General features: G+C 47.3%; 1 protein-coding gene across 2 annotated transcripts; it reads right to left on the bottom strand.

Annotated features, from left to right (window-relative positions):
* Positions 1-22941: 22941 nt before the first annotated feature.
* On the bottom strand, positions 22942-70584 carry C1QTNF12 (C1q and TNF related 12). 2 transcript variants are annotated; one of them, XM_044995844.1, is made up of 9 exons: positions 70476-70584; positions 65231-66524; positions 48404-48523; positions 46730-46841; positions 45047-45228; positions 39590-39698; positions 37826-37916; positions 26996-27074; positions 22942-25379 (listed from the first exon to the last, which is right to left on the bottom strand). In XM_044995844.1, exons 2-9 carry the CDS (start codon positions 65399-65401, stop codon positions 25281-25283), a joined length of 963 nt encoding a protein of 320 aa, XP_044851779.1. In that variant the 5' UTR covers positions 65402-66524; positions 70476-70584; the 3' UTR covers positions 22942-25280. The 2 variants fall into 2 exon arrangements, with proteins under 2 accessions (XP_044851779.1, XP_044851780.1); XM_044995845.1 differs by lacking the exon at positions 48404-48523.
* Between the last annotated feature and the right edge of the window lie 1505 nt (positions 70585-72089).

Raw genomic sequence — 72089 nt, 5'->3', positions numbered from 1 at the left:
TCATAGAATATCAGGGTTGGAAGGGACCTCAGGAGGTATCTAGTCCAACCCCCTGCTCAAAGCAGGACCAATCCCCAACTAAATCAACCAATCCCCAACTAAATCCCCAACTAAATCTTGAGTTATCTTAGAGAATAAACCTCAAGCTGCTGTGTCCACACTGGTGCTGCATTTACCCATGTGTCACTAAGACTTCCAGAGGCACATCCCATGGTTCTTTGGACTGCAGTATGCAGAGCCGCTCAATGAATGCTTTTCCAGTGAAACGTGGGAGAACGTGTCTGTCCTTTCTGGGCACATGGGAAGGTGCAGGAGGACCAGCAGGACTCAAGAACATAATATTCTTATGAGTGAGGGCGGCGGAACACTCAAGCTATAACTCGAGGTCACTTTTATAGTGGAAAGGCCTATTTCTAGAAGTGCTATGCTTAGCCTCACGCTAATCTTTATGTGCGGTTGGATTTCTTAAGTGCCTTTTTAAAAGCAATCAAAAGCAACACAGTAGATGAGACCCATTTTATTTTTGCTTATGTCAGCCACGCTTGAGTCTGACAGCCAATAAAACACGGGCCTGAAAGAAAAAAAGGCACCAAACAGAGAGAAAATACAACACGAGGAGGAACCATTTTAGTTCTCCTGTCGTGTCTGGAGATTCCAAGGTTCTTATTCTTTATTCTGCTCCTTAGTCACAGTTTAAAAACAACTGGCTCTCGGGATTAGTAGTAAATAAACCTGAAGACTGAACAAGCGCCGCCAAAAAAAGAAAGATGTGTTTTGTTAAGAAACATCGTAACCCCGGAGCTTAACAGGAGTTTCTTTTATGCCTGTGCTCTCTCGTGTGACTTGTGAATCCAGCTAGTGCTCCGGGAGCCCGGTGCCTTGAATAATTGCCAAATGAACGGCATTTAGTTCTGGCGCTCGGAGGCAGAAAGAGTTCACAAAAGCAGGGTATTCAGAAGGGCCAGTGCTCACAGGAGGTGACCACCAGCCTGCCGCTTAGAGGGAGTGAGACCTCGCCGAGGGCTCCGAGCTCAAAGGAGCTGAACTTTGGCATAAAAGGAAGAAGAGCTACGTTCCCCGGCCCGGCCCAGCATCACAGGGGCCTCCTTGCATTTCCATCTCCCCACTGCAGCCAGCTCCTTGATACGGCCCTGGCCTGCAGCTCACCGTGCCCATCTGCCCCCAGTCTCTGCTCCCCAGCTCAGTCCTGTGCTGCAGAATTGTGGACTCCTTGGTTCCAAGGCCAGAAGCGACTGCTGTGATCATCCAGGCTGAATCCTGTCTAGCACAAGCCATTCCCCCAGATAATTACAGCAGGCATCTCTTCTCTTTAGCGATGTTCTCCTCTCACATTGAATCTAAATAAAAGCAGGGAGCCTGGGTCCTTCCTGCATTTCAGACTCATCTTTCTTCAGCCCTGCTCCGACAAATCGTTCTCATTCGCACCTCATTGGAAGGGCCCAGAGCTAACTCTTGACAAACAGCCGGCAGGGGAGATTTAGGGTGTTGCTTTTTAAGAACTCTCTTTTCGGGAAGGTTGGATTTGAGGGGGTACGACGCCCCGCAGCAAAAGGGAAAAGCAGCTCTAGGGAAATGTCAGCTTCGATAACGGGATTCCCCGGCTGTCCCCAACCCCCATTTTCAAGGCCTCATCAAAGGCCTGAGCAGAAGGGATCGTTTTACCTATATTTCTCTCAGGTCAACCCCAAGCCCTCCTAGGGTCAGCAATAACTTAGATATTAGCACTGAGAGATTACTTCCCTCTTGCCTCTGTCCATGCGGCTCAGACACTCCCTTTGAGCGAGCTGTTCCCACTCCCCTCCTCCCTCCCCACCCAGAGCAAGCATCCTTTCAGACGGAGATTTACAGTGGCTGGTTCTTTGCCTCCCGAAGGGACAGGGCAATGTTCTCTCTGGCCTGGAAGTATCTTTGCCTCGATAAAACCAGGTCATCTTCAGGCCCCCTTGCTCTTTATTGTGGCTCCGCGCCCCAGACGCCAGTGCCCCCTGCGTGACCTTTTGGGGGGGATGTACAGTATCCTCTTTCAAGCCCTCTCCTCCTTCGCTGTGAGGGAAGGCTCGCGGGTTTACACACGCCCCACTAATCTTCATGCTGCCAAGTTCAAAGATCGGGAAAGGTGTGATAAGCCTCTAGGCTCAGAGCTGGCTGAGTAATGATGCTTCACTTCCTCCCTTCAGTGGCTTTTCCTGGCAACTCCTTCCCTGGAGTCCTTCTTGGATTGTATCACCTAGTAGCTAGGTTCCCCTGCAGACAGACACCTGCATTTCTGTATGGCTCACCAAGGCCAGCAAAATGCTCTTTCCTTCTCCTCTGCTGCTGCTCCAGCCCTCTTTGGGGACATGGGGACATTTGAAGGCAGGGGACTGGACTAGATGACCTCTTGAGGTCCCTTCCAGTTCTCTGATTCTATGGCCGCCTTGCCCCTCTCCATCCGGCATGAAGCTAATACCACTGTGATCCTATCAGAATGAAGCCCCTCTGAGGGAACAGCCAGCGCACGGCTGGAAGTGGTGGTGGAGATACATCAAGAGGTGCCGTTACCTCTGAATTATAAACCCTAGAGCTTTTGCAGAGCTGGGGGCTGCTGTGCTGCAGGAGGGGCCATGTTTTGGAAGAAAGGTACAAAAACATTTCTGACCCCTGCTGCTCATTAATGGCCCCATGGCACTTATTGTAAGAACAGTGGTGCTGACCCCGGGTCCTTGCCATACCCAAACCGGCTAACTGCACTCTGACTCCCTACATTTCCCAGCAGTTTGAAGTGGATATAGTGCTCTCTTCACTTCCTCTTCTACCTTGTCTTGTAAGCTGTTACCAGCTGGCTATGTTACACCCCAGAGGTGGCTGCATTTTAGCGGTGAGTGAATGAATGAACCCAGCAAAACTGAGAGGGAGCTGGAATATCTGCTGAGGAGAGATGACGTATTGCAGATGATATCCTTGTCTTTAGCTCTGCGATGATATTAATGACAAGTTCTCAATACTTTAAGGTTGGATATTCCTGGTATTTTCAGGGCCCTGGGATTATTGTGGCTGTTTACATAACAGTGTGAGTATTTTCACAGCACTGTGGATATTTTCTTGGAAATGTGAGTGTTTTTATGCCAATGTGAATGTTTTGACAAGATAGTATTTTCACAACAGTGAGTGTTTTCACAGTAGTGTGAGTACTTTTCGAACTGGCAGAGTATTTGCACAATACTTTGAAGATTTTCCTGGTGCTGTATTTTCAAAATATGGTGAGAATGCTGTGGGAGTCATTCCATGGGGTAGTTTTATGATACGATTGGTATTTTCACAGCATTATTTTTTCCACAGCCCTGTGGGTTCTTTTGTGGTTCTCTGAGTATGTTCCTGTTAGTGTATAACACCACGGGTATTTGGAACCAGGGATATTTTTTTCTTCTATGCCAAACTTTTTCAGTGTATAGCTGTTGCAGTCTATTTCCTCTCCTTCAGTCCTCAGACACCAAAAACCTTTTCTGATTTTTCTGATCCATTTCTCCACTGATTGATTTCTCCATACCGTGACACAGGGGGCTTTACTCTGCAGCAAAGTGTTCTGATTCCAGCACATATTAAATTGCCCATTGAAGTGCTCACAAATTCCAAAAAGGATTTGCAAGTGTGTGTGTTGCAATAAAGTTGATGGAGAAAAAGGTACAGCCTCGGGACGCAGCCCAAGCGCTCACGGCATATATCAAAAAGCAACATTTCATTATGTAACAGCTTATTCCAGAAAGTGTCGACTTACTGCTAGAAAGCAAAAGAAAAGTGTCTGTGCATGTGTATGTTTGTGCAATTTAGAGCACATGATGTCCTGCTTGTCTGATTGACACAGAAACACTTAACACTTGCATAGAGGCATAGGTAAACACACACCGTACCCTCGTGCAGTTAAACATAAGCACAATTATATGGGATGCATTGGGGGCTGGTGGGACAGAAGTGAAGAACCAATTAAAACGGTAACTGAAGAACCATTGGGAATGGTTTAGAACAAACAAAAAAATCGAGATTTGCAGAAACTGAAGGTGGTTTTCAGTGCTGGTGCACTTGCAAAATACACATACACCAGATGAACCAGCAGAACACTTACAAGGCAGTACGTGTGCATACAAAATGGGTAACTGAGTGTGTCCCACCACTTATTTGCACGCAGTACATTAGTTCCATGCCCACATGCTGGACTGTGTGCAAATATGACACCCTGCAAGTATCCTAAGGAGAAATGCCCCATCTATTGTAAAAACAACTCTATGTGTTCTAACAATCACCACTGATGGACGGTAAAACATCAGCCACTTTCAAGACTGCACGAAATCACAATGCCTGGAGGATTTCTTCTGTGCTCTAGGTGGATCACACTTTTCAGTGCATGGGCCCGACCCACAGAATAAAAGGTTTGATGCCCAGCACCCCTACCTGTCAACCGCATCTTGGCTTGAAGTGAAACCAAGCAAACCCACGGGGATTGCCAGAGGTGTCACTGAGGAATGCACCAAAGAAAGTGATTGTGAAGAAAGGAATCACGCTGGGGAAACATTGGCTTCTTAGACATTGGGCAGGAATCGATATGTAGCCAAATGCCCAATTAACTGAAAAATGATAAGGGTTCTTAAAAAATACGCAGGCAGATTTGTCACATGCCAGAGTCCCAGGGCCTGGGACTCAGCCACAAAATAAGAAGGTTGAAATATCTGAGAACAAACCCGGCAGCCATGTGGTAATAAGAGATGGGTCCTGACCCTGAGCTAGACATGGGGATTTTTCTCACCCCTGGTCCTTTGGGGGAAGTTCAGAGCTGGCTCAGAGTGGCACAACTCAGGTTCCTCTCTGTGCAGTGAGCCGGAAAGGGAATCCCAGATGCCCGACTTTGAGACAGCACAGATCTGGAGATGGACTGCAAAACGTGTGGCTATAATAGGACCCTCACTGTGGGCCTGTCTCTGATACCTTTGCTCATGAGTAACTGCACTGATTTCAGTGGGACAGCTTGTGAAGCCAGGCACTAGCCAACCTGAGGAACAGCCCTGTATCCAGATCTGGCCCTGTGCTGATAACTGTATGGTATGACCCTGAATGCTACACCACTGCATAGCTCTGTGGTTACTACTCTATAATCTTCTCCATCGTTGCTGGTAAACTGATAGCACGAATAAGTCTCGATCCCCAGCTCCTTTCAGCGGAGACTAAGCATTTCTAAAGGAAAATAACCATGGAATTCCCTTGATTTTTGATGGGGTTTTTCACAGGCATTTTTTTAACACGGAAATCAATACGTCTGAGCTCCGAAACTCAGAGTTTGTGGATTTAATCCTCAGATTGGAAACCGAGTTTATGCTGCATGGCCTTGAGGCTAGAACCGGCCTGGGACTCAGGTGACCTTGGTTCCATTCCTAGCTTGTCTACAGAGTGATCTTGAGCAAGTCACGCCCCCCCCCCAGCTGTGAAAATAGGGCTATTGATGGTGTAAAGTGCCTGGAGATCTGTGGCTGAAAAGTGCTGCATTACTATGCTCTGTACTGAGTCACGGCATGGTTTAGTCAGTGAGTGCAGCGCTGGCCTGGCCATGCTAAATCACGGGTGCAAGAGATAAGGCAAACTCCCTTTGGGCTGATGGGCTCTTCGGAATGTGATCAGTAAAGATCCTGGCCCCATTATCAGCCAGGGTAGGTGATAGCCAGCATTCCTTCTCACTGAAAGTTTTCACCTACCCGGCCCTTGGGATCTCTCTCCTCATCTGAGCTCTGGTCTCTTAGTCCCCCCAGTTTCTTGCTACAACCCCACGCCGCTCTGCTCACATTTAGAGCTGGTTTTGTCACCTTCTCTGCCTCTTGGCTTTGTGCTTCCTCTCACAGAGCCCCCTACAATGCCTGCCCTCCTCATTCCCCACATGGCTTCTCTCTCCTCCACCAACTCCCTTCTTAAAACACATCTGTTTAAGCCAGGCCTCACCCCTCCTACATACACACATCCCCTCTTTTCTCTCTCTCTTTCCCTCTGACAGGAGACTAGATCCTCAGCTGGGGATTTGCCGTAGCACCATTGAACTAAATTCACCTGCTCCTCAGCTGGGACAGATCCCCCCAGCTTAACTCCAGTAAGATCACTAGGCCAGCTCGTCACAGCTCCGCTGACTGAAGTGGTTGGGCCAGATCTCTCATTGGTGTTAACTGGAACGCTAGGCCGATGTGCATCAGCTGAGGAGCTGGAATGCTGGGCAGAGCACACGTCTCTTTCTAGGTAGGCAAAGGGCTGCGTATTCTCTCTTTATGCAGCATCTTACATTTAAAGACCAAACTACTCGTGAACCCTGCTGAGAGCAGAGTGGTTGCTTCATTTGCCTGCACAGGCCCTGCTCTTCCAGCAGCCAGTTCATTGCCCTTTGATATTTGAGGCTGGAAGGTGCTGCAGAAAAGCACATTTCATTTGGTTGGTATTTTATTTCCACATATCTATAAGCCTCTCGCCTATGGCCAAGATTTGCCCCCCCCCCCTCCAATGTGCTACAGAAACTGGCTAGGAAATAAAATTGAAGGTCAGGGTGCTTTGTTTGGCTGGTGGTTATGAAGTGAGTGATGGCTCCTGCCAAGAAGCCAAGAGAGGTGGAGACACTCCACTCAAGAGATCAGATGGCTGATTGCCCCTCTCCGGGGGTGATAGAGATATTCCTCCTATCTCTCTGCATCCTCCGAATCATTTTTACCTTTGAATAGTCTGGGAAGATTCTTTCCGTCCCTTAGCCACCCCCATCAAGTCCAGGAGACAATGAGGGAACTCGTTATGTTAGGTAATAGCTGACTTGTTTGTATAATAGTTTTGGCCTAAGCATGCGTAGGTCAGTTCAGAGCCTGATCCAAACTCCACAGAAGTCAATGAGGAGTCTTTCCCTTCGAGTCGTTCCATCTTGACTGTGAATCAGGCCCTCAGTTCCCATGGAAGCAAAGAGTGCTAGCCCCTTGCAGGATTGGGGTTTCTAGATGTAGAATTCAAATAATTCCCTGGGGACTGTGGGGCTTAATCATCTGAAAAGTATTTCATGGAGGCCATTTTACCCTTCCCCAGGCAATTCACATCCGGGACCAGAGATAAGAGACGCCAAAGTCACCGAGGAGCATAAGGCAGAGCTTGTTGGAAAATATTTTTGTCCCATTGATATTTCAGACAAAATCAAATTTTTCCATTTTTGTTTAAAAAATTCATTTAAATTTTTCACGTTTTCACACACACGCTCTCCCATTTCCCCATGAAAATGGACCCACCCCAATAAAACAGTTGAGTCAAAATGTCATTTCTGTCCAAAAAAAAGTCTTGACACAAAATGTTCAGCCATTTAAGGGTTTATTGACCCCATGAGGAAAGTGAGGCACAGAGAAGGTAAAAACCAAACAAACTAAGCCAGCTGGCCGGGAAAAGAACCCAGACATCCAGAGTCCAGATGAGGCTGATTATTTGAGGATTTTGTTGAATCCCCTAATTCAAGTGTTAAACCCCCCCCCCAAAGTGAAATGGGAAAGCAGGCTCCCCGCAAACCCCACAGTGGACATCAGGGGCTCCCCTCTGCAGAGCCACGTGCTCCATTTCCAGGGGCGAGCGTCACAGCAACAGAAGGGAGGGAACTCAAGGACTTTTTGCTCCCAAAGCCCAGAGCCTGTCCCTTGAGCTTAAAAAAGAATCTCTGTTAGCTAGTAAGAATATAGTGTCTATGACACACAGCTGAGGGATTAAGATTCAATCCAGTAAAGGTCAGTCACACACACACACACGCTAGTTCATCAGCATGATTAACCCTTGGTGGTGTTCACTAAGCCAGCCTGCAATCCAGGGTTACCACAAGCAGGAATCTGCTCATAATTGGAAACAGCAAATTTGTGGGGGGGTTTTCCATGAACTATTTTTTTGTTTTGTTTCTTGTACAACTTATGCTGAGAACTGTGATGCTGCGGCTTTAGAAAAGCTCCCACAGTCATTCCCCTCTCCCTCCCACCGGCTACTGGAGTCAAAACAGAACATCCCTTGCGACCCCAAACGCCTGTGTGATTCTACTGGGCAATAGAGGAGGACTTTGGGAGGAGGAAGGGGAAGAGACTAATTCTTAAAGTTAGCTAGGACAGCTGATGGGAGGAAGTTGTCTCGATAGTCCGCTGGAATCAGAGCCAGCTTGGAACTCCCTGTCTTGGAGATGATCCCGACAACAGCTTCCAACCTGTCAGTACTGGAAACCACAATCCTGAGCATTGCTTGTGTAGCACATGAAGTACAGTAGCTTCCTCTCACTGTCAACTGGCTGATTCTACCAGGCAAGGGCTGGGGGTTCCAGCAGGAACCAATTCTTCCCCTTCCTCCGTTTCTTCTAGGCATCACACGCGAATGTCTCGCGTGCTCAGTCTTTAAACTTTGCAGATCGACCGGACTCAGCAAGGGGGTTGTTTTTTGGATGGCATCTTGTTTTCGTAGGGGGAGTTCATCGTGTCAGCTCGAGAAATGCTTGGCTCTCTGGTTTTACCACTAGCGATGAAAGCGACAAGAAACAAAACAAATGTTTGGACAGATTTAATCTGATCAGCAGTGGCTTGGAAAAAAGAGAGGAGGAGAGAGAGAAAGCAAAGGAGTGTTGGACCCTTTCGGAAGAATATGATAAACCAGCTGTGTAGTATCGTCAAGACTGGAGAAGAGAAATGGTCTCTGAGGATTCCTGTCTCTGAGGAGTCCTGACGTCAGGGTGCATTCGTTTCCATGGGGCAAACGCTAGGAAGGAGTTTGTCAGTCTGGAGTAGTTATTTTGCTACAAACCCCCGTGTGGACAATGATTCTGGAATAGCCATTTGGTAAATTTCCAAATGTAGACAAGCCCCACGTGCTGTTTGTAAGGGTGAGCCTGGGCAGCGATGAAGAAGGCTCCCATCACCACTGGTTGGACATCTACCCATGCATAGCTTAGCAGCCTTCATCTACCCCCTGACTGAGATTGGCATGAGTGCCCTAGTCAACTGGTGTTTCCGGCTCCCCTCAGGGGTTCATGGAGACAATGCTTCTGAGTAGGGTGCCAAAAAAACACCCCAACACTACAGCAAAGCCACAAAATCCAGGCTACCTGTTCAGATTGGCAGATGCACCCCCTATATGCACATGTTCAGGGAATGCCTACTGAGACGACTGACAGAGGAAACTTCCATACCCATATAAGCCGGTCAATCCTGGTATAACTGCATCAGTTGTACCAATTGAACTACAGTATTTTGATTTCTAAGCCAAAATAATTAAAGCTGTATGCACATTGTGCATAGATCAGGTCTGCACACCTCTGCTTCCCCAAGTATGAACAGCGATAACACTGACCCACCTCCCACGGTTAGGCAGCCTCCGTGCATTTGTGAAAAGTGCTTTTGAGCTACCTGAGCGAGAGGTGCCAGAGAAGTGCAAAGTATTCGAGTATTTCAAATACAGTTGCAGGGTATAGGAACAGGGCACCAGCCCTTTAAATAGCTTGAGAGTCATCTTATAGCACTCACCGTGTTCTGGGTTTTAGAAGTCAACTGTAGCAACCTCGTGTGGTGTGTCTGTTCAGGAACCCTAACCCTGCCTGGGTGGTTTCTTCAGCCAGTTATCGTGCAAGGGTAAGAGACATAAGAACAATCATATTCGTTTGAGCTGGGTCCAGACTACAGGGCCATCCGGTGTGTTTATTGTAAAGCTTTTTGAGAGGCGGCTATGAAACGCGCTCCCTGAAATAATGCACCGCTGTTCCCAGCGTTAGCACAAATCGTTATGGGACAGGTTTATTTTTAGGAGAGGTTGTGGGGCCTAAGGAATGGGACATTGCCCTGGGAGTGAGAGGACCTGGTTCTATTCCCAGCTAACTTGCTGGGACCTTGAAGAAGTCACTTCCCCTTTGTCTGTCTTGTCTAGAGCGTTAGTTCTTCGGGGCAGGAACCTCCTCCCACTATGTGTATGTACAGCAACTCGCAGAGTGGGGCCCTGAATGTGGTGGGGAGCTCCCCGTAGGACTGTCATGTAAATAATACTGAGAGAGGAGACATATTCCTCTCTCTGCCCACAAAGAAGAAAAGGGGAAGGGGAGAACGGAGGAGGATCTAGCCAGGGCCCTGGCCGTGGGAAGGTTTGCATTGGCCGCTTGTCTCTGAACGCCTAAAGGTGTCTACTGAAAAGCAGAGGGGGTGGGAAATCCCCACCTGTTCGCTAAATGAGCTCATGCTTTTTAATTAGTCTGTAAGTCTCCCCCGACAACTCAAGCATGAACAAGCCTAACGAGGTTCCACCTTACATGAGAACCTTACACGCATTGGACTCTGGTGGGGTGAGAGACAGCAAGAGACACAGACACACAGTTCAATGTGTGTTAAGAGTGAGCCACAAAACCATTCCAACTGTCTTTCTCTCACACCCACAATGCTCACTTCACTGCAGAGTTAACACAAGTTTTCTACACTTGAGTTAATGCCTCTCACGTTAGCCTAGATCAGGGGTTCTCAAACTGGGTGTCGGGAGCCTATTACATGGGGGGTCGTGAGCTGTCAGCCTCCACCCTAAACCCCACTTTTCCTCCAGCATTTATCATGGTATTAAATGTATTTAATGTATAAGGGGGGGGGGTCGCACTCTAAGGCTTGCTATGTGAAAGGAGTCACCAGTACAAATGTTTCAGAACCCTTGGGCTAGATCCAGGTGAGAGCACCTACACGGTGAAATAGCCATCACACTGCAGAGTGCTTACGTGAGCAGCTGATGAGCTGTGCTCCTTGGAGGGGGAGGGGCTAGCCCTGAGTGTGTGTCTACACTGCAGCTGGGAGGTCCAATTCCCAGGTAGACTTGTGCTAGTTTCACCCGAGCTAGTGCTAAAAACAGCCGTGTGGCCATCAGAAGCAGGGAGGCTGCACTCCGGGGGCTAGCCCTAGCCACTGCCACTCCCTGGTGGGACTCACCCCTCCCAGCTGCAGCCTGGACATAGCCCGACAGGCCAACTTGCATTAGAAGCACCCAGGCATTCCAGTCACAGGGCTTGGTGTGTGGACAGGATTACAGTTAGGGACCAGACTTGAGTTAATGCTGTAGCAAAGACAAGCCCACAAAGTCCAAGAGACGTTAGGGTGAGTGTCTCTCTTGTGCATGCGCACACCTGCTTCAGGCAGCTGCTGGCCAGCTGGGCACATGTTCTCACTGCTGCCATCTCCTCATGCCCAGACCTGAGGGACCCCCTGGCTTTACGGGGCTTTGATGTGGAAGAATATCTGGACTGCTGCTTCCCATTCCCTGGCACAGCCCTAAATCAACTCTTCTCTCCTCCCCACCATCCCTCCTGACCAATCAGATTTTGTTCATTGTGAGGTTTAAGCTAATGGCTTCCTCATGCAGAGCCCAGCATAGCATTATCAGCAAAGATCCCTATCGCTCCTTAATATACCTTAAGGCTCCAGCTCCTATTTGTTAAAGTAGGCAGGAAGGGGCAGAAGAATGTAAATAATTGAGACAGAGGGGAACAGCTGGAGATCTGGCATTGAGATGTCTAGCAGGACAGTGTCTCACTGGCATTTTTCTTTCTTTTTTTTTTTTTTAAAGAAACGGAGCTTGTGCCTAAGTACAAATCAATTCCACAAATACCTGCTTGCAGGGAGCCAGCCTGGCTGCAGTCCTCTCTTGCTGTTGGTCTTGGCCATCCACACTGGCTCTTCTGCTGCCAGAGACCCAGTGATAATAAACAGCAGCAGCAGGTTTTCTGAGGGCAACAGTCACCCCCGTGCGCAGATCCTGCACAAGGTGCAGGCCCCTCTGAAGAGGGGCTTGCCTAAGCCCTTTGCACGGGGGTGAATCTCCCTGCCCCCTTCCTCAATATGCCCGAGAGAAATCTTTTCCAAAAAGCTCACCCGGCTCTATGGAGGGGAGTCCCAGTTTATTTCTGGTGCTTAACCATTTACTTCAATTGAGATCCACCACTGTAGAAAGAAAAGACTCCAATACACCTGCGCTTCCGCTCTCTGGAGGAAGGCGAGGCTGGTGTGTCTGTCTATTACAAAAACACCCTGCCAAAGAAGTCTCTGTAGCAGAACTGAGCAGCAACTTCAGCTGTGAGATGAACAACTAGGATACATCTGTGAGTGTGGAATTAGCCCATAGAATTCTCTCCGCGAGGCATTAGGCAGGTCAAGGCTTTAGCAAGCTTTAAAAAGGGCAGTTGGACAGCTGCCACCTTAAATTAGCGATCTAGTTCAGCGGGGCACTCCCCCTGTGAGGCAGGCAGACTTGCTGTTCACACCTGTGATTCAGTTAATGAGCCAGTGGGTATCAACACTGCATGATTAAAAGGTAGAACCACACCCACTCTAGAGGAGACCAAAACCCCTTCCACTGAGAATCCCTTCAGTGTTTCTGAGTGTACCAGATAGACCCTCTTGTTCCCTTCCACCCATTTCAAGCACCCTCACTGGCCAGGGTACGTACATAGCTTAGCAACAGTGATTAAGGTAAAAGGAACCTGAAGTCATCAGACCCAGAGGCAGATTAGGGGTTTGTGTGGCCCTGGGCCACAGCAAGTGGGGGCCCCTTCTGCCTGCAATTCCCCCCACCCCATACTCCTGCCAGGAAGCAGGGTTGGGGTGCAGGGGCTTCCCCTGCCCACCTGGCGCTCCTGATGGGGAGAGGGGTTGGGGTGCGGGGCCTTCCCACGCTCCCTGGCAGGAGCAGGTCGGGGTGTGGAGTGCCCATTTTCAGGGGCCTCCCAAATGGCCCAGGCCCCATTGGCCCAGTGGCTCATCCACCACTGATTACACCTGTGATCCTGTCTCGTAAGCTAAGCAACGTCAGGTCAATATATGGATGGGTCCCAGGCCAGTTTCTTAACCATAAGACATTCTTAGTTCTTCCTTGGTGTGGGTATAACTCTGCACCACTTTTTAGGGAGTAGATAGGAGGCCCACTTATAGAATTGGCTTGCTATTTTCTCTCTCATTCCAAATGAACTTCTTTGACAAATACTCGCCACACCTCAGGAGAGATAGGAGGGCTTTGAGGATATGGACAAATGCCAAAGGATTAAGGTTCTCCATGCAGGTTTTGCTGGTTTCTGCAGAACATCAGCATCTCTGTCAGTAAGTTCCTATGTCTGCTGGCTGTGAAGGAACTTTCACGTTGCAAGACGCCAATGCCCCATGGAGGCTACCAAGAGAAAGAAACAAAAAGCACCATCTTGTGAGGCTACCATGGAAAATTCAACAGGTTTCTTGCATTCACTTTGTCAGATAACTCCACTGCCCATCTCTCTTCACACCATGTTTGCAACTGGTTTTAAGTGCCCCTGTGAGAATACACTTTGAAGGGTGAAGACCTCACAGCTCATGGCTTTCTTTAGACAATTTCAGCTATCGCCAACTCACACCCACCAAGCTGTGTGCTAAGAAGTTGAGACACTAGCTAATTAAGGTGCTTTAGTATTGCGGATGGACTAGCCTCCAGAAAAATAAAAAAGATAGTCAGTTACCATGAGATGGGATTTAATGTGCAGAATTCGGGTGTCAGGCACTTTTTGCTCAGGGAAGAAATTAAACTGATTGGTAAAACTAACTGCTTTCAACACAGCATAAAATATTAACCCCTCTTTGCCCCAGGCACTCAGATGCCCTGACAAAATTGAGTGACAATAAAGCCATCCAGCCATCAGAGGGGAAGAAGAGGGAGAGAATAAGCAGCTATGCATGCCGCTCAGATTTCATTCATCAGACACCACCACCGTTTCATAAACTCCACCAACATTAGCATGAGCCTCTGCATGTCACACACACGGGCGCCTGGCTGTTATGGACACACATCTTGAACTGATTTCGATAATACAGAGACACTGCAAGGGAGGCTGTGGGCCCTCATGTCAGGCCCTGCGTGCAGACAACCCCTGACCCAAAGAGGTTACAGGCTAAGGACACAAGACAGACTGTCAGGGCCAGGGCATGAGTGTTCCTGGACAAGGTGTTAGCATCAGGTATGGACCGAGGGCCAGTTACCAGGCCGGGTTGGAACATGAGATCAGAATCGAGACACAGACCGGAGGGCAGGAACCAGTTACCAAGCGTCAGGATATCAGAAGGCAGGACCAGGTTGGCACCAGACCAGCAAAGTGAAGACCACTTGTAGAGACAACTTCTTCTGGCCTCCTCTGGGTTAAATAGAGGCTGCAGCCCCATCAGAAGCCTTGGAGGTCTCCCAGTCACGGCATAGGGGTGGGGCTTGTGCCCCAGATGGGCTTCATGGATCTAGGTCCCAGTGACAGTCAGGGGCGGCTCTAGGTATTTTGCCGCCCCGAGCATGGCAGGCAGGCTGCCTTCGGCGGCTTGCCTGCAGGAGGTCCCCGGTCCCACAGATTCGGCGGCAGCCTGCAGGAGGTCCGCCGAAGCCACGGGACCAGCGGACCCTCCGCAGGCATGCCACCGAAGGCAACCTGCCTGCCACCCTCGCGGCGACCGGCAGAGCGCCCCCCGTGGCTTGCCGCCCCTGGTGACAGTCTGGGAGCTGCTGTGTGGAGGACTGCTGTGTGCTGGCTTCCAGAACCCCATAGGGCTGGGTTCAAGATCTATGGGGCCTGATACAGACAAAGGGTGGGAGGGAAAACAGACGTGACATGACTTTTAAGGCCCTACAGCAGGTCAGCGGCAGAGCTGCAAACAGAACACTGGTCTCCTGGCTCCCAGTCCCGTGCTAGTGAGCCATGCTGCTGGGATTTCACCTAATCACCAGGGTGCCCTGTAAGGATGTTCCATCCATGGCATTACCTCTGCCCTTCAGGCTTCCACCCCAAAGGTTTGTAGCCCAGCCGCCATCCTCCCTTCCGCCTCTCCCCCCAGCTGAAAACATCTCTAGAATTTCCATTACTCTTTGTAAAGCTGCAAGACTAAAACCAGTTGGGGGATATTTATACTATTTGAGATCATTTCCCCGAGATTGATGGTTGCTCCTGGTTTTTAGATTACTGGCAGCGTGCCGCACCCTTTGCTGGGAAAGTGAGGCTTTGAGAATTACAACAGCCCACGAGAACTTTGATTTAAAAAAAAATTATTCCATCGGGCTGTACAATTTTATTAGATTCCAAGTCCAAAACGCACACCTCTCCACCAACCCTGCCGTAGCCTGTCTGTCAAAGGAGACACCTGAGACAGTGTGAGGAGCCCGATCCTCAGCTGCTGTAACTTGGCCATTCTACCACACAAGCCAATGGGGCTACGCTGATTTACCCCAGATAAAGGATGTTCTCTCTTGTATTGAAACTTGTAGCACGGCCCAGCCAAGGAGCCTACAGAAAGTGCCCTACAAACATTAATTAATAAAGCCTCAAAACACTTCCATGAGGCAGGTGGGCATTGTTACACCCATTTTGCAGTGGGTAAACTGAGGCAGACATGTTCAGCCAGCAAGCTGATGGCACAGGTGGCACTACAATCCTAGGTAGAGTCCCAACTTTCAGTTCCTTACTCTGAGCACTAGGCTATACTGCCTCAGTGTAAGAGGCCGGGAGCTTTCTCCCATCTGCTTTAGATGCAGGTAGATATGTTGGTCTGGCTGGATTGAGACATTTTCCTCAGTTTTCCTTGTACCTCTCAGATGGAGAGTGTCACAGCTGGCCTTTAAGAAAAGTGCTAGAAGGTGTTATGATGCATTTATAAACAAATGGGGTGTCATTGGCCACGGAGTGAGAGACAGCGCCATTACCAGGAATTTAGGACTGAGTTCTTTTCTTTCTTTCTTTCAGCCATGAACATTGACTCAGCATCCCTCCCTCCCTGCTGAATGCTTCATTTATTTTATTACCTTCCAATAACCTAGTATGGATCCAGCTCACCAGTGCTAGCGTCCTAAATGTTTCTTCTCGTCTCTTTCAGGAAAACTAGTTCCAAGAAAGTGAACTGCGAAAAACATCCATGAAAATGAGCAAGAGAGAGAGAGAGACAATAATTTCTTGTCCTGATTTGTAGGGTCAGATTCTGCTCCGGTTATACCAGTAAACCAGGGTCACCATAATGCTAATATTTTACCTTTTTATAGAACTTTTCTATCCAAAGAACTTTCCAGGCTACATATGCTGCATGCAGCCACCTCTGGGGTGGAGAGCAAATGTCAGATGGACAAGGAACAAAGACAGAATGCTGGACCTGCTGTTACAAAAACAAAAACAAAGCCGCACATTTTATTTGCCAGAAACGCGCTCCACAGTAATGAATTAAAATAAAAAATAAATGTGCCTAATAAATAAACAGGTGCCTTGTAAAAGAGTTTAACAGCCTGATTTATTGCCCAACAAAAGCAGCAAGAAAATTTGTGGCAATGCCTGGAAATACAAGCCAATGCTCTGTGCTTGGCTGAAGACGTGGTGCGATTTTTTTTCTTGTTTTCCACAGGAGTATGAGCTAAAGCCCGAGCTGATCTGAAGCTGGATTTTATTATTATTTATCTGTGCTACTGAGATCAGGGCCCCGTCATGCAAGGCATTTCATAGCGACACAGTGCGAGACAGTCCTTATTATTTGCATGACGGCCGTGCCTGGGAGCCCCCGTCACGGACCAGGACCCCCCTTTGCTAGCTGGTGTATGTACAAAGAACCAAAAGAGGGTTCTGGCCCCCAGAGAGTTCACAGTCCAAGTTTGCTACTCCTTGCTGCCAGGTCCCTTGCTTTTGAGGCTTTAAGTCACGCCCATGTATTTGAAATATCGATGATTTTTTTTTTCTTTCTTGCCTTCATGGTAGTTGACTATTTTCTAGGCTTTTGTGCTAACTCGAAGCTCAGCACACAAGTTATTTAGGCAAGCAAGAGCCCCAGAAGGAAATAGCCAGGCGGGTTATCACAAAGACAAAAATATTCTTATGTTAAACCAAAACCCAATAGTAGCTAGAGTAATAGGAGCCTAGCCCCAAATAGCGGGACTGTCCCTATAAAATCGGGACATCTGGTCACCCTAGCGAGGCTGAGGAAAGGGGGTGAAGCTCAAGGGGGCTACTTGAGGGGGAGCCATGTGGGGGAAGAAGAGAGTTAGGGAAGAACATATGACGTTGAAGCCTTTTAAAGTGGAGAATGCTCGGTGCTCGAGCAGCCGAGCGGGACAGAGATGAATACATCCTGGGCTTTGCTGCCACATTGTTTAGCCCAGCATGTTCCAAATTGCCTTTTTGGTTGCTCTGTTCTGAGATTTATGCTGGTTTTACTCTACTTATGTCAGGAATTTTCCTTTCCTTATAAACAGTGAGTGAGCGACTGCCTCCCCGCCCCCACGCACCCTCACAATTACAGAGACCCGTGCCGCAGATCCATGCAGGGATGCAGCCGCACATACCCGCAGGTGCTCACATCCAGTCACACAGACCCACACACATCCATGACACCCCCTCACAGTCCCCACAGTGACACAGAACCACATGCCTCTATGACACACACGCAGTCAGCCAAAGCCTCAGACAGACGCCCATAGCAGGCTCTCAGTTACACACACATGCCTGAATAAAAATGCACGCGCACACACGTGTTCTTGTAGACGGCCACACAGATGCACAAACACACTTACATCCATGGCATGCACACCCACCCACACCCATACGGCCACACAAATATGTCAATTGGAATCTCTCCAGGGATTGTTACTTAACTAAACAATTACAGATATATTCGTTATTTATGGGGACAGAGCAAAGCCGCGTTCTGCCATCCAGAGCAGAGGAGCTGGCTGGGATGGCATAATTCATAAGGACAGCCAGATGAAAGAGCCTGGGTAAAAGTATTTTCACTCTGCGATCACACAGCAGCAAGAAGCTGGGGAGGGGACACTAGACAGAAATTGTTTCAGACACAAAAATGTTTTGACAAGCAGATTGGGTGACCCCACGAGGTTAATCTCTCAGCATTGCTAGACTCCCGTTTCATGGATCTTGTGATGGGCTGCAGTAACAAGAGCGGTCTACATTTTTCCCCAGGATAATTGTTTGTCATCGGGGCTGGCCTGTCACAACCGGGAACGCGGTGCTGGCGCGAGGAGAAATAACCCTGTCTGCGCTCAAACCTCATCTAGGCCAAGATTTCCTAAAGTGCCTCGTGTCTCTGGGGCCTAGATCCCTGGAAGTGCTGAGCCACCTGCCCTCTGAAAACCAGGCGCCTCAGGCTGGGCTCCAAAAATCACTCCGCACTTCAGAAAAATCTTGCCCTTAGTGAATGGGGACTAAAATTGTTCACCCAGCTGGAAAACCTCCTCCTCTCCCGCAGCCAGCTCCCAGAGCCCTGGAGAAAGACAGAAGGTAAAGAGAGGGCATTACCCCGAGCTGGGGGCTAGGGGTTTCCCCCACCCCCTATAGGAATCTGAGCTTGTTAAAACAGAGCTTCCAGGGAAGGCACAGGGGATGACTCGTTTCTGCCTCTCCCTGCCCTCTCCAGCTACCTGGGGGCACACGGGCACCTGTGCAGGTTATTTTACAACAGTTGGCTGCAGAGGAGAAAGGGAAAATGTTTTGCCCTTTTAAGGCCCTAACAAAGGCAGACCACTCCCTGAGCCGCAGGGGCTGGCTCCTTCAGACACCAAGCAAGCTGAAGGGGCAGACACATTTCCCCAGGCGCCCAGCACCCTGCAGATTTAAATACCCCTCCCCCCGGGCCTCCGCTGCCCACTCATCAGCATTCCTGTTGGGAACCCTCTGCCCAGCCAGCCAGCCCAGGATGCTGGCTGACTGGGGAAGGATCTTAACCCCTTCCTTGCTGGAACTTGTCCAGGATCTGATTCTCCTCTGAATTCTACACCCCTGACTTGTGCCTTGTGTTCTCCGTTCCATCTGGGCTGCATGAGTGTTTAACAAACACCACCAACAAAATGCTAAAGCAGCCCCCGCTAGGTATAGAATCCGTCCCCCATCTTTAATGTCTATAGAGCCCTCTGAAATCCTACCCACAGGACTTGTCCATGAAGATCGTGACAATGCCAAAGTACATTCGTTGTATTATATTCCCCAGGCCATTCTTAAATGTCACACAAGATGAGATGTCTCGGGCTGATTTACCCCACTTCTTCATTCGCGTCACAGACTCAGGAGAGCTTTCGTGTGTCCCGGCAGACTCCCTAGCTAACCCTTTCACTAACCATCTCCCCCTCCTTCGGTGTGTCGCCTCCCCCCACGGTACGCGCTCCATTTCGGTGCGATTTCATCATGGGCCCCGGGAGTGATTTATAGTCCGTCCCTATTTATACCAGAGTTTTATAAGACAAACGAATCATTTTGCTTGAAGGTTAATAGCACGCCATGCAAGGGGAGTTTACATACGCTGGGCTTTCTTCTCTCGAGTGAGGAAAGGCAGGCAATCCGCTGCTAATCCAACATAAATACCCGTGGAGTCAGTCTGAAGTGTGGCATCAAAATCATTTACAAAACCTGAAATTTGAATAGGGCTTAAAACCCCATAACCTGTCAGCTCCCAGCCAGGGAAAATATTCACGGCCTGCCCGAAATTGGAGTCTTGTACTGTCTAGGGGCCAGGGAGATTGCTTTTTTCCCTTCTCCTTCTAAGCAGCTAGCAAGGGACCGGACAGCCCAGGGGTTACACTGTCGTTTCTAACACCGCTCAGGCTGGTGGGGTTAGCATCCAAGGGCTGCTCTGTGTCATATTAGCTGAAGGGGCTCAGTGCAGTTCCCCCATTGCAAAGGGCCTGATTCAGCATTGCAGGCCCAATGCAAAGGGACAGCAAGGCAGGGGTTACCAGTCCCCCCCCCCCCTACACACCCGCTGGGGAGTATCCCTGCTGCAGGGGCCACTGACTCACTTCTGCAGAAGGCGGAGAGCCCCAAGAGCGGGGTGGTGGCGATAGAGCCATTGACTTCAGTGGAGTTATGTATGCTGCCCCTTGGGGGTGTGATCCATTAGCATTGATATGTTAATTGTCTTTAGAGCACAATGCTTGGTGCATTTTATTGCAAAGGCGGGGGCAGAAGATTAGCCTTACAGGAGGGCATGAAAAAGAAAGAAAGAAAGAAAATCTCTTTAAGTAATAGCTAAACCATGTAGGAGATAGGGGAGTCCTTTACGGAACATTTGTGTCTGGAGCCTAGATACTATCGTGATTGGTGCTGGGTAGAATAGATAGCTAGATAGAGCATTTAATCTTCAAAACATTTTAAAAGCATCAACCGACGCATTCTCTCAAGCCCCTCTGTGAAGCAAGTAAGTACCCCCACATTTTACAGATGGGGAAACTGAGGCACGGGCCATTCCAGTGATTTGACCAAGGCCATCGGGCGAGCCAGTGTCAGAGCTGGGCTTGAGACCATGTCTGTCTCAAGGGACAGTACACCCTCAGGAGGCCTTGCTACTAGGAAAAGGTAAAGTCATGCAGGAAAAGCACAAACATCCCCTGCCGCTTCCCTGAAATTTTATCCAGAACTCAACCCAAGACTTTTCACAGGTTTCAAAATATACAATGAATGATTCCCAACCTCCCTCATTCTGCTAACGCCTCCTAGCTGGGATGGTGGCAAGCACATCTCTTTCAATTTGCCACAGCTTGAATGTAAAATATACAGAATATAGAGCAAAGCTACAGGAAAAGGAAGGGGCACAAGAAACAGACCAGAGCAGGGAGCTTAAATAATTATATATCCGATTTTATATAGGGCCTCTCGTCTTGTAGGCTCCCACAGCATGCAGCACCAGTGCAATGCAGTGTGGGGAAACGTTACCCACAGACATTAGGACAAACCCTTATTCATATGGCAAGTTTCAGGGGCTCTCTAATGACAGGATCTGGGATGTTCAGAGCTGGGCGCAATGACTTTAGTTGAAAAGACAAGTTTTTGCCCAAGTGTCTGCTTATAACAACCCTGCACCCTACACCCCCCTACACACATTAGAGTAACCTCCAGTAATGACCCCAAACGCTGGTAACACAGCATGGCCCACTGTTAAATGGCAGAATATGCTTTGCATAAAACAACAGAAGCATTCAAACCAGCTGGGTGCGATAGGCAGGTAAATGGATGTCTAAAATGAAGACCCTTTGAGAGGGATAGATACGTGTGTCCCAGGAGCGTGGGGAGCAACTGCAAAGCACATTTGCTGCTGTGGTGCCAGTGGTAGTGAGAGAGGAAAGTATTCACAGGAGAGCTTGGGGCAAAGGAACTGGGGCTTCCCATGTGATGCTGGACAAATCACTTAATCTTGCTGTAGCTCAGATTCCCAGCTCTGAAATGGGGACGATGATTCCTCTGTCAGTCCCGTCTATTCAGACGGTGAGCTCTTCCGGTCCATCTACACGGCCCCAGCACAACGGGGCCCAGATCTGGGTTGGGGTCTCTGGGTGCTACCCTGACACAAAGAGCAGTAAGTGGCATAATTCACTGGTGAAGAGGAGGTTAGTGTCTCTGACTTTATGCCTCACACAACTTTGCTCCACCATTCAACTGGCTGTCAAAGTGTCTAATGGAATGAGTTCATGAGGCTGCCTGCCATAGGTCATCTCAATGACCTAGCAGCCCCCTTCCTGTCCTATGCTCCATCACTGGACTACAGCTGTTCCTTTGCGTTGATAAATCCCACTTCCACTCAATCCAGTGGTTTAAGCCTCTCCTCTCTAAGGAGCTGCTAATGAGTCCTGCACATAAGGGACAGCCTGAAAATGTTGACATCTCCACAGGTCTGAGGAGAAAAACAAAGCCCTTTCGGTTGTGCCTGTTTCAGTTTTTCCTTTGGTCTTGCCATGATTCTACTCCCCTCGGAGGCTGTTTGGGTGGGATTTAAACTCTTGGCCATTAAACCAAAGGCTCAGGCGCTCGGGTTTTGTTATAAACAACGTCTCCTTCGCACTGAACTCGGGTTCTCCCAAGCGCTCGTGTTTCTCCTTGGACTATAAATTTTATGGCTACAGACAGAGAAACACTGAGACTTTGCTTCACACACCATCAATCTCCACAGCATCCAAACAGCGGTCAGGCCGTTCAACGCATTCGCCCCCCCAAGCCATGTCCTGCTTTGGAGTCTTCTGTTTTCACTTAAGTGGCCATTATTCCGGAGCCTGGTACACACCCAGCTCACTGCCAGTCCCCTTGTCTATTAGCTCTTCGTCACCAACATGCCTCACAGCCTGTCTCCTTTCGTCTTCCCATTGGACGGACACGTGTCTAATCTGATTGATGGCCAAGGCCCTTGAGGCACAGAGTAGCAGCCTTCCAGTGACATTCAGGGCTGTCACACTGATAGGGCAATGCCTGCGGAAGCTTCCTCTGTGGCTTGTCCTGTAGATAAAGGACTTGATCCAAAGCCCATTGAAGTCAAGGAGAAAGGTTCCCATTGACTTCAGTGGCCTTAGGGATCAGGCTCCCGGAGAGAACTTTAATCCCGCTGGGGCTGCCAGTTGGAGCCATTTCACCAGCACTAAATTCATACCACACATTATTTACTCATTGGAGAGGCCCTGTGGCTCTGGTCCCGGACGTCTGCCTGACACAGTCTAGGGAGGCAGCAAGCAAGTCCCTGGTACCAAAGAGGTTGAGAAACACTGATCTAGTAGACGGCACATCAGCCTGGGAGACAAGACCATGGTTCTATTCCTGGCTTTGCTGCGTGACAAGTCACTTTCCTCTCCCTTCACACTTTCAACCCTTTGTATATTTAGACTGTAAGCTCCTGGGGGACAGGGACTGTCTCTTGCTATGTGTTTGTAGTGCCCACTATAAAGGGCCCAGATCTCAGCTAAGTCCTTCAGGTCTTGTCGTAATACCAATAAATAACACGGACGGGGTGTTCCCTTCCAGGCACTGCAGGTAGGTAAAATCCAACCAAGGGTAAATATCCGGGGGGGGGGAACCACCAACTCAATAAAACAAACAAACAAAAAGCCAAGTCAAACAAGCATTTTAGTTCTACGACAAAATAAATATTTCAACTCCAATTTGCCACGATCAGTGAGACGGTTCATGATTCATATGTATAACACCACTTTGTACGGCACCACACTCAGTGAGTATGCTGCAGCAAGACACGCAGGAAAAAGCCCTGTTAAGTACAAGTATTCACACAATATAAAATATGATATAGGGATATATGCTGGCTTATAGGCTACTTGCCTGGGCTACCTGTACTCTGTAATCACACAGTGTCAATAGTCTGTCTTCACCGCTTGACTGATTCATTTCCATCAAGGGCTGGGCTGTCACCAGTTGCCTGGTCCCAGGGACCAGCGTATTAACGTGCACTGAGAGGATAAAAGTGTACAACACACATTGGCAACTGATATCTGTCACAGAGATAGTCTCATACGTCTGTAGCCAGGCCTGAGACAGACTCCTCACCCCCCATGGAACTCTGCTGACTAAAGGGATGACTATGGCCTGTGTTTAAAGGGACACCCTCAGGCCGGGTTTTCCAATTCTTTATTGCTTTTTAATATGCTCCTAGCAAACTCCTCCCCACCGCCTTTGTGCTGGATATTTTTCTCCCTGGGTTTAGAAAGTAGCTGATACAAAAGAATCAATTTCTGTTCTACCGCAACTTTTCCCACAGTGCCTTAAATCGATCAGCTGTGTGCTGCAGCCTCACTGGAGCATGGAGGCTTGTTGATTATCTCCTCCCATAGAGCCAGCAGAGGGAGGCGTGGACAGTGTTTCTGTAGGTATCACAAAAATGGCATCCGTGGGTTCTTTGCGTTCATTGCTTGGTGAGGACGGTGGTAGATTAGACAAGTGCAAGACCCCCAAACTAGGTATTTGGAATCTCTCATTTATTTTCCTATCAGTTTAGATCAATGTTAAAAGGCCCATCGATCTCATTCTTTGCCTTGCCAGTGTCTCTTTAGAGTCATCTGGCAGGGCCATTTTTCGATGGAGTTTGCATTAGCAAAACATCTGAATCCCATCTACTGATGCTGGAATCAACACCCAGGTGCATCCAGTGAGCTTTTATGTGCTTCAGAGGTTATCCGAGTCTCCAAATCACAGGTGAAATCCTGGCCCCACTGAAGTCAAAACTCCTATTGACTTCACGTGCGTCAGGATTTCACACCTTAGCACCAGGGAACACCGGAATTTGGGAGGTGCAGGACCGATTAAGGCACCTACCTTTGCAAACTGGGGTGTGGACAAGCCCCGATCCTGTGACCTTCTCGTTTGGTGCCTTCCAGGTGACATTTACAAGGCCTTTGAAGCACTTAATACCTAAAAGTAGGGAATAGGTGGGTCCTAAATGATGCCTTCTATAGGGAGGGGAGTTGCACTCCGCCTTGTTGCTCAGATATTTTCATCAATTCCGCCACCAAATTAGCACCACACAAAAAGACAACTTTCACATTGCCAGTCTGGGGCCTCTGGCCCCCAGCCTTTCCCAGGCCTGTTGGCAACCAGCAACTGTGCTCCTGACATGTTTACAATTTAATACGTGGGGCCCAGGGGATGCTGCACGTATGGATGTGACTAAAAATACATATATATCTTACTAAAACATAAGAATATAAGTGAAGCGGAGAGTTGGCTAGAACTGTTGCCCGTGCTTGTTTGTCTTATCCTAACATAAAAAAGTAACCACGCAGCCAACATGAAATGCTCGGCTTTGTCAGGAGATTCAGGAACTATCTGGAAATAAAGTAACAATGTCGCTTCAGTCCTTGGGTCCCCAGAATTACACTGGGCAACACTCAGGATTATCTAACAGTCAGCATGCTGTGTATCAGTCATCCAGGAGTCAGGACGGAAAGCGGGGGCTTTCAACTTGTCCAGAGTGTGACATCAGCAGAGTTTGCTGGCAAATCCCTATCTTCTTCCTCCCAAATACACAGAATCCGTCCTTTTTGTTTGTTTGTTTGTTTTTTGTTTTGTTGCTTTGTTAGCTAGTTTGCAAAGAAACTCAAACGAAACCCATCGATCCCCAAATGCGCCGGATACAAGCTCTATTGTGTTATACAGATAGTTACAATGTAACCCTTCCAGACCTTGGTATATTGCGCTGTGAGCTTTTGGTGAAGCACAGACAATTTAAATAATATACAGTTATTTTTTTAATTATTATTATTATTTAAAATATATTTGTAGGCAGAACTGATGTAGACATTTAAAAGCAGCAGCCTTTGAAAAGCAAGTTGAGTGTCTGCAGAAGGAAAGGCTCTTTACTTCACTGTATTAAAAATAGACGCCACTGGGTAACGAAGCAGTCCTCTAGGGTCAGAGTAAAGGGTTCTTCAGTCAGATGTATGTTGCCAGGCTCCTTGAGTCATGTCCTTCCCCACCCAACCTGTGGTGGGGATCCAGGTTAGAGGCCCATAAACATGCCCATGAAATCTGATCCATTCTGAATGGTGATGGGAGCTCCTGCACTGTTGTCGACAAATATGGAGGTGTATTGCCCAGCCTGTATGTTCAAAACAAAAGGGGGGAAAGGAATCGGCTACGGCTATCCAGTGTGTAAGGGAAAGCGAAAAGCAGCAAAGGCTATTGGGAGGGTGGACTCGGGACACCAGAACATGGTGGTTTCTGGGAGCTGCTCAAATATTTTCACTGCAGTATTGGGTTTCTAGCTTGTTACTATTCAGTTCTATTTATATACGTGTCTGGGCTTGACATGATTCGAGTGTGGAGGCAGTACGGTCTAGTGATTAGCGCAGCCAAGGAGGGATAGCTCAGTGGTTTGAGCATTAGCCTGCTAAACCCAGGGTTGTGAGCTCAATCCTTAAGGGGGCTACTTAGGGATCCGGGGCAAAATCAGTACTTGGTCCTACTAGTGAAGGCAGGGGGCTGGACTTGATGGCCTTTTGGGGTCCCTTCCAGCTCTATGAGATAGGTATATCTCCATATATGTATCAGAGGTCTATTCCTTACTCTGCCACTGTCTTGCTGGGTAACCTGGGGCAGTTGGTGCTCTCTGCCTCAGTCTCCCTTCTATGAAATTGGGATGACGATACTTACCCACTTTGGTAAAGCCCTGGGAGATGCCTGGATGAAGAGTTTATGTATTTACTATTATTAATATCACAGTTTATATATATGGAGATATACCTACCTCATTAATTTAATTTAAGATTAATTGTGTGGTTAAAGTTGGGAACTTGGACCCAGGAGATCAGGTTTCTGTTTCTAGCCCTGACACAGAGTCCCTGGGTGACCATTTAATTTCACGGTACCTTAATCCTAAAATGGAGTTAATAACACTTCCCTACTATATAGGGGTGGAAGGGAGGGGAAGGGAGCTGGGCTGAGAATGTTAATTCAATAATGTCTATAAAGCATAGACGCCAACTCTGTGGGTGCTCCAGGGCTGGAGCACCCACGGGGGAAAAAAAATGTGTGGGTGCTTAGCACCCACTGTCAGCCAAGCTCCCCCCACCTCCTCTCAGCACCTCTCGCCTGACACCGGCCCCACCGATCAACTCCTCCCCCTCCCTGTTCCGCAGCGAGCAGGAGGTGCTGGGAGGGAGGGGGAGGAGCGGGGATGGTGCACACTCGGAGGAGGGGGCAGAACTGGGCGGGAAGAGGTGAGGTGGGGGTGGGGACCTGGGGAAGGGGTGGAAGGGGCTGGGCCTGGTACAGAACCGGGCTGGGAAGAGGTGGGGAGGAAGTGGGGGCTTGGAGGAAGGAGTGGAGTGGAGATGAGCCTGGGGCGGATGGGAGGGTTGAGCACCCCCTGGGTAGAGACGAAGTCATTGCCTACACTAGAAAGAACTCTTGCCCAACTCCACAAAGGAAGCTAGAAGCCTAAATACCTTTGCGGATTTGGGTCTCTGTGATCCCACCATATTCTGTGAGAGAGAAAAGTAAGTAAGAGAGTGTGTGTGTGTGTGTGTGTGTGTGTGTGTGTAATAAGCTCCATGTAAGCTCGAAAGCTCGTCTCTCTCACCAACAGAAGATGGCCCAGTAAAAGATATCACCTCCCGCACCTTGTCCCTCTAATATCCTAGGTCCAACACAGCTACAACTGCATTGGGTGCTGAATGAGTGCAGACTGTATCATCATCTTCCATGCCCCCTTACCTGGAGCTGTAGCAACCCATGCACATAAATAGTGAAGATCTTGCTGTTACTTTCCAGACCAGCAATAACTTCCAAAGATCTAAACAGCAGCCAAAGAAGAACAGAATATGCACATTAACTCAGCCAGTTAGTCACATCAGCTAAACACCTAAGCAGAAACAAAGACATCCAGATTAAGTCACAGTCCTCCTCTTCTCAAAGAGCTTCCACACTCCCGGGGAGGACACCAATGTTGGCATAAGCATTGCTATGTTGGATCAAACCCATGGCCCATCTAGTCCAGGTGCCTCAGAGGGAGGTGCAAGAAATCCTGGAGTGACAGTTAGGGGATAACCTGCTCCCAGGGAAATCCCCTCCAACCCCCCCAGCCCGATTGGTTAGTGGCAGACATCTACAACAGGCCACTTGAGGAGTCCTACACAGGTGTGAAAAGTAGCAGCAGGAGAAGAGGAACTGATTAGCTACCTCCCAGCTGAGACCTGCCAAGCCATTATAAAAGCGAGCAAGTGGCTCAGCTTGGGGAGCAGACCAATGTCCAGAAAGCCAGTTAAAAAGCTTATGATCTGGTGCGGCGGGAGAGTTTGTTCTATATGTCAACCAAGATAGGGGTAAAAGGAAAAATGTGTGAGTAGACAAGAGATATTTTTGAGGACTAAACAGGTTAGAGTAGGGAAAGTCTGTAATATCGCCTATGGCACGCCACAGGGGAGTGTTATCCGCCCAACCACATTTAATATTATGATAAACAATCGCCCCAAAAAGTGTCAGGGCAGGAATAGGTATCACCTTAGTTGCAATATGGGTCAAACACAGGAGAATTAAAGGGGCTGGAGAAAGAAGCAATGAAGCATTCAGGGAGGTCTCACACTGGGAGCTGATCGAGGATCTAAAACAAATGGAACGATCTTCACCAGGAAAAAGACTAAAGATGAGTGTAATTGATTTCTTTCTGGACAACAGGCATGTGTAGTTAACAGTTTTAAGTTTCTGGGTATAGTGTTTGATAATAAACTCACTTGGAAGGGCTCTATAAACAGTATTACAAACAAATGTAAAGGTAGGATTCATCCGCTTAAAAGTATTGCTGGGATTAATTGGGGAGCAGATAAGAAAGTGCAAACACAGAGCATTAATAAGATCAGTCATAGATTATGGTGTCAAGCCTTTAGTTCTGTGACCAGATCGGAGCTTAAAAAGTTAAAGTCAATTCAGGAAATGCTGCAAATTGCATGTGGTGTGTTTCTTATGACATCACTGTGTGCAATGCAGGTAGCTACTGGAGAAATGCCTATCAATGTGAGAGTGAAAAAGTTAGAGCTGACATTTTGGGATCAAGTTAAGAGAAACAGTGCAGATAAGAATATTGGACAAATATATGAGGAATGCTGGGAATAAAGCAGATGAAATGTAGCCTAACACAGTAAACTCCTTCATGCTCAGAGGGTTAAAATGTAGGTAAAACAGTTATGTGAAAAGGAAGGACTAGAAGAGATTCAAATCTATAATTATGGGGCAGTAAATTATACCTGGAAAATTGTCTTTCCAGACGTGAGTTTAGAATTATATACTATAATAAAGGGAAAGAGAGTCATTCTATATGACAGATAAAGTTTATCCATTTATATATGGTAAATGAAGTCACCATTGCTAAATATTACATTTATAGGCGAATCTTAAGTTGAAAAAAATAAATTGAATGGGAGCAGCCTTTTGCATCCCTGAGACTGGAGTTAAGAAATCTAAAAGAATATCTAATTTTGTAGCCATTATGATAGCTGACTATCATGTGAACCGAGTGAACATATTACTACCAAGGATTCCAGCACATGTAGGGATCCCTGGCAAAAAAGCGGCAGATAAAGAAGTGAAAAATGCTTTAAAACATGGAGACACTGATATAAAAAGATTCCTTTGACTAAGCTGGAATTTAGAAGTTTAGTTTAAAAAAAAATTAAAAAAAAAAACGCAACAAAAAGGAATGACATGATTTGTGGACCAAGGAGATGAGAGGAAGAAGATTCCCCAAAATAGAGGATAAAGTGCTACTCCGAAGGATCTGTGATGTGCTCATATTTAGACTAACTGGTCACTATGGTCTGAATGATCATTTATATTTATCAACTAGACACAAAGTTGGCTGATGGAACATGTGTAAGGTTAAGAAGCAGCTGATCTCCTGAATGCAGGGAGTGTTTCCAGGAAAGTCTCTTTAGGAAGAATGGAAACACTTTTAAGGTGACAGAATGTACTGTCTGAGGCTTCAGAAGAGTATCTGGAAAGTGAGGTAACATTAGAAAGCTGGACTATGGTGTTTTTAAGGGTATAGAGGAGGGTAAGAGTGCAGTGGCGTGAATGTCTGAAGAATATATTATTTGGTGACTTAGTAGATGAGTCTGCTTCACCCTGGGGCATGAGAAGTAGAAAACAACATTTGGGGAGCGGGAGTTGGGAATCTGGCCCTGGAGCAGTGCGGAAGGGCCTCTGGGACCTGCAGCTTGCTTTGCTCAGGGGGATAGCTTTCTTTTGGCATTGCTTTGTGAGTTCTGTGTTTAAAGAATCCAACTGTGCCCTGATGGAAGTGCCTGAGCAGACTTGGGGCACAGCGTTCCTTCTTCCTGGGCTGGGGAGTTAGGTCAGCAGCCCTATACAGGCCCTTGCTCTATAACTGCAAAGCAAATTTGATTGAAATCACTAGTTCTGGCCCTCTAAATGACTCTCAAGAATGTCCAATTCTGTCCTGCAGGGGGCTCTCTGCAGCAGTCAGTACGATAGCTACTCTCTCAGTAGCCATGCCGACATGACTCCTTGCACTAAGTGCACATTTGTTTTCAGGGTGCAAAAAAAAAAAAAAAATTTGAACGTTTCACAAACGACACAAGGATATTGCACTGGAATTCTGACTGCTGTAGGTAGCGAGGAAAAATCTACCACTTGCTATGGGACACATTGCTAGTACTGTTCTAGTATTCACATACTCATGGAGGTCCATTGATCTCACAGCAAGTAGCTGTTTTATAGCTGAGGAAAGTGAGGCCCGGAGAAGGAAAGTGATTTGCTCAAGGTCACTCAGCAGGTTAGTGGCAGTGCTAGGAACAGACCCCTGATCTCCAGAGTCCCAGTTCCGGGCCCTACCCATATGACCAAATGCTCCACGGAAGTGGTGACTCAGAAATAACAACTAGCTTCTCTATAGCACTTTTCAGCTGTACAGCTCAAAGTGCTTTCCAAAAGAGGTAAGTATCATTGTCTCCATTGTATAGGGCGTTACTTGTTCAAGATTACAAAGCAGGTCAGCACCACAGCCAGATCTCCTGAATCCCTGTCCAGGACTGCACTGTCTCTCCCAGTTCAGAGCTGAACCAATACCTAAGTGTAGTGTTACAGCAGCAGATAAAGGGGTGAGCTGCAGTGCCATCCTCCAGATGAAATCTGAAAATACCCCCTGGGGTTTCCACTGGAAACACTGTTGTTCCTCTCTTGAACCATCATGCAGTGTTGCTGTTTGCTCTTAAACCGCTGCCTCCTTCCGCCCAAGAACCAGCTGCATTTCAGTGATGAGTGAAATGACTCTGCTTCCAATTAGCTTGTCAAGTTTGCCAAGCACTATGGGTGGGAGGTTCTATAGCATCCTTTTATTTCTCATTGTTTATTAATTGCTTTGCAGGTGTGATGGTCACAAAGAAAGTATGTTCATGGAAAAGACAGTGTTCTGTATGGGAGCCTGTTCTTTGGATGGGAGGAGTGTGTTGGCCTGGGGTTTTTATCAGGCCCATATGTTATGGCCAGACCATCCTCTGAGTGCCAATAAGTCAGAGCCTGTTTGAAAAACTCACCTAGCCAGCATTGTCCCTCCATGTCACCCTGCATGCTGTAAAACTCTCCCTGAGGGGAGGTTACAGGGATAACAGGTCAACCCATGGGAGCACAGCTCCATCCCAACAGCATGTCACGGAGGTAGGAAGCAGGACAGAGGCACATGGCCTCCGCCTGGCTGGATCCTCCCAGATCTGCCCTGTTCAGTGGGTAGCACCTCCGGCTTCTTCCCCCAGGAGGCCAACCCCACCCAGCTTCTTTCCACAGTGAGGTGAAGAAACACAGTGAGTGCCAACACCTGGCGTTTCCAGCCCCCTGACATGGAGATAACCTGCGTAGGGGAACTATTTGGCCCAGAGAGTACAAATGGCTTGGCACCAAGAGCCAGCCAGGGAGTTACTTCTATGTGTCATATACTACCAAATGCCAAACCTGGGCGGGAACTTTCCTTCATTAATCTGTCTCACACTCCCTCTCTCCTCCCCTCCAAGTGTCTGCCTCCCTCTCTCTCCCAGTCACAGCTGGAAGCCCCGAGGCTCTTTCAGCTCCCTAAAACAAATGACTGCATAAGCAGACATCCCTAGCAAATTCCACAGGCTGGCTCCGGTAGCAGTTCACCCAGTGCCAGCAGAATGCTTGTCCGAACAGGTGCCATAATGACAGAAACGTTCCCGTACCCCTCCTCCTATTCTCTCACCACTTCAAGGGACAGTCGGGTTCTCACCCATTGTCAGAAAGCGAGAACAGCCTCTGCTAGAACCTGACGTTTGCCAGGCTTTGTCACCATGGCTGTAGAACTACCCTGATGGGACAACCATTTTCAACACCATTTGAAGAGGGCCCCAGTAGACACTCAGTGGAAACACAGCTGTCTCCTAGTGGACATGGCCCTACAGGAGCTTAATCTAATCTACCGAGTGGTGATTAAGCCTTCGATTAGTTCTGACTAAGCAAGAACAAGGCAGCGGTCATGGCAGCTGCTCCTTAGAGCCAAAGGCCCTCACCATGTTATGGCCCCACTCTTTGTAAAAAGGACCCTTATGCTAAAGCAAGGCATCCCACCAGTCTCAGTGGGACTGTGAGTGTGGGTGGGTCTGCTTGCCTTGCGTGGCTCCCCTTTGCAGAATCAGGGCTTGTGGCCATAAATTACATCTGAAGACAGCCTGTGATATATCCTAGAAGGCTGCAGTGCTCTCGATGACATCTGGCCTAGTTTCCTAGTTGGGGGAAGGATTAGTCTGTGGCATGGTTTGGCTAAGTTCTCAGGAAAAAAAAAACACCCATGAAAACAAGGTAGCCATGCGCCAGGCTTGCTAGCTACAGCCATGTCAGAAGAGATCTGCTGTTGACAGACATTTTCAATACTCGATTGCTCCTCGCATGGCTGACGCTGTAGTGTGGAGAGACAGACAGACAAGGTCCTTGGGGGAGGTGAGTGAACCTCCCTGATGAAAATCACTTTGTTTTCCCTCAAGACAAGTGCCTTCATCAAAGCAGTCAGGAGTATGGAGAACCTGATAAGGGAGGAGAGGTCCCCACCCCTCTTTATTTTTACAAATGGTTATCTGTCTTCCCCTCTCTAAAAGGCATCAGTGACAATCAGGCCCAAGTGCCCATGGCTCTGAAACTATCAAGCCTTTTAAATAAACAAGGATAATTGCCTCATGGGCCTAATAAATCCAAAAGGGACATTGAGTAAGGAGAGCTCAGTTTAAAATAGGGTGACCAGAGGTCCTGATTTTATAGGGACAGTCCCGATATTTGGGACTTTGTCTTATAGAGGTGCCTAATACCCCCCCCCCCCGCCCCCTCTCCTGATTTTTCACATTTGCTGTCTGGTCACTCTAGTTTAAAAACAATTGAATACAAGACTTGGGAAATCCAGGACAGCCCCATGTGCACTAGGAACTGGAACTGGAAACGGAACTCAGCTGTTCCAAGAGAAGCAGGATGGTCCAATGGTCAGGGTGCTGATGTGGGGCTCAGGAGACATGGGTTCAATTTCCTGCTCTACCACAGACGTCCTGCCTAGAGCAAGCCACTGCGCCGGAGATGAAAAGACAGAGATAGTCCTATTTCCATCCCTTACCAAGGGGCTGTGAGGGTAAACGCAAGAAAAATTGCGAGGCTCAGGTACCATGAAAACGGGGCGCCGGATAAAGTCCTTAGCTCCATCTTCAGCACTATTAAGAAAGCAACTCATGGGAACAACTGGCACCCCAGCATTGTAGTGGAAGTAAAAATAAGCTTTTCCCCCTCAGAGAGCAACACGAATAGGCTAAGATTTTCAAATCTCTGAAATCCCAGCCATTGATACACACTGGCTGACGGCGCCATTGAAAAATACCTTGGCCACCACTCTGGTTCGTCCATCAGGGACATTTTCCCACCTAATAAAAATATGTGAGATACAGCGTGACGGGCAGTCCCTGCTCATAAGAGTCTCAGGGATAAGGGGATCACTCCTGCTTCCAATATGATCAGTAGGGAGGGGACTGTAATAAGACAGCAAGGAGAGACCAGGCTGCAGGCCGGGAGAGAGAGATGCACTTATGAAGAAAGCTTGTTCAGATGCCTGATTCTAGCTGGTGCCAGTCACGCAATCACATACAAAAAGGTGTGGGATGTGGGTCCAGGAGTGGGAGGCTCTGAGTCCTGCAGCTGCCCAGAGTGGGCCAGTAAAACATTTGGGGGAGACATTTTCCCACATCCAGGCCCCGTCAGCTCCTCACTTTTCTGAGCCCTGAAATAAAAAAGGACCACTCTAAAGCAGGCTGCAGAACAACGCTGCCCGGGTTAGCAAGATCCTTGCCTTCCCAACAGGCCAGCGGATGTTCTGCTGTTCATCATTACCTTGATTACTAATGGGTACTTGGGCATCAACCGAGTCTTTTCCACAGGCCACTGAAACACAGGAGCGAGACCTGGTATTTATGGTATGAGGCTTCATTTCAATTTAATTCTCTAATAAAGCTGAGGTGAGGTCGATCCCATTGACAACCATTCCAGGCACAGGGCAGGGAAAGTGGAGGTTCCACCTCGGCAACACGTTCAACGGCATTAGTGGCTTTAAGTCACGCCCGTAAAGTTGTTTTTTTGACACATTTTCACTGCTCTCATTGCTCAAGTCTTGCTACAATTTGGGCGAATAGTGCAGGAGAGCTGGGGTGGGTCTCTCAACCCTGGAGAGTTCTAAATAGGAATCCTCCAGCGATGAAAAGCGACCTGAGTGAGCCCTGAAGGGGGCTGGCTGCCCTAGGGGAGAAGCACTGCCCTCTGCTGGGCGAAATACCAGGCCTGCCCGAGTTCCCTAGGGAGAAGCCTGCCTTTTCCGAGACAAAGCTTGTCAGGGCCTTGGTGACTCGTTAAGCTGGTGAGAGCGGTGCCCGTGTCTGGGTGCAAGCTTTGGTTGCCCTTCCTTACGGCCCTGATCCTGCAGAGAATGGTGCAGATGCACTCCCCCCCCCCAGATTCTATTAATTGTTTTTCTGATGCTCTTCATTAGGGGCAATCTAGGCCTACTAGCCATGTAGGCTCTTAGGAGTCCATTGACTTTCTGAGAGACGTGGGCTCCTAAGTCACTTGACAATGGGACTTGGACTCCTAAATCACTCAGGCATGTTAGAAAATTCTACCCCCAAATCTTTAATTGTATGGCTTTTTATTTCCGTCGCTGAGGAACGGTATGACATCTCTCCTAAGTCCTCCCTGGTCTGGCATATACTAAGGGGCCTCTGAATTTAACAATCCTTGGCACCACACCAAGACTTAATGCTCACCCTGAGGTATGGGTGATGGGGTTCAGTATGCAAGACGGGGTCTCTCTGTGTCTTTATCCCAGTGACCATGGATGCCTGGGGCGGGGACATGCTTTTATATAGGTCCTGGCACAGTTAGCATCAGGAACTATCACCTTTCATTTTACATTCACCCACCCTCCTGATCGGTCCAACATTTTGAAGGACAGCATCAGTGAGATGCTAAGCTCTCTCCAGATGGGATGCAGGTGAAACAACAAAAACCTAGCTACCATAGTCTCCCTGACCCTGAATTAACATGCTAGCACCACTAGGCACATGTGCAGCGAAGTCTGAGGGATGGGTTTGTGGGAGGCTTTCCTCGGGAAGATTGATAGGTCCGTGGGTCAGGTCGGGTTGGTTATAATGATAACTTGTACATCCCTAGGGTTTAGCAGGGCAGTTATGTTATTACATTTAGGAAGCAGTTCATGGGTGTGGGTTGTCTGACGGCAAGGCAGGGAAGGAACTCTGTTCACAGCTAATAAAACTTGTAAAAGCCACAGCAGTGCCTGTCTTTCAGACCCATAATCTCATTCCTGCCTCCTGGAAACAGTGTCTTTCTGACACTTTTATATCATTCTCTCTACTCAGCACCCTTGGCCAAATTCAATTCTAGCCCATTTTGTCTATGACGCTTTGAATATTTACTTAGGTATATACATCGTGGTTAGCCCCATCCATTGACAAACAGTGAGAGCTCATGCAAAAATTTACACAAATCTCAAGAGCCTGACCAAGTTTCTGTTCAAAGATGGATCCTATTTCCCAGGGGATTCTTTGGGCACAGAATTCATCCCTGGTGAAGTCTAGTTCACAAGGATTTCCAGACCAGGTCAGATCATTAGTCCATCAAATCCATTATCCTGCCTCCAGGAGTGTCCTGTGCCCAAGGACACAGATGAAGATGAATGGACATCTCCGTGTGCATGGCGGGGAAAGAGGAAACATGCTTTCATGTCAGTTAATCACCCAGGATTCATCGATTTTAAGGCCAGAAGGAAACATGTTGATCATCTAGTCTGACATCCTGTGTAACACAGGCCGACAACCTCACCCAGTAATTCCTACATCAAGGGCATGGCTTCTGGTTGAACAAGAGCTTCTCTAATTCATATGAAATGTACCCCTCCGCAGAGGATCAGTCCTCAAAATAGGACTTAAGTGGGGCATAGCCCTTGTGCTGACCTGCCCAGGGATGAATTTCACCCCAAGCGATTAGTCTTAAAGATCAAAGCCACTTTTTCTCGGCTGAAGATCACAAGCTTCTGATTGGTGCCGGGCACCTCAATCCAATAGGAATAAAGTTTGTTTGAGGTCTTTTTTTGGTAAGGATCTCTCATAGGGTGGAGCAGGCATTTTTTCAGCAATTATGGAATGGCAAAAAGCCTTCCTGGAGCTAGCAAAGCTGGGGATCGTTGGGAAAAGGCACCAGCCCAGTAATTCTCTCTCAGTTCTGAGGAAACAAAAGCCAGCTCTATCTCTGCCACAACAAACACCACCCATGAATGTACTGACTGGGGCATGTTTTTGCGTATGTGCTTATATAACCCCCGCTAGAAGATCACGGATCTTTGTCCTTCTTGCATCCGACGAAGTGGGTATTCACCCACGAAAGCTCATGCTGCAAAACTTCTGTTAGTCTACAAGGTGCCACAGGATTCTTTGCTGCTTTTACAGATCCAGACTAACACGGCTCCCCCTCTGATACTTGACCTTCTTTAGTGACTGGTCCACAGAAGATGAAAAGAGTCTACTAGCGCTGCCAGCTAGTGGCTCAAGTGGTAGAAAATCATGTTTTTAAAGCTGAAGGGGGAAGCTCCTCTACTGGATGGACTTAGTACCACTTGCCTGTGCTTCAGCCCTTATGTTACTAACAGAGGTTCTCTGCTTGCTCATGTAGTAGAGGACTCGATATTTGGAGCAGGAGGATTTGAGTTCTAACCTTGCTGAGAAGTTCTGAGTGACTATAACGTATAGCCTAGAGATACTCATGAATTCCTAGGTGACCTTGGATTCAGAACTTCTATAGAAGGGCAACCATAGCATTATAAAATGACCAGTGATCTCGCTTTGCGTAGCAGGGTTCTGCAGCCCCAGGTCGCCGCTGGAATGCTGGCTTTCTGACTGAGTGAGAGGTTGGTGAGCAGTATCCCACGGCTTTAATAACACACCCCTCAGCCATCCCGAGAGAGAGTGCCATTCAGTAACAGAGGCAACATGTTATATCTATCAGCTCATCTGGTAGGACAGCAAGGCTGCTGCTCCTTACAGGCAAGTACAAAATATATTACAGTGTCCACCTGCCAAGTTTACCTGGGCCGAAGTTCCCCATTAAATTTCCTGTCACTGCTTTTATTAAGGCCGATTCAAGAAACCCATCTCACGCTCTTTTTCATCCAAGTCTGAAATGTCTTTTGGTGACTTTCTTGAGGGCTTGTAAAGGTCCCACATGGGTAGCGATGAAAAGCAAAGGCCTCTATTGTCTAACGAGCAGATCAGGTAATAAGTCGGGCCGCTCCAGTGAAAACTGACACATGGATGGATTCACCCCAGCCCTGAAGAGAAGCTAAAAGCTCTAGGGCTAAGGAGAAGGTCAGTTTCCTTTGTCTCGTCTCACTCAGCAGCAATATGGAAACCCTGGCTCCATTACCATGGCAAAATTCCCACCGACTTCAAAATCCTGGCCCCATTGCTCATAGAGTCCATGCGTTCAAATTCATTATCTAGCCCACAAAGGCTCCCAGTGTTGCTGTGAGAAAGGGAAAGATAGTTACACCCTTCTGGGCACAGGGAATTGGAGTGACTTGCCCAGGGCTAGGTAGCACATCAGTGGCATACCCAGGAGAAAAGCCAGGGATTAAATACAACCCAGGTGTGATTCTATTGACTTCGGCAGTGTTACACTAGGGATGAATTTGACCTCAGGAATCCTGATTTGCAGTCCCCTCCCCCTGCCACTAGACAACACTGTCAGAGCTCAGGATAGCCTTGAACCCTGACAGCACAGAGGAAGGATGAGTGCTTTATTCGTTAGGAGATCCAGGGGTAATAGCCATTCTGTTTATTGAATTTGAAAGGATGAACACCTTTCGAGATGCTTGGTCCAGTAGGTTTTTGATCTGTCCCTCATTCCCAGAGGGTATCCGTGGCATTTGCCAAAAGTAGCTGAGAAAGGAGCAGTTTGTGACAGGTTAAGAACCGCATTGCAGTGACTCACGTGTATCGATGACAGAGGGATTCGATGCAGATTAGCACACGGACGTTGTCTCTGGCCCGCAGCTGCACTTTGCTCTTCAGCTCACTGTGGTCTTGGAAAGAAGCAAACCATGAAAATAAAGAAAGACGAAAACTCTCTCTACAACGGGACAAATCATCAACCATGTTAGGCTGTAAGCAGCACGTCATGGCTCTATTAGAGAAGTACCCCGCTGGTTTCTCATTGAAATGCCCTTTACCACTGTTGAGTGAATAGGAGGAAAAAGCAACAGTGAACATTTTGGTGGGTTCTGAATGTCCTTTCAATTTAGCCGTGTTTGCCTCCATTTCCACATGCCCACCCCACGCTTTCCACCATCATTCGTGGAGGGCAAGTTTTCTTCATACGAAAGTGAATTTAGGGCCCATAACAGAGATTTGGCTGATTAAGAGACAAGATGTATTTTGGGCAGAATCCGAGCCGCCCAGGCCGAGAAAGTACTGTGCCATTCAGACAGTGAATTCACACAGCTATTCTCAGAGAAGAGTTCTCAAGAGCAAAACACATTCATACGAAAGCCCTGCCAGCAAATCCCAACTGGCAAACAAATTAGTCAAAGTCGTGATCTGCTGCCCATGGACACTGTGCTTTCTGGAGAGTCAACTGGGAAATCTGACGAGGTGGGTATTCACCCACGACAGCTCATGCTCCAATACGTCTGTTAGTCTATAGGGTGCCACAGGACTCTGTTACTTTTAACTGGGAAATTGTTCACTATGAATAATTCATCCAGCTCTAGCCAGCACCAAAACCCACGTAAAGGTCTGATGCACTGTTATCTATAGACAGGCAGGAAAAGCAATGAAATGTCTGTAGAGTTAGAAAACACCATCCCTTTACCAGACTGCACCATCCTATGATAGCAAAGAGGACTGTCTGTAACCCCGTGTAAGACAGTGGCAAAGTGCGTGCCATGCCCCCATTAGTGGCTGGTCTGCTAGAGCAGAGGTGGGCAAACTACAGTCCGCGGGCCACATCCAGCCCGTGGGACCGTCCTGCCCAGCCCTTGAGCTCCTGGCCGGGGAGGTTAGCCCCCGGTCCCTCCCCTACTGTCCCCCCTCCCCTGCAGCCTCAGCTCACCATGCCGCCAGCGCTCTGGGTGGTGGGGCTGCAAGCTCCTGCCAGGCAGCGCACCAGCGTGGCTGGCTCCGGCCAAGTGGTGCAGCTGCCAATCGTGGTGCTCTGAGCGGCATGGTAAGGGGATGGGGAGCGGGGTTGGATAAGGGGCAGGTGGTCCCGGGGGGCAGTCAGGGGGCAGGGAGAAGGGGGGGTTGGATAGGGGGTGGGGTCCCGGGGGGGCACTTAGGGGCGGGGGTTCCCAGGAGGGAGCAGTCAGGGGACAAGGAGCAGGGGGGATTGGATGGGTTGGGAGTTCTGAGGGGGGCAGTCAGGGGGTGGTAAGTGAGAGGGGACAGATGGGGGCAGGGGTCAGGCTGTTTGGGGAGGCACAGCCTTCCCTCCATAGAGTTTCAGAACCCTGATGTGGCCCTCAGGCCGAAAAGCTTGCCCACCCCTGCGCTAGAGGATAACACCCTACTGCTGCTGCCACTTAATGGAGTTACTCTGCTAGCTCAAGTGGTAGAGGTCTGTATGATACTGATGACTCATGCCAATGGGTGGTTGTTACACACGTTTCAGATTGAACAGCCTCCATGAGGCAGTCAGTGGAGTTCCAGAGTCCCTCACCATGCTAAACTGGAAGAGGCTCCAGTGGACAACACTCACCAATGTGGACGTTGGCTGAAAACTGGTAGATGCCAGACACAGTTGCTGTGAAGCGCCCAGTCACCAGGTTCAAGCCTGATCCCCGGAGGAAAGCTCCTTTGGCCAAAGGCTATGGGGTGGGGGAAAAAAAGAACAGCAACCTTGAACTGTTGAACAAAACCCCCCAGCAATCTGAACCATCGTTATCTCTACCCATCGCAGAGAGAAAAAGAGTGTGTGAGCGAGGAGCAGATGAGTGTGAAGGTTGGGAAGGGATTGCCAGGCCTCTCCCGTCCCTACAGACTTATCCTATCATGGGCAGGGCTCTCCCTCCCTGTGGATTTAGCGCCCAGGAAAGGGGATGATTTAACAGAACCAGTCAGTATCAGGTGTAGGACGGCTGAGCTCTGTGCACGTTTCCCCCATGCAGCTCTGTTAATGCACCTTGGCCCGGACTCTCCAAATGCCTGCTACTCTAGTACTGTATCCCGCCTTCCAACACCAGCTTTGCCAATGCATCTCAGTCCTTACCTACTGCCACTCCCCATTCCGGTCCTAGTGGCCCCTTCATTCTGCCAAGGACTGACGTCTTCAACTTGTAGCGCCCCCTACTGTTCCAGTCCTGGGACTCCCTAGTTCTCCCAAGTCTCCTGACCAGCCTTACCACAGCTATGGCAGTCCTGGGTCTCTGCAGTGTCAAGCTGTGTGGGGGGGTTTTGTGAAGCAGACACAGAGGAGACAACAACACAGGGCACTCCAGAGGTTTCCTACCACTCTAGGCTTTGATAAGACAGGACTGATTCTCTCATGCCAGCAGCACTGCACAGCCTTGCTGAGTTCTTACGGAATCTATATTTAGCTTCATTTTCTTCTGAGTTTGGAGCCGAGAGGAAAATAGCAGGCAAAACTCGAGCAAAGCACAGCGTCTCCCGGCGCAAGGAAGTGGTCTCAAGTCAGACTCACAGCAGATTATCTGATTTCAGCTAAAATAAACTCAATGCGACGTGTTTATTGTTAGTTTTGGCCCACTCAAGATCGGTTTGGCTGGAATCAGGGAGAATCAGAAACAGCTTTGATGGGCCAACAAAGCAAATTACTCAGAGACTCTGCCTCCACCACAAGGGCATTATGTGAAACTTAAACGCGTCGGGACAAGCACCATCACCATTGCCTCTGCAAGGTTTATATAGCACCATTCTAGCTGGCAGAACAGCTGCTGGAGTGTCCTGGTGCTTATATATGTAAATACATGCACCACATCTAAGTTATCTGTACACACATCCGGACCCAGAGAACTAAGGAACCCTGACAGAACTGAATTGCCTGGTGTTTGTGCTTATGACTTTACACTAGCAGACCTGTGTTAGAGAAAGTTTCTCTCCCCAAGATACGCTGCCAGAGTTGCCATCACAGCACTGATTCTAGATCCCCTTCAATATAACAAGGAAGAGCTGTCCAACAGAGGATGTTCTGTAAACACCCCAGGGACCTCAAATGCCCTCCCGCCCCCAACCAAAATAGCCGGGAAAGGAACGCCAGCTTTCCCAGTGGACTACAAGGCCTGTTTGTTTGGCTTAATCTTTGAGGCGACAGAGTGGTGGCAGACGTATGGGCATGCTGGTATTTGTATGAAGAGCTGCCGTGTGGTAGAAGGGTTGACCCGAATGAAACATGCATTGGAGTTGGTCATTTTAAATCCCTGGCGGAGCATACAGAGCCCGTGAGGTCTTCTTATTGTTTCTAAACAGAAAGAAAATAAAAACCGATTGAAATAAAAATCATTCACTGCATTTCTCTAGTTGTATTTCCTAGATCTCAAAGCGCTTTACTCTCTCTGATGCTGGTTTTACATCAACGTTGCCCCGTAGTCTTTGACAGAGTAATGCCTGAACTATACTGCTGTAAGTGAGAGGAGAATCAGGCCCCGTGTGTGTAGGTAGAACTGAGCCTGGGACTTTCTCCATTCCTTTCTCATTAAAGCAATTAAACTAACAGAAGAAGCAACTTAATTCCAAAACCACTGGCTGAATTTGGAAGGCAATTGCAGGCACCAGTAAATTACTGCTGTTAAAACATTCCTGTTTCTTCATGTCCTCTGTGGCTTTGTTGCTCTTTGTGAGGGGAAACAGACAATATGGAATGTTGGGAAGGAAGAGGACTCATTGGACAGTATGCTTCAGCAAATGCCACACCAATTATAACTCCCTGCTGAGTTCGCTGCCTGACATTAGCACGACTCATTTCACAGCTGCCATAATTGCTGCCGGGAGTAATCCGCGAGAAATTTGCAACTTGCTCTCAGTTAATTTCAACAAGCAGCCCCAAAGCATGTAAATAACAAGCTAGTGCCAGCCCTCCTCTGCAATCCAAACTCAGGCTCTCTTTCCCCCTGTCCACACCCACTGTGTAATTTACTTGCTGGTGGGAACAGGGAATCAAGCATCGTAGGATTAAGACATGGGCTGGGTGCTGCCCAATGGAAACATTTTCTTTTTAAAAATTAAATTGACAGATACTTAGAATAAGAACACAGAAACGAGTCTGTGACGCAGTCACAGCAAAGCACTGCGAGCCCTCTGACCGCCTAGCCAGTGTTAAGATTCAGCTGTCAGAACGAATTTAGCCTGACCGCAAAACATGAGAGATACCAGGATTCCTCCTGGATCTACCCAAGGCTTCTCATCACAAGGAGCACCCTCTTAGCCTTGGTGAGTCTGGCATCACTCCAGCAATGTTCCCTGGACCTCAGTCAAACCAGATGTAAAGCCGGAATTTCACTGCACACTACAAGCTGTGCCTGATCTAAGCTTCCCTGTGCAAAATACATTACCCAGCAATGCATCCAGGGGAGGCAAGGGTCTTGGGAGAGCAGAGTGCTTGGAGCATTGTAGACAGGATGCTCAGAGGGAAGGGAAGAAATACCACCCGCTCATCTCAGATGCTGTAAGACCGATGGCACTGTAAGAGCACCAGCAGCTGTGTGTGTGTGGGTGTGTGAGGGGAGAGGATATAGTAAGACCAGGGAATATCACTGGGGAATAACTATAGTACAGAGGGATGGGACTTATGAAGTCTTTGCCTCAGGGAGAAGAAAGCTCTGCTGCCCTTTGAATGCACCCCAGGTCAGGAGAATGGAGGCTCCAGTCTTGGAGACTTTAGAACAGCTAGATCCTGATCCGAAGCCCAGTGAAACCAATGGGAGTCTTTCCATGACCTTCAAAGGGCTTTGGGTCAGGAGCCGAGTTGCTCCCTCCTCACTTTAATTGTGGAAGCGTCAAACCCTTGAGATCATAGCTCTACGAAATCGGTGACAATGGGCTTCCTTCTTCTCACCCTGATTGCCCCACAGATGATGCTCTCCTCACAGAAGTGTCCACCACCACTACTACCAAGAGCAGTACCTTAGAGCCGTGGCTCTCAGCCTCTTCAGAGAGCTGTATCCCTTTCAGATTTGTCTTGCGTACCCCCAAGTTTCATCTCACTTAAAAACCACTTGCTTGCAAAAATCAGACATAAAAAATACAAAAAGTGTCACGGCCACACTGTTCCTGACAAATTGCCTCCTTTCTCATTTGACCATATAATTTAAAATAAATCAATTGGAAGATAAATATTGTACTCACATCTCAGTGTATAGTCTATAGAGCCGTCTAAACAAGCCATTGTCTGTATGAAATTGTAGTTTGTATTGACTTTGCTAGTGCGTTTTATGTAGCCTGTTGTAAAACTAGGCAAATATCTACATGAGTTGATGTACCCCCGGAAGACCTCTGCATACCTCAGGGGTGCACGTACCCCTGGTTGAGAGACACGGTCTTAGAGCACAAGCTAAACCCAGGCGCTTCTTGTCCAGAAGCTGAAATGAAGCGTTGGCACACAGAGGCCCATCTGACCTGCCAGCCCTCCCACATCAGCTCTGGGGCCAGGAGTAATCAGACTTGATGATAATAAGGCCTGGGAAGCCCCAACCCACACACTGATTGCTAAGAGGTCTATTCACATTCTCACTCCTAATTAACGAGGCAGCATATCTCTCTCGCTGCTTCAAGTACAACCTTGCTCCTGTGCCAGCACCTGCAGAAAATCTGGGCGGCTGTCTCACCCTGCCTCAGAAATCACCACTGCAGGTCTGCAAACCGTGTCTCTAAGTCTGCAGCCCTGACGAGTCCCATTAGCTATGGGACTACTCAAACGAATAAGATCTGTTGGACAGGCCTCTTCATAGACAGGAGTCTGTACAGCTGCCATGGAAATGCAGCCACTTCTGGGGTGCAGCACAGTCACTAATTAACAACATGAACACACCTGACTGTTGACTGAGTGACTGATGGCAACCAACAGCCCTACTTGGTGCTAGTTAAGACATTTTAAGATCTCGGTCTGGCTCTGGAAAATGACTCTAAAAATGGCGTCATGGAATTGCATGTCCATTGTGCCTGCAATAGTAATAATGAGAATAATTAGCACTCACTCCTGCCTTTGCAGCTAACACGCACACTTTACATTACCCTTCCATTTACGAATCATTTATAAAGGATTCATAGATGTTTTAATACATGGGTAATCATTGCCAACAGGTTGCTTATAACCATGGTTTAAAACCATCAATAGCACCTCCTACTGACGGCATTGTAACCATCGATAACATGCTGCTCATATCTGTACTATCCTTATAACATTGATTAACCCTTTAGTGACCCTTTCTAAGTCATTTATAAATGGGAGCTTAGTCTAAAATGTGACCCATCTAACAGACAACGTCAAATGCTGATTTTTGTAAGAGCGGGAGCCATATATTCACACCAGGGACCTGGAAGGCCCAGGAGGGTCCTTGCTGCCATTTTGGGGCTTGCCTACACATGAAAATTATTCCAGGATCGAGTAAAATGTGAATATAAAATGGAACAGATATTCCTGATTAACTCATTTGGAAAAAGGCACTTTCATTCTGGAATAAGAGTGCCCACACCTGGAGTTAGTCTGGAATAGCTAGTCTTAACTAACTGCATGTGCAGATAAACCCTTACAACAACTACTGGAAGGCAACCAAAGACTACAGTGATGAGCATGGTATAAAAACCTCGATACAACAGAATAGAACAGAATTAGCTGTAATAAAGATTCGACAATGGGGACCTAACTGACAATTATTTGGACGTAGGAGGTGAGGAAGGGGAGGAGTTTTAGGATCAAAGTAGGCACTCGGGAAGCAGATATAGTGCTCACTCTTGTTCACTATGAAGTCAATGACAAAACTCCATTAATTTCAACGGGGGTAGAATTGGCCATGGTGGGTGAGAAGATGCCACTTCTCCCAATCATGACCAGCTGTTAAGGCAAGTGCTCACTTCCAGCAGCCAGGCCGGAGATGGGTTCCTGGAATCAGCTCTCCCTTTCTCCGTAAGAGCCCTATGAGTGAAAGGCATCACAGAAGAGCTCAGCAGGACAGTGCAAGTGCAGGCTGTGACACTGGCTCACCGACTGGAAGTTCTGAAGTTCGACCAGGGTCTTCTTGTCCACAACGACCTGCCCTTTCAGTTTGCAATGGAACGCTTCCTCCACCCGTTTGTAGGGCGAGGTCTCCTCCAGTGACAGCAGGAGCGGGGGCAGTTGGCTGGGGTGGGCTGAGATAGCCAGAGATGCCCGCCGTTCAATGGTTTCTGAAGAGAAAAGAGATCGCATGGGAGGTCAGCTTGGATTTGGACAGAGCAATCCGAGCAGCAGCACGGGATGATTTTTCTAATTTACACAATTTGAATAAAAACTTGTTTTTTTAATATTTATTTACACTGAAGCACTTTTATGCTGGCAGCCAATGATATTCAGACATATCTGCAAAGCCATCTCATTATCCCTCCTTCAAATCCCCCCTTAAAACTCTCCTTAATCATGATGCCTACAAAAAAAAATTGACAACGGCTAGGAAGCTGGTTTGCTGAGACCACTGCCTGGGATGGTCTTATTTCCTTGTGCTCCCCCACCAATCCTGTCTTATACTTCGATTATAAACTCTTTGGGGCAGGGACCATCTTTTTGTTCTGTACAGCATCTACCACAATGGGATCCTATGTGTTACTGCAATACAAATAATAAATAAGAGGAGGAGGCCCTAACGTGGCCGGTATAAACCGACCTGCTACATCCTCTAGTCCATACATTGTTCCCTACACGTGTTCTCCAAAACTTTCTCCAGTCCTAATTTAAATGACCGAGGTGAAGGAACTCCCACCACTCTCCTTGGAACAGACCATTTCAGTCTAAAAGATCTCATTCTGGAACCTTATTGCAGTTGCTCTGCCTAAAAAGGTACATGGTTTAGCTCTGTGTTGCCAACTCTCAGGAGTCTATCGCCAATCTCGCAATGTTTGGGGTTGTTCCTGAAGCACCAGTTTCTGGCCTACTTGGGATCATGGAAAAATCTGCACCTTCCTTTTTGATAAACAAGTATGTTTCTAGCCCTCAGGGATAAAACTTGAAAATGTGACCCCACTGCACCTTGATGCTTCCAAATCCAGAAGGTGAATAAAAAATGTCCACGATCTTCCCCCTACCCCCACCCCCAGCCTTATGATGTTTACACCTGTCTCCTGATTTCTGAATACTTGTCATTGGCAATATTGTTCAGTCCGTGCTGTTACACTTAACTCAGTGGTTCTCAAACTTTCATACTGGGGACCCCTTTCACACAGCAAGCCTCTGTGTGCAACCCCCTTATAAACTAAAAACACCTTTTTACATATTTAACACCATTATAAATGCTGGAGGCAAAGCAGGGTATGGGGTGGAGGCTGACAGCTCGTGACCCCCCATATAATAACCTCAAGACCCCCTGAGGGGTCCCGACCCCCAGTTTGAGAACCCCTGACTTAACTGGACCATCTTAACCCATTCCTCTCCCCAGTATCATTGATGGGAAGAGGGGGAAAGGTTGACCAACTTGGGCCCAGATCCTGCAACCTTCTGCACACAAGCTGAGCCGGGCACCTGCCCAGAGCCCCACTGGCTTCGTGAACTCATGTCAGTGGGATTTAAGCACACGCTTAAGCACTGTGCTGAAACGGGGCCTTACGAGAGGAGCTCCCGCTAACCTGGGACTCGGCTGTAGGTGCCACATTTGCGGGCAAGAAGGAGAGACAGACATGTGGCTCCAAGCGCCTTTACCTTTTAGTATCTCCTTGAACTCCTGCAGCAGGACTTCCTGGGTGACTTCGGCCCCTGGTGCTCCTGGAGGTCCCTGGGGGCCCGGCGGCCCTGGGGGCCCGACAAGGCCACGCTAAGGAAGATGCCAAAAGAAGACAATGGGAATCAGATCCAGGCAGTAACTCTCAGCAACACACCAAAGGCCCCCTTGAAATGAAGAGCTGCATCCTGCAAAGCTATCAGTCACCTGAACAGACCTTCACCACAGGTTCAACTAAAGGTCTGGTGTGGCACCATGGTCTCGTGCTGGCTTTCTGCCCAGCAGGTAATGCCACCCAGGGGTCTATTCACCTGAGTAGCAATGCGAGTAAGAGGTTGCAAGGCCAGGCCCTTACTTTGGGTCTCTGGAGACCGGGTTGCGGGGGGGACTTGGGTTTGCTGCTTCCGTTTTTACCTTCCAGCATCATGGATGGTAGCATGTCACCAGCCTTTTGGGGGCTGGCTTTGTTAATTTCCATGTGCGCCACCTGCTGGCTCCCTGGGGCAGCAGCAGAGCCACCCTATTACATAGTTAAATAAAATCAATTAGGCTTGGCAGAATTTTTAATCTATTTCAATTTTTGCGGTTGTGGGAAATTATGGAGAGGGTCCGACCATAATTATTTAACGGCAGGAGATGTTGAGATCAAAAAGTCAAAGCTACCTAATGGGCACCCCTGCTCCAGCTCCACTAACACCAGCACTATGATATGTTTCATACACGTTAAGGTGGGACTGGTTCTCAAGTGGCATTTTTCTGACAGTGCCTATCTGTAAATTTTGGTCACTATCGACGAAAATATTTTTTCCTCGATCCGTGTGTGGATGGTGAAATTGACATTTACCGGCATTTACTGATAAAAATCGAATCCTTCCAAGCCTAAGAATATTGCAATGACATGAGGATGGCATAAGTACGTGAGGCTGTGCGTTTGGTGTGACTGTTGAGGATGTTAGCTAGGGCTCCTGGAAAGGAGAAATAGCTACTCCGTACCCCAGAAGTGGGTCTCCATGTGAGACCTGGGTCCTAAACTGATTAACACATCAACCTTCTGAAATAATAATAATACCCATCTCTTATCCAGCGCTTTTCATCAGTAGATCTCAAAACACTTTACCAAGGAGGTCAGTATTGTTATCCCTTTTTTACAGATGGGGAAACTGAGGCACTGAACAGTAAAGAGACTTGCCCAAGCTCCCAAGAAGAGCAGTGGCCAAACCAGGAATAGAACCTAGGTCTCCCGACTGCCAGTCCGGTGCTCTATCCACTAGGCCATACTGCTATATCTTGTGCCTGTGGAGGCTAAAACACTTTGTTATGGATCCTTAATACCTGTCAGTTAAAGGGAAAGTCTCAGCACAAGACATAGGTGATTTTAAAAGATTTGTTGAGAATCGCAGAACACATATATGGATACACAAACACACGCTCATGCATACAGACACAACTATCACTTTACATTTATATAGCACATTTTCTCCTAGTTTCCCAAAACGCTTTACAAACTATAAATACATATCGCACCACTAAAATGCAGCCATCTCTGGGGTGGGAAGGCACACAGAGAGCACCTTTTACAACAGCCCTAGGAGGGGAAATTTGGGGCCCAGGACACAAATATTTGTGATCCGGTGTCATATCTAGCAGTAACCTACTAATTTCTTGTCTCTCCCTTTGCATTTCCTTTTGGAGTTGTTGCCATCGTCCGGGCGATGTACAAATGAGATCCAGGTGCGCCGCGGATCTGTGATTCGAGGATCTGGAGATTCTAGAATCTAAAGAGAAACGAGAACAAAGATTGGATGTCATTGTGCGTCTTCATCCACTGACACGAATCCCAAACTCAGACTGCGCTACTGGCTGGTATCCAACAGGGGACCTAATGAGTAAAGGGGGCCTGAACCAACCCCCTGGATCCAAACACCCTGAATTTTGCAGGACATTTATTTCAGAGGTGGAGCTGAACTTGGCAGTTCAAGGCAGAGCTCCAGTAAAAAGCAAGTCAGAACTTGAAGCTGGGATGGCTGAGGAGGTAGTTTTGGTTGTGGAAGGATGTAGGGCTGGCTGCAGAGGTCAAGAGGGAGGGTGGGGAAAAGGCTCCAGACCAGATCATAAGAGCAGAGAGGGAGCCTGCAGGCTGCAGCTTGCAGAAGCTGCATTACGAAGTGTTGGAATAAAAAAAAAAAATTGTTAAACACAAGAAATTCCATTGCTTTAATGCAAAGAACAACATGGGAGGAAGGTACAGAGTGTTGAGAGGCAGTGTGGTCCAGTGGTTAGGGCTGGACTGAGTCTCAGGAACTCTGGGTTAGCAGGAGAGGGTGCTGACCTTAGCTGGGTCCTTCTAGGATAGAGATAATAAGAAGAGTCCATTTGGACACCTGAAATAATTCTGACCACCAAGCCAGGCATGAATATTTCCTACTGAACTAGCACTTGCGGGGACTCCATGTGGTGTAGTGAATCTCTAACACTGGCTTCTCTCTTAACCTCTGGAGATGGGGCTTCTCTGCTGTCTACACCTCACACCCACTGCACAATGAAGCAACTCGGGGAAAATCCATTGCCACAATAGCAACGTCAGGAGCAAACTGTATTGGCAGAGCTGGAAATGAGGAGCAGAGTCTGCATAGCACTGGCCTGCAAGACACTCTCCCTTCTAGACCTGGCTCAACATCCCTTTACACTCATGCAGATCCACTGTGGAATCCGCATAGAATTTCCCATATCAGGATCAAATCCCCCTGGGCCATAATGTGTCTAAAAGTAAACACTGGACCTCAGAAAAGATAAAATCCCAAAGCCAGAGCCCCTTGCTATTTAAAATAGCAACGATAGTTTGGGTTCCTAAGGGCATTTCACCCATCAGTCTCCAAACACTGGGAGAGAGAGGTGAGCTGACCTGACAAATGTCACCCACCAGTCAGTGATGGTGATGGAACAACAACATCCTTCTGCCCCACAGTAACTGCGAGAAATAAAACACTCACTGCCAATCCCCTAGTGACCAACACCTAAGTAATCCACGTGTGCATGGATACAAAAGCCATGTCGCCTGTTCACATGTATACATACACGCATGCACAAATGTACATACATGCATGTGATATATACCCCTGCACAAATATGTATATGCACACACGCATGCAGAGGAATATGCATATACATGTAATGCGCACACATGCAATACAATACAAATGACATTTCACATTCAAATTGAATGTTCACTGATGCCATCACAGGATCTTTTCCCTAAACTTTCCAACCAGAAATAGAGCTGTTTAGACCTGGCCCCTTGCCAGTCAAGTAGCCAGACAGGAGTCCAATAAAAGCCCACAGGTTTATTCGAGAATGACCGACCTGACCCCAATTTCCACCTGTGTTTTACCAGTCCGTTGGTTTTGCTTTATTTCACGGAGTCAAAGATGGCCTCGATGGATTGGCTTCAAAGAAACACAATAGCCCATGGGGCCATGTACAGCCAGCTGCTTCACGTCCCCCTCCCTCGTCTGGCTGGGAAGCTGTGGCACTGCAGTAACCATGAGCTGCAGAGATTTCAGCAATATGCAAATCATTTGTACTTGGCAAGCTGAATGTTTATGGCTTTACCTGGTGCTGATAAGTAAATGGGCTTGGGGGAAATCACTGCTACTGTCCACCCCCCGGCAAGCCCAATTACACATGTGCATTCTTTGAGTGCTAACAAGGCTGAATTTAAAGAGACAGGGTCAGGCCTATAATCTGACTACAAAATTGTCCTGGTGCAGAATGTCTTCTGGATTCCAAATAGCACGCGCGTGCGTATATACATATATATTTATCATTCTGTCACTGGGAAATTTTTTCAACCTTGCCACTGTTCAGACAGGAGCTACGCTGAAACAATGTTTTGTGCTACCTCTGCAGCAAGCCATTCATAATCCTTGGCATCTGATCCTCCGCTGTCATCCACCTCGTGTCATCATTGACACCTGCACCCGAGTGAGCATGAAGTAGGTGTGAAATGCTACCACTCTGATTTAGCAGCCACTTTGCCCAGGTGCAAATGTCGACAGAAGGGGAAAATAAGGCCACTAGCGTTTATATAGGGCTTTGTTGCAACCCTTTGCTAATTAATTCTCAGAAGACTTCTGTGAGATAGGGCAGGTGGGGAAACAGGTTCATATTCTACCCCCTGTTCTCCAGACTAAAACAAACACTAGTGCCCATGCCATGCACTTCTGGGATGTGCTAGAATGCAGTGTCAAAAAGGAGAGGGCAAATTCATTGAGATGTGTTAATATCTAGGTCCCTTACTAATCTGGGCTGGAGTGGGGAAGGGGACCCACCCCACTGGTTGGGACAGAAAGCGAACAGCAGGCTTCCAAGAACACACACAACATTTTTGAGAGTCCAATACAAATGAAAAGCAATCAAAGACCTACCGACAAGTCTCATTCTAGCCATATCACTAGGGGATTCATTGAAGCCCAACATGTCAGTAGCATCTGCAAATTTAACACCATCAGCTCAGGACTAAACAAAGACTGTGAATGGCTTGCCAATTACAGAACCAGTTTCTCCTCCCTTGGTTTTCACACCTCAACTGCTGGAACAGGGCCTCATCCTCCCTGATTGATCTAACCTCGTTATCTCTAGCTTGCTTCTTGCTTGCTTATATATACACCTGCCCCTGGAAATTTCCACTGCTTGCATCCGAAGAAGTGGGTATTCACCCACGAAAGCTCATGCTGCAAAACGTCTGTTAGTCTATAAGGTGCCACAGGATTCTCTGCTACTATTACAGGAGTGGCTCTGTGTCTGTACATAGGCATATAATTAGTTAACAGATACAGTGCCAGTAGATGGTGTTCAAGAACATATAGAAAAACAACTAGGAGTCCGGTGGCACCTTAAAGACTAAGATTTATTTGGGCTTAAGCTTTCATGGGTAAAAAACCCACTTCTTCAGATGCATGGAGAAGATGATGATGCAGACTAACACAGCTACCCCTCTGATACTAAGAACATGTAGCTCAGTTCCTGGGTTTTATAGGACCAATAGAATAAGTGGTGCATTGCAAATTGAGTTCCACCAAGCAGCTGTTTGCATGGAGCTCTTAACAAGCAGCGGATACAGTTTTCACCTTCTGGGCCACGGTTGGTATTTTGATCCTGGCTAAAAATCAGCCTCACAAGCCATAAATGTCATGCTGATGAGGATGAGGTTACAATGTGAAAATTCCGAGGAGCCCCCCAGGATGGGTTGTCCTCTGTGCTATGGTTCTGAGCCCCAGGATGGTACCCTACTCGGCCTGGTTGGTTCCATGCAGAGTTATGGAGAGGTAGATTCTATGGCCTTATTTGAAATGGTTCATCTTTTCTAACTTAAAACCCCCCCAGCAATGGAGTTTTGTAAGGAAAGATGCTAGGACTGACCGCCAAGAACAATGAAGCCCGTCTATACGGCACAGAACATATACACTATGGGAAGTGACATAAGACTTCTCAGCAACATAATACTCCCTGCCAACGTGCTTCAGTCATGAATGGGAGGGATCACTTTGAGAGGCTAAAAGGGATCATAGCCATTGCCAGTTCCAATCCTGGATCCTCTGTATTCTAGGAAATGGGGTCTATCCTGGTGGAGCGTTTTGCAATTTGGTCCTTTGTCTCCTGGGAGCTAGAGTAAGACTTCCGCGTTCATCTTGCGAAGGCTGCCTGCCCAACAGCCCTCAGATGGCCTCACCTGTTGGTTGACACTCAGCTGACTTGGGATTTAATTTTTAGCTGCATTGTGAAAGGCTGGCCCGGTGGCCCATTTGTTACAAGTTTTCGACGCTGTCCAATCCCGTCAAGAACAACTGGACGTTGACTTTCGAGGTCCCAATCCCTTCACATATCAGTCTGGCAAAATTTCCATCACAGCGAGGAGGAGAACATACAAGCCCATCTCGAGCCCCAATATTCTCAGCCCCCATCAGAGCAAACTGACAGCCCAGAGATTAATGAATCATGCCTTGGCATTTTGACTTGTTAATGAAAGCGCTGAAGAGAGGAAGTACTGGAAAGAATGCATCAAATCTGAAAAAAAATGCCTATTGTCGATCCTGGGAATTCATCCAAGAAGCAAGTGGTTTCGTGCTTTGCTTCCCCCTCCCAACGAGGTGGAAGCCGGGGTGTGGACAAGGAAACCAGTAAAACACAGCAGTGAATTTAAAAGATATTAGACAGGACTCCTAGACCACTAAGAGTCCATTTGAGTTTGAAACAAGTAAATAGCTATTTACTGTATCTAGTAGCAGATCGGACAACATAACGGAGAGTGGGAAGGGACAAATGGGAACTGGGAACGGGGGAGAGGAAAGCAGAATTGTCTCAATGTTTCACAGGTAAAATCTTCCATTCAGGAAATGTTGCTTAGGGCAGGCCTACACTAGAAATGTACATCAGCGGAGTTGCCCCAATGCAGCTGCAACACTGTATTTGTCTGGTGAAGACGCTCTAAGCTGATGGGAGACAACTCTCCCATTGGCTTAACAACTCCACCTCCATCAGAAGCAGTAGCGATGTCGTTGGGAGAAGCTCTCCCGCCAACACAGTGCTGTCTATGCGGGTGTGTAGGTCAGTATATTATTGATTATTCACACCCCTGAGCAACATAGTTGCACTGAAGTAATTTTGTAGTGTAGACCAGGGCTCAGTCTATGTCTGCTAAGCACTGTGTACATTTGTGATGCTATATGCAGGGGTGGTACTGATCAAACATGCCAGCTTTACCCAGGGTAAATAGATATGGGTGCTTCAATATCTGCAGAGTTCTTGCTCCGTATAGGAAATAGCTTGACATTGGCAAAACATCCGTTTGCTCACTTCGCCATCTTGTTTAGCTGCCTAAAACCTGAAGAAGAGCTCTGTGGAGCTAGAAACCTTGTCTCTTTCACCAACAGATGTTGGTGCAATAAAAGATATTACCTCGCCCGCCTTGTCTAACACAACAAGCACGTTCTGGAGTACTAGCCCGAGACTGTATATAATTGTCTTACACGTACAGATTGTTTTTCACCCTGAAGAATCCAGAAACACGTTGCCAAGAATGCAGCCACCTCCAGGGTCGGCGCCAGGGTTTTTGCCTCCCCAAGTGGCCACAAAAAAAAAAAAAAAGCGCCACAATCGTGATCGATGGCAGTTCCACCATGCCGCATTCTTCTTCGGTGGCAATTCGGCGGCAGGCCCTTCCCTCCAAGAGGGACTGAGCCTAGGGACCTGCCGCTGAAGAGCTGGACATGCTGCCCCTTCCCCTTGGCCACCCCAAGCACCTGCTTGCTGCGCTGGTGCCTGGAGCCGGCCCTGGCCACCTCTGAGGAGGACAGTATTAGATAACTGGAATCCAGCACGCTCCACAACAGCAGTAGAAAAGGGAAGCAGGGGATGGAAATTTTTGACCAAAGGCATCAGGGCAAATCCTATCTTTATCCACCCTGAGAGAAGACCACATTTTGTAAGATCTCATCTGAAAGACCCCTGAAAAGTAAAGTGTCTGGAACTCAATTCATCTCCTTCAGAAGGATGACAGGTTGAGTCGAGTCTGATGGAATTCCATCTTGCGGTTATTACGAATGGTGTTTCAAACCTGATGCATATCCAGAAAGCTATTCCCCCCCAGGCATGAATCCTGGCACCTGGGTGCATCCATCCATTGATCAGAGGGATGATGTAAATCTTTTTATTTCAACATCATGAGTCAATAGAAGATTTACAAACTGCTAGACAGCAATCAATCAGAAAGTGACAAATGTTTTGTGGAACTGGGGGAGGAGGGGGAGAGGCAATGTCTCAGAAAACCTTGGCACCAAATCCGTGTTTCTATCTTCTCAACAAACGATTGCAGGTGATTGTCTGTTGGGGCATGAGAATTCACTCCCACAGAATTGCTATATTCCGGCAGCCCACTTCCCCTCCAGGTAGACACTTGTAAAATAGCTGGTGTCTGTACTGTCGGCCAAAGTGTGGGCATCCGGCATCATTTTTCCATATTGTTCATGCATTCCACTGTCATCAGGTAATTAGTGTCAGAGTCACGGCTGCCAGGTACACTCCCCCACATGCTCGGGTTTAGCAGCCATCTTTGAAATGAGAGCAGGACTCGCTATTCATAAGAGCTTGTTTATTCCGTGAACTTAGACCCTTTTCTCTGTTCGCAAATTATATATGAGCAGACTCTGATTTTTCAACCTGGCTTGCAGTTCAGTGGCATGCTGTATTTTAAGCCTATCAGCTCCTAGCAAACTGTTCGTTCCAGCAATGCCTTCGACTATTTGCTATCGTGGCTGGAATGGTCAAAGAAGCCCAAGGGATTTAGGCACCAATAGGCCACTGAAAGTCAATGGGAACTGGGTAGCTACATTGTGTAGCCCCTTTTGAAACAGGAGGAATGAAAGCAGAGAGGCCCTGTGAAAACTTCTGGTCTATATCTTTTCACCAACTTCTATCTGCACAAGTATTTGCCAAATTTTAGCTTTCTGAGACCATCACCAAACAAAAAATTTGCAATCGTACAAAGGAGCAGCTGCAATTTCCATTGACGTTGCTAGGTATTGCACGTTCTTGGCTGGTGCTCAGCTCCTTTCAGGAAAGAATCAGGCCCACTAAAACCACGGGTCAGCCCAAGCTGCAAAGACCCAGATGCAAATTTCCCTAACGTTTGGGGGAAGTGTTTAGAACGGAGCTTGTGCTTCCATCTCGTCTAAGAATAGGGACAAAGGTTGTATCTGAACTTCATGGCGTGGAAGGGGGTTCAGAGCTGAGATTCCAGTTTAAGCCCATCTCAGACACTGAGTGGATGCAGCATCTCTGTATCTTACTCAAGGCCGTGCCCAGCTGTTGTGTGTTTATTAATTTTCTGGAGGTTAAAGTCTCCCTATGAAAGGGCTGGCAAGTGTCTGCCTGACATTTGGCCAAGGGAAACTGGTGTCTTTCTTCCCCCAGTGAGTGGGATTTGTGGGTCTGTGGTGCAGCTCATGCAGCAGAAGGAAATGGCCTATTAATAATTGCGCCTGGATCAGGGGGTGTGGTACATTCCCTCAAGCCCGCATCAGAATAAAACAAGAGAACGACTGGATTCCAGTGGAAAGGACGGCAGGATTATTTGGTCCCTGGTGGAAAGGGCTGGCTCATGCGGCAGAAGCTCAACCGTGTCATCTACAGGCTCGATCCCTCGGGATCAGAATACACTGGGCTATGCTAGCAAATAAGGGACCGACCCAAGGAAGCCCATTGACTTCATTGGGCTGCAGATCAGGTGCAAAGCCCTCTCCCTGCTGCTTAAATAATCAGCAGACAGGCAGATGGTCCTGGACTGACCCATCCATTTACAGAGAAGATGGATGACTGTCTTCAGCCCTCCACGTGCTGAACGGAAGTCGGCCAGAAAGCAGACACCCCATTGGAAAAAAAGCCCAGATGGCACATCCCAGCGAAAGAAATGACAAAGAAACCCTCCTGAAGTAAAAAACCATCACTCCAGCAGCTTCCTTGAATTACAAATCTCTCTGCGAGGCAGCCGTGGCACTCCCCAATTTTTCCAGCGTGAGGGTGATTGACGGTTAAAATGAATGTTCCATCCTTGTGGTATTATTATTTAATTACTATGGCATGCATGAGCAATCCTCGGAATAAGCATGCAAGCCTCTTTATTTTTCTTGGCAGAGGCAGGCTCCAGCAGCCAGAAAGAGCTTGCAGCCAATTCAGGTATCGCCCAGGACTGAGAGCGCTCTCTCTCAAAATCCAGGCAAAGCAAAGGCTGCTGCAGGACATGGGTCCTGCATCATGGTTTGCTGTTTATAGGCCCAAAGCTGCCCCACTGGAGGTGGTGGGAGTTTTCTCGTTGACTTGGATGAAAATCAGGTCCTAGGGGCCTGATCCAAAAGGTCTGTGGAAGTGTTTAGTGGACTTTGGATCAGATCTTTTAACATTACCTTGCAACCCAGATACAAAGGCGTTTCTGCCAGTGCACGAGAACCAGCCTGTGAAACAGACAAGAAACTAAAGCTCCCTCGGGTCCCTCATGGTAGATAAGAAACAGACTGGGCTGTAATTGGGCTGGCTCTCTACCTCTGGGACTGACTAATATAACCTGAGTAGCCCATTGTCACCACACAGGCCTTAAACTCTGGCCTGGCCTCACCCATCATGGAATGAACTGTCGTTAGCACTGCAGGTTGAATCACAGAATCATAGAAATGTAGGACTGGAAGGGACCTCACAGCGGCAAAAGTTGTATTTTGAGCAAGATATGAACTTCCCGGAAGCTAAAGTGCATTTGGGATCCAGCTGGTTGGTGCAACTCTATTGGAAACCAAAATGAAACCGACTAGTGTCATTTCAGCATCTGCGCTGAGCGAGTGAAATGAGAAAAAGTAAACCAACTACTTTGCATGGTAGACAAGTCAATGGCATTGAATGCATTCCTGCTCTTTTAATAATATCATGTATCATTAGGAGCACAGGAAAGGATTGTGAGGGGAGGGAGAGACAATGTTTGTACCGTGGCAGTGCCCCTTTATATTTGAACAGGCTAATGAACTTATCTCCCACCAGAAATCACACTGGCCAAAATTCTCCACTCCTTTGTCCTACTCTTCACTGCAGTCAAGCATTTTGTTCAATGAAGAGCCACAGTATCATAGAATATCAGGGTGGGAAGGGTCATCTAGTCCAACCCCCTGCTCAAAGCAGGACCAATCCCCAGACAGATTTTTGCCCCAGATCCCTAAATGGCCCCCTTAAGGATTGAACTCACAACCCTGGGTTTAGCAGGCCAATGCTCAAACCACTGAGCTATCCCTCCCCCCTGTATCTATCCTGCGCACTCCCCTGTATCTATGGTTTGTGTCACTCTTGTGATAAATTGAAGTACATTTAACATTCTTGGTTTAGGAAAACAACCCCTGCTCTCTTCATAAATTAACTAACCTTTGACTAGCCACAAATTGGGCCTGATCCTGCGATTGATGGCACCAGTTTTACAGCAGTGTGAAGCCCCTGGACATCAGTGGAGTTACTCCTGATTTACACTAGCAAGAGCAGAATCAGGCCCATTGTATAATTAGTAACAAATGACTTACCTCAGTAATGTATTTTGTTTGGAACTAGTTAAAAATGACATATCGCTATTTTTTAGCCTGAAAAATCCCATGGCAGCTACTAATAACTCATGGTTACACACACACACTTGGTTATTAACGAGACGTAAAACCAAGGACCTAACCACATGTGGTTTTTAAGGATCTCAAGAGAATTTTCACTACAGCAGAGGTGTTAAGATCAGCCTCCTCGCCAAATCCCAACTGGAATTCCTCTCTAAAATGGCCCTCTGCGTTTAATTGGAGGGATTCTTCTTCATTCCCCAGCTCCAAACCTGTTGTGTCACTCAGAAAGTTGCCTTAATCCACTGCGAGGGCATGCACCTGTCACCGTTACACCCACAAGGAATCCCACTGAAGTCAGTAGGCCTATTCGCAGGGGAAAGTGCTACTCCAGGTGAAAAAATGTGGCTTAGATGGACTCTGAGCTAACTGTAGGGAAGTGGCAGGTGAAGCAATCCCTGAACTTGCAGGCAGAGCATGCGTTGGGAAAGGCACTGTAGAAAGGGAAGCATTAGACAGTTTTGACAGAGCCGTACTACACTGTGCTCATAGGATTCCAGCTCCTGAATAGAAATCCAAGTGAGGCCCGTTGGGAAATAAATCGTATTAGTTCAAGAAAATCTTGCAGGCTGCTTGCAGACCGAAAGACCAAGTACATCCAACTATTTCGTTGCTCTGAATTACTTGCTGAGGGCTGGGCTATGCTGGTAACACCATTCTAAGCTGACCTCGAATGGGTGAAGAACAGCACGTACCCTCGTCTCTGTCGCAGCTCCCAGCACACTGGGTCAGGCATGGACAGTAATGAGTGGGTTCTACCCATCTCTGACAGACAGCTTTGGTTATACCCGTAGAGCTTGTCATGCCAATGAAGTCTCCTTGAATTGAATTTGAATTGAGTGCCCAATCTCCCAAGTGAGGCAAACATGCAGATCTCATGACCAGAGGTGGTATGTGCTTTGTGCTACCTCAATGGACTGGCTAACTGGAAGGACTGTTGGTTTTTGGTCAGGATTCAAACGGAAAAAAAAAGTGGCATAGAAGAAGTTTGGAGGGGAAGATTAAATGAGATAAAGCCCAGGTAGATCTGGCCCTAGTTATTTTTCAGGAACGGGTGAATCTGTTCAGCTAAGACAAGAACTGAATCAAACCTTCAACCAGAAACATTAAAAAAATAAATTTGGTGAGTCTAACGCCGGAAATCCCAAGTTCGGAGACCCTGCTAGTGGCCCCATGATGTCGGTCGCTACATTTGCTTTTTGCTGGCTGCTGTGAAAGCCTGACTTGGGTTCTGCCATCAAAAGGGTCCCCTGGATTCTTTTCTTCAGGTGGATCAAAATGAGGCTCCAGTAGCTAACAGTGTCCATGGGAAGCATCAAGGTCTAGTTTCTCGCAGACGTGCCTTTACATTGTTCATGAACCAGTGCAGGGGATAGGGGAGAATGACCCTTTACACACAAACTCCTCAGACCTTTGGAATTACCATCCACGTGAATCCTATTAATTTGCCATGGACAAACTAAGCTCCAAAGACTACTAGGAAGCTGAGCAGAGTAACACACCTGCCCTTCAGCTTACATCTGCCCTTTAACCTTAGGCTGCAGTCAGTTCCGATTCCTATGGCTGATGGAAGAAAAACTCCATTAGCTCCAACCTCCATCCTTTTCCCACTCTTGGCTTCCCAAACATCCTTGAAGGGGAGCTGAGTGCAATGATAATTAGCTTTCTGCCTGCAGCCCTGATCTTATCAGATCTCACAAGATAAGCAGGTTCACACCTAGGCGCTACCTCATTGGGGGACTGCCACGGAAAGACCAAAGTGGTGAAGAAAGTGGTGCTGGTGGCGTTGAATGAGTGCCCCAAAATAGCACTCAGGGGAGATGCAAAACCAGGTACCTCCTGAGCACTTCATGACTATTAAAAAGATACATGGACACTTCTGGTACCAACTCCAACCAGGGTAAAATTCTGCTTACCTCAAATCCTTCCCACAATTTCAGTGCGATACACAATATTCTCCTCATCCTACATTGCTGCTGCTGAACAGCCGAGGTGTTCAACCCCAGAGGTGGCTGCATCACAGTGATGAGAAGAATGTGACTCCTGCATGGGCCAAATCTGCAAAGCGCTCCCATCTGAAAGGCCCTATTAGAAATGACCCCTTTCCTAGCCAGCTTGCTTCATGCACTCCCAGGGTAGCGCCTTAGCTGGATGCCAGTGAGGGCAAAAAGAAGATGACTGACTGAACACTAAACTCTGTCAGGTAACATGCAGCCCAATGTCATTATTATTCACATGCATTGTGTGTGAAAATAACCGTGTCTGCTTTTAGTATAACCTGTTACTCTTGAGGTGGTCAGAGTAGGCAGAAATTAGCTCACAAAAGGCTTCCATTGCACCTAGCTCAATTGCCCAAGGAGATTTTTAAAACCATCAGACAGGACAACACGCCTAGCCAGGAGGTTGTGATTTCAAGCCCAGTTATACCCGAGTGCTGCAATATAGCTACAATTCTGGTTTCCAGCAGTTGAATCTAATTACAGAACCAGCTGCATTCAAGTATTTTTTTTAAAAAACCTTTTACAATAGATCCTGCCTAGAATAAAGGATTTAATAACAGATTCCTTCTGGGGAAAAAAATAGGTCAGTTACTTGTTCTAATGTAAAGCCGTTCTCTTGGGACAGGAGCTAGGAGAGGGGCACTAGAAGTTTCAATGGCTTGGTAACAGGATAAAAAGCATTAACTTCCCTTGGCAGCCGGTTCAGATCCAGCCCAGAGCAGCACTGGTCAATAAACTCCCCCTTGATGTCTGTTTTGGCATTGCCAGGCTAGCTTCCCATCAGACAAGTGACTATTCCTGAACCCCTTCATTGCTGGACTTGGGTAGATCAACAGTAGGGATTGAACCTGGGGATCTTAAAGCATGAACCTCTTCTAGCTGAGCTGAAAGAGCCTGTTTTGTTAGCCAAAGCTCCTTGATCTCAGGCCCTAGACTAACAAGATTTATTTGGGCATAAGCTTTCGTGAGTAAAAAACCTCACTTCTTCAGATGCATGGCGTGAAAGTTACAGCTGCAGGCATCATATAATATGACACATGAAAAGAAGGGAGTTACCTCACAAGTGGAGAACCAGTGCTGACAGGCCCAATTCAATCAGAGTGGATGTAGTCCACTCCCAACAATAGATGAGGAGGTGTCAATTCCAGGAGAGCAAGACAATCACTTTAAAAATGACCCAGCGAGGGGGAAAAAAAATGGGATTTTGCCTTTTTTTTAACATGTACAGTATAATGGCTATGATCAAGTGTCTGATGTGTTTGGTCTTTTGGCCCTGAGATGAAAACCTTGTCTGTCTCTCTGAGACCATGAAGCACAAACATTTCCTCTTTAGGAATATCAGAAGTGTCAAATGCTCCACTTCCCAGTTTTAAGTATCAGAGGGGTAGCCGTGTTAGTCTGGTTCTGTAGAAGCAGCAAAGAATCCTGTGGCACCTTATAGACTAACAGACGTTTTGCAGCATGAGCTTTCGTGGGTGAATACCCACTTCTTCGGAAGCTCATGCTGCAAAACGTCTGTTAGTCTATAAGGTGCCACAGGATTCTTTGCTGCTTCCCAGTTTTAGTTAGAGGTCTCCTTGGATGACTCAAGAGAGTTGTGTATGTTCAGAAGCCATGTATGTTCTCTCAGCCCCTAACTGAAAAGGCCAGGGTGTGGCCTCACCACAAAGATGGACCGCCCAGATATCTAGTTAAACACATGAAAACAAACACTTGAGTTTTAAGCAGCCTAAATAAAAATCACTTCCCCTCTTGGCTAATCAGATTTCACTTCCTTGAGCCTTCTCCAGGTGATCACAGAGTCTTCCAGGGTAAACAAGATCTTAATTTGTATGGTAAAAAAGACTGCAGATTTTCAAAACACAACAACAAAAACAAACAGTTAAGCATTTTTATGCACAATACCAAAGGGTAAAAGCACAGTCAGATTTTTTTCTTTTCTTTGGCAGGTCACCTTTACCTCTCCTCCCTTGGTTTTCACACCTCAACTGCTAGAACAGGGCCTCATCCTCCCTGATTGATCTAACCTCGTTATCTCTAGCTTGCTTCTTGCTTGCTTATATTTACCTGCCCTTGGAAATTTCCACTCTTGCATCCGACGAAGTGGGCATTCACCCACGAAAGCTCATGCTGCAAAACGTCTGTTAGTCTATAAGGTGCCACAGGATTCTTTGCTGCTTTTACAGAACCAGACTAACACGGCTACCTCTCTGATACTTTACCAAATGAGACTCCTCAGAGGTAATACCTTCAAATCCTAGTAGTGGCCAGAGAGGCTAAGTCAGTCACCATGGAAAAGCAACTCCCAGCAAGTGACCAAGCTAAATGAGTGAGGTCTGGAAGCTTTGATTTCTGACACCCCACTCCTGGAGGTAGGGATATCATCACCCAGCATGAGAAGGGATACTTCTGAAGTGGGTTTTAATATGTTGAGTTCTAAACAATACAGAAAAATCATGCAGTCCTTTACATGCTGCTTGATCTCAACTAGCTAAGGAGACAGGTTTCAGAGTGGTAGCCGTGTTACCTCTTCAAACCATGCCAGTTACCATTCACTGTAAGGTATGAATTACAAGTACTGGCTACTCATCTAATATATTCTTTATAGAGTATTTAAACAGCTGTCTTTCAACAGTCAATCACTTTGAACAGAAAGGAAGAACCAGGGGCCTGTTACTTCATCTTGACATTTTCTGCTGCGTGCGTGCTGGGATCCGCATTTCCATGGTTAAGGGGAAAGTATACTTTTGCAAATTCTCCATAAAAAGCAAACTTCTTCTAGGATCAAACACTTAGGCAGCACCAGATTTTAAAGGCAGATTTAAACAAAAGCTTTGGCAATTTAACCATGCTGTAAAATACGATAATATTTTTAACAAATGGCTACTTAGTCCTAATTGCATTGAACTGCTCATGCATACAGATAGATGCAATTGTACTAAGCTGCCTAATTCACAGTCTGTATCATACACCTCGTGCAGCAAGCTGTGCACTGGTTGGCTAGAGCCTTCCACTCCAGAGGTGGAGATACTCATTTCAATGGCACTGCACACACAGTGCACCTTGTAAAGCATTTTGTGATCTCGAGATCAGGTATGAAACCTCTAGACTCCTTGGGCCCACAGATTCAAAGCCTGACAGGGTCAGCTTCAGAAGTAGATATGTAAAGTTCAAACTGTTTATTGTGTTGGGGTCTTTCAGATAAGACCTTAAAAACTCAGCTCCTGTGTGGCCCTGTAGGAATTTACTTAATTGCTTGCCCTGGTGTCCCTGATCAAAGTGCTCATTGTTATAGATGGCAGTTGACATTCACCCCAGAGGTGGCTGCAGCTCAGTGGTGCTCTATGTTTATAGTTTGTCTAAAACCCCTTGGCTCGGAAGGTGCTATATAAATGTAAATACAATACACTCTAGCCACAGTCTGGATATATTTCAAAACAATCCTTAACTGAGCATTCTTCACCTTATAAGATCTCACCCTATGAGAAGTTCAAGGTGCAAACTTTGGATCTGGGTATCGAACAAGGTCAGGAACATTTGAATTTTGTTTCAGCACTATCGTTTTTGCAGAGGTTCCGTCTTCATTGCACCACCAACCTGTTGTAGTAGCCAAAAGGTTTGCCATGGAAGCAGCAAGGTAGTTCAACTTGAGAAGCTGCAGCTTCTAAACAATGTACATTACTATGTATGTGTGTTGCCTCGAAACAGCTACACTACTTCTAGCAATAATGCATACATTGCTATAGCAATTTCGACCCGGACTAGATTTAGTTTACGTTTGAAATTAAGACACACACTGCTAACAGTCTCATAAATTACTCAGCAGGCCAAATTCATTCCTGAATGGACTGCAGCAGTTACACCTGGGATGAATTTGGCCCAGCACGCAGCAAGAGGACACATTTGGAGAAGTGACTGAGATCAGGAGCATGAGCCTGCCAAGAATGAACACAGTTTGTGGTGACAAAGTCTGCAATAAGCAGGGCAAGGTTAACAGAAGAAATACAGCCTATATTCCCCTAATGATCACTTAAGAGCAGCCGCCAGCTTTTTAATATAGAAGACAGTTTCCCAGACTTGCCCAACCTTAACCAATTATTCTCACACTGGCTTTGAATGGGATATTTAGAATGTCAGCCCGATTGTTCTAATTCACCCTCCCAGCTATCCCCCGGGTTTTGACAGGTTTGTTCCTCCATTGCTATAGTGACTGCCGCCCCTAATGCTCGTGATCAAAGAAGTCACATTTTAGAGGTCATCTACATTTGAAACAAGGGACATTTTTGTGTGTGTCAGAGAGAAAGGGACTGCGTGATGGAGGAGGTTACTCCCTCCTTTCTCACTGCTGCAGTTCCCTTTCATTCTGTCCTGCTCCTAATCCCAGGGCCTGCTTTTAATTCCACCCCGCTACCCGCCCACCCCCATCACTCAATGCGAATTCTCAGCGGCTGTATCTTAAAGGGTTTCTGGGATCCCTGAACAATTGACCTGCAACTTTTTGCAGCCTTCAGACTGGAATGATTCTCACTGACACTTACTGGAAAGGGTCTACCCTGCAGGACTGGTTCACTTGCTATGCCTGGTGGTACAGCATTAGCAGGCATTAATGTATTAGGCATAGTCTATGCTGTTCTATCTCACAAGGATCCTACTATATACATCTGCCTTCCGGCATTATTACTACAGTCTCAAATCCTTCCTGACAACACACACAGCTATTCCAGATCTCCTGACAGAGATTGTCTAGCTACACTAGGACTTTTCTGACCTGTAATTCCCAATGTGTGCATTTTCCCCAGTGGAAACTGTAGTGCAGATAGGGCTCAGACATACTCAGGTGCTCAGACCACTGTGTCATCTAAGCCTGCTTTGGCATCGCATCCCACGCTCAAAAAGTGTGCGTGCAACAGACACGCATTAATGATATTGGAATGTTGACTTGGGGCTACCCGGATATCGCTTTGGACGCTAACAGCTGTTTTTGAGCAAGGACAATTTGTACATAAACTTCCTGCAAACCAGGTGCCTTAATAAATGATCAGAGACTACCAGGATGGGCACAGTAGTAATGCAGGTAAATAAAACAATAATTCATCACCATCCCTAGTATTCTGGTCATTTGAGGGGGCGGGAGGATGAAAAATCATGCCACAGAAAGAAGATTTTAACACCTCTCTCTTACAAGCGGAAGGGAATTGTTAAAAGACTGGTTGGATCAATGAAAAAATAATCCAACCACACATTATATCCAGAAACTACACAGTGCAATGACTACACAGGTTACTTCAATACATACCTTGGGATGCCCATGCAGCTCTTCACTGTTGGACAGGGTTGCATTGAAGGGCTCTGTATACTGATTGGGCTCTTTCATCTTCTTTCTCTCTCTCTTTGCTGCCATCACTCTAAAGAGAGAGAGTTGCTGGCACAATAAAGTTGCCACAAGTAGCCAGATCCAGCCCCTCATTTTGGCTTCTTTTTAGAAGGGGGTGTTGAGTCGAGGCTGAATACTCTCCAGGAGCAAAACGAAATAATAAATACGGATGGCTCTTTTTCCCTCCCTTTCTCTTTCTTTCTTATTGAAGTTACTGCTGTTGAAGATGATCCACTCTGGTAGACGATGTCAAATCATCAGCACGCGCCAACGCGCTTGTCTCTGGAGAGATCCTCTGTTCAAGTTGGATACATTGAACCGACATGGATCTATTTGTTTGCAAATTCTGATCCACAGCCGCAGTTTGATCAGGCAAAGGGTGAGGGGAAAGGGAAGTCAGTCTGCTCAGCCCCGCAGAGCTTTCATAAATGGAAACTGACTAGGAGATTTCTCCCCCAACTCTGCCTTTAAAATTTTACCCCACCCGCACCAAGTCTTCAGATCTCAATTAAAATCCACTCAGCTATGAAACCTAGAAAGTCAAATGGCTCAGGCCAACTGTAGCTCAGGCCAGAGCTGACAGCACATAAGCCCAGGAGGGGGGTTGTGGGTTTGTTCCTTTTCAATGGGAGATTTCACCTTCTGTCATTTAAACCCTTGCGCACAATTCAAAGGGTGCTCAATGGGGTCTGCCCATCCTTAGCTTAGTGATGGGACCCCTTCCTTAATCACCAGCCCCCATCAGTTCCCTTTTCCTTCATCAATGCTGGACGACGAAAACCCAAAGCTGCTACAAACGCTCTTCTCCTGGAGAAGCAGGACGTGGCAGAATCCAACCAAGGGCTCAGTCCTCTAGGGAGAGAATTGCTCTCTCGCACGCATCAAGAGTTAAAACTGGGAGAGACAAGGAATCCGAGGAGGTACCCAGGTCTATTAGGAGCAGACAAACTTGTCCCAAGCCAAACCCTGTCCGGCTTTATCTTTCCTTGGCTTTAAGAAGAGGACGAGCAATCAGTTCCAGTGTTGTAAACAGCTGTCAGGATGTGGAGTCTTATTTCTCCCATCCTAGCTCCTTTCTACCCTATGCAAGATTTCAGGTCTCTCTCTCTAAGTTTCAATCATCTCGGATTTCTCTCGGTGCTCCTTTTCCCAGCTGCAAATTGGCAAAGCCTTCCTCAGCAAATAAGTACTTCTTTCCTGAGAGTGTTTCCATCAACTTGAAGAAAGAAAGAAAAAAAAAAAGGGGGAGGGATCATTCTAATGAGCTGTCAAGCCTATTCTCTTCACATTCCTATTAGAGACGCCCGTGTAAGTGGACCTGGCCCTTGTGCCAGGGAAGATTTAAATCAGCACCCTCCCTCCCCCCACCACACTCCCCTTCATTATCTCAGAGGAATCGCAAAACTGCCCCTGGGAATGTGGCAGCGTTAGAGGTATGTGGCTTTGAATATGCACTCAGCATCACAACACACGCACATCCAGATGTCAGGGCTTCTCTTTTACTCTCTATTTAACTTCGCTCCACGCGAACTGTTTTTCTCCAGACCGCCTTGGATTCACGGTGTCATTAATACAGGCCGTGTCACCATTCCCCATTGCCTTCCTGAGGAAGATCTCAAAGCACTTGGAATACGTGTGTGAGCATGTTGTGCTAATCAATGCCGTGCGAGCTAGGGAATAACCACCCTGTTTTTTAGATCGGGAAACTGAGGGACTGACCAGTGAAGTTGCACAAAGTTAGACAGCGAGGCGGCAGCAGAGCTAAGAATAAAATTCAAGATGCCCTGACTCCCAGTCCTCTGCTCTATCCACTAGACCATAAGGCACTTCCATTTTGCTGAGTATATCTCCCTTTTCACGACTGGGCTTATCCCCCAAGCAACACTGCTTAGCACTTACAGAGCACATTTAATTACAGATATTAAAGAGCTTTACAAAGGTTGGCCAGGATCCTTACTCACCACTTTGCAGATGGGGAAACTGAGGCATAGAGCATCAAAGCAACATTCTCCTCCCACCCCACCCCAAATCAGAAGGTGAGTCAGTGCCAGAGCTGGGAGCACAAACCCAGATCTTTGAAACACAGAGATAGAGAAGCTAAACAGTTAACAACCTATCCTCCCGCCCCCCGCCCCCCGGCTCACATTCCATCAAAACTATGTGGCAGTCTTTATTTGTTAATAATATTTAACTTTCTTTGGCGCCTTCTCATACTTAAGCCCCCTTTTCAGGTTAGTTGTAGACAAGCCATGAATTTGTAAAAGTGCACTTGATGACACATTAATAGGACAATCTGTCATATTGCAGCTAAACAGCCCTGACAGATCCACACACCATGGCAAGAAATGACATTCTCGAGGCTGGAGTGGGGCGATTTCTTTTTTGGTCTGCCGGTGCAGGCTGTGCTGGGCTGCATGCAGTGTCCCCTTTCTCATCCCAAGAGCCAGATGCCGAGGGCACCCTATACCCATAGGAAATCTGCTAGGGGCTTGGAAAAGGAATCCTACTCTCCCACCCCAGATGAGCAGATGCTACTAATCCCCTATGTGCCCTTCTCCACAATGGACTGACCCCATCCTCACAACCAACCTCTCTTGCTGCTGCAGAGAGACACAAGCAGCCTGCCCCACTCAGTATAAGAGCACCCCAGCAGTTCCATCGCATGAACCTTGTACACCCAGGCAGACATAGGACAGTGTCCACTCAAAACAGCACCTTCCAGCCAGGGATCTGAAAGCACTTGAAAACACAAAGTCTCATACTCACGAGGTAGGCAGCATTATACCAACGTTACACTGGGGGAAACTCACACGCAAGAGTGAAGGAAGCCACGCACTGGTACGTAGTGAGTGAATGGCAGAGCCAGGAATAGAAGCCAGGAGTCCTGGCTCCTGGTCCCCAGCCATTATCTATAGGATTTCTAATGGTGAGGATTTGGAGTGAGACACATTAGGTTCTCAAATGTTGGGGAACTTAGAAAAAGCCTAGCTAAATGTAGCTAGCAAGCGACAAGCAATGAATGTGCACTGTCAGACAAGTAGGTTACTGAATATTAAAGCCACGCAAACTAGTTAAGAGGGAGAATTTTTCCCAGCTTTATCCCCTTCAGAAATCGGACAGTCATGTGCTCTGGTCACCACACCCCCCTCCCTGAACCATATGAATCTTTACCTCTGTGATTCACCTTGACTTTCAAAGTGACTTTATCTTGCCAACAATAGCAGGGTGGCAATTTCCAAATCTCAAAAGGTATGAAGACATTTGGAATCCCCCAGGCACCGCTTGCTCCAGATATAGTCAATGAGGCCTAGACCCTGGGCCTGGGCGCTAATGATCATCAGGGCCGGTGTAACCATTTAGGCAACCGCTGCTAGGATTTCAGGGGCACCATTTTCTTCAGCAGCAACCACGGCGGCCGGATCTTCGGCTGCGCCGCCAGCATTTAGGCGGAGGGAGCTGGGCCACGGCGTGCTCGGGGAGGAGGCGGAGCAGGAGTGAGCTGGGACGGGGGAGCGGGGGTGCCTCAGAGCGGAGGGTGGGGAGCTGCCGCAAGGGGGGGCGCCTCAGGGCGGGAGCTGCCACAAGGGGGGGCGCATCAGGGCGGAGGGGGCGCGCAAGGTGGAAGTTTCGCCTAGGGTGCGAAACATCCTTGCACCGGCCCTGATGATCATGTTTTCCATATGCTAATGCGCTAGTGGGCCCCATCCTTCTGCAGGTGCCAGGTTACACTGTTGCTGCATGGACTATATAGATCTAGAGGATAACAACCTGGATCTGCCCTGAAAGCAGCGCTCAGGTCTTTGGTTTACCAACGCTCATATCCTATTGTTTAAACCCAGTCACAATTTGTGTGCTTACACAAACAGCTTTCACAGTCCTAGGTCAAAGGGTTATAGAAACTCAGAAACAAACAGCAGCTTTAAAGAAAGGTCAAGGGTTTGGGTTGCTGCAATTGCCTTTCATAACATACTTTAGCATAACAGAATACGCCACGTCAGTATTTCGGGAAGTCTCCTTCATGGATCCTTTGTACACTTCTAACGCAACACCCTTATATTCTCCAGCCATCTGGTTCCAGATCTCATTTAGAAAGACCTAGATGGTGTTACAGCGCCACCCAATGACAAAGCACCACCATTCAAAAGGCACATCTAAGCCAAGACCTGATCTTATATTTGGCATTACTCTAGAGTTTCTCTTATTCTGTTCCCTTAAAATCTGATCAAGAATGTGGCATAGGGAGAAGGACTGACACAGAATCTCAGTGAAGGGCTCCACATTTTTATTTTATTACTAATTTTGAAGCCAACAAAATCAGATGGGATGTTTTTAAAGGTTATAGGAGCAGTAGGGAAAGGTGGGCTGTAATCTCTTTTGTTTGTTCCCAAGTAACTTTAAAAACAAGCTGATTTAAATAAAGGAAATAAAGGGACCATTTGCAAGCAATTAATGAATAGCATAGTTGGATGGCTTTTATCATGATACAAGAAAAAAAGGAAGAATCTAGCAATTTTCTCAATTTCAAAGCTACTGTAAGATCAAGAAAAAATTTCAATTATATAGTCCAATTACATACTAAAAGCATAATTACACAACAGGTCAGAATGGTTCATTATGGAAATGGGACATATTGGGGAGGATATTTAGAGCCCAGTCCAACTCCCACTGAGTCTTTCCATCTTCACTGAACCATTAACCAAACTGGAACAATCCTGTAATACGAGGGGAGGGGGTTAAAAACCCTGTGTAAACATTTACTCATTAAACCAGAATAGCATCAAAAGATCTGTTCCCATCTCCTGGATGTATTACACATTAAAAAAAATTACCTAAGCAGAGATTTCTCTGATAAACGGGAACAGTTTCAGCATCTGGTGAATGTTATTTTTATGATTTTTTTATGACTTTTTAAATTCCGGCCTTTTGATGGAAGCACGCACAACCTACAGACAAGAAATTTACAGTGAGGCACTTTTCCTTCCATACCAGTTCCTTTGCTGTTGTTTGGTTCCATAGATGCCAACAGGTGAAAGCAATTAGCAGGGATAATTGGAAGGTAGAAGATGGCCACACTTTTAGCCCCTCTGAAATGCACTGAAATAGATGGATTTTCCAGTGTGACTGCAGGAAACCATTATGTCTTTCTTAAAACTGAGACTGTCCTTACCAAGCAGGAACAGTTTGTGGCATCTGCAGCTTCCTTAGCCTAACGGTTTTCTTCCTCTCTGCAGCAGGCAGGTGGGTGAAGATCAGTTTCTCACATCCTCTACTTCCTCTCTTCCTGCAACTGAAACTTGCCATGTTATGTTCTAGTTGTGTGTCACCAATGCCCCCTACTGGCTAGATTCACATCTAAGCATTCATATAGCTGCAGCCAAATGAAAATTATTCCCCACATTTGTGACAAGGAGGGGGGACAGTTTTGAAGAATGACATGAGGGGTTATCCTCACACAAGACCACAAAATTCTGGGAGGCTACAGCAAGTGATATAGTTATGACTATACATTTCACCCCAGAAGCAGGCCTTATGTTTTGGCATGTGGCTATTGGACTCAATGACCCGTTGGATGCATTAATTTATCTATTTAATTCACAAATAGTGTCAGGATCTGGATCCTTTGTTTAGGGCAGCTGAAATGATGGATGCTTCTGTCCTTCTAAACAACTAAGTTCAGAAGCGCTCTTTATACAATTCTTTGGACAAAAGTTAGGAATGCAGATATCTCGAAGAGGAAAGAACTAATTTAAGAAAACTGGGGAACATAGAAATGGACTGCAGTAAGAGCTGGTGTGAATCCAGATCAAATGTATTGACTTCCATGGATTTTCTCGAGTCACAAATGTAACATATTAGAATTAGCCCATTATTACAAACGGCTAAATTCTATAGAGTAGAATTAAAAGATAAGTGACAGGAAACCATTAACCTGTTTTACCCAGCACTCAACTCAAGGATGGAAATAGCCATCTACTATAGTTTCAGAAGGGAATACTGGGAACATGAAATATTTTCTATTTCAGACTGAGACAGTTGTGTTTTCAGAGAGACAAGGTGGGTGAGGTAGCGTCTTTTATTGGACCGTCTGTGGGCAAGAGAGACAAGCTTTCAAGTTTTATTTTTAGACACCTAGGACCACTCTGCTCAGCATCTAATCCAATGCTACTCCTCACTGAACAGAAGAATTGCCTCAGACGGAAGACAAATTAGAACTCACTGTCCTTTTTCTTAGTGCACCATTTGGTTAATTTCTCAGATGGAAGACGGATGGGTATGTCTATAGCTGGATGCTGTGCTCCAACTACAGCGGTGGCTGCATTACAGTGGTGAAAGGATAGCGATATATATAGGTTGCAGAGGAATTGAGGCACCTCCAGGCATAAATGGATGAGAGCAGTGTTTCCCAAACTTGGGACACCGCTTGTGTAGGGAAAAACCCTGGCGGGCCGGGCCAGTTTGTTCACCTGCCGTGTCCACTGGTTCGGCCAATCGCGGCTCCCGCTGGCGCGGTTCGCTACTCCACGCCAATGGGAGCTGCTGGAAGCGGCGCGGGCCGAGGGACGTACTGGCCACCGCTTCCAGCAGCTCCCATTGGCCCGGAGCAGCGAACCACAGCCAGTAGAAGCCGCAATCGGCTGAACTTGCGGACGCAGCAGGTAAATAAACCGGCCCAGCCCGCCAAGGGCTTTCCCTACACAAGCAGCACCCCAAGTTTGGGAAACACTGGACTAGAGGACAAGGTATTAGCTGGACTTGGAAAGTATATGGTTTATTAGAAGTT

The sequence above is a fragment of the Mauremys mutica genome, chromosome 21, assembly GCF_020497125.1.
Source record: "Mauremys mutica isolate MM-2020 ecotype Southern chromosome 21, ASM2049712v1, whole genome shotgun sequence".
Taxonomy (NCBI): domain Eukaryota; kingdom Metazoa; phylum Chordata; order Testudines; family Geoemydidae; genus Mauremys; species Mauremys mutica.
This window is presented reverse-complemented; position numbering and strand designations above follow the sequence as displayed.

Coding starts and splice junctions, on each gene's coding strand:
- C1QTNF12 (XM_044995844.1), bottom strand. CDS start 65,401: ATGAGGGGCTGGATCTGGCTACTTGTGGCAACTTTATTGTGCCAGCAA. Junction 46,842..48,403: donor AAGGGAGAGACAAGAAATTA/GTAGGTTACTGC, acceptor CATCTTCCTTAG/CGTGGCCTTGTCGGGCCCCC. Junction 27,075..37,825: donor TCCCTCTGTCATCGATACAC/GTGAGTCACTGC, acceptor GCTGCTGTTTAG/ATCTTTGGAAGTTATTGCTG.